The following is a 72,089-nucleotide window of genomic DNA, read 5'->3' as shown; positions in this document are numbered from 1 at the left end:
ATTTGAATTTTTTAATTATGAGAAATTTTGGGTGGCCAGTAGTTAGTAGACCTGTCAGAAGAATTGATGCCTAATCTTCCATTGTTTAGTAGAATTATTTGCTTACTCTCATAAAAATAAGATGATTTTCTTCTATTGACTTAAGATCATTTCTTTACTGCTTTAGTAATTTTGCCTTAGTAAAAGGAATTCCATTAAATTTTGTTAAGCCTTTTAGAGCAGTTTATTTATTTGATTTCACTTACAAAAAAAAAGATGGTATAAAATTAATATCTCACAAGTCTTTTGCTTGAGAAGGTATCATAAAACAAAAACCTTGTTTTTACTATACCCGTAGGTGTAGTATAATAGATAATGAAGATTAATAGTGTATGTAATGGCATTGTACTTATGATGAACATGCTCATCATTATAAACTAAACCACAGTAAAAAGAAATAGTTCAGTTGGATACAGTTACAATTAGAATATGGGAATTTAAAGCTGAAATGACACTTCAAAGTCACCCAATTAAACTCTTCATGACACAGAGGAGAGTATTAAATGCTTCAGAGCTTAAGTGACATGTACAAATTTTCAAAGCTAATAAAGGATATTGCTAGCTTATACCACAGGTTACCACACTATTCAGCTTTTTACTGTCTCTGAGCCCCAGTTTTCTCAACTATAAAAATAGGATAAAAATAAAACTAGATAATGACATAAGGAGTCAGTAAATGGTTGTTGTTGCTGGTGGTGTTATGCCATCTGTCCCAAATTAGTATTGTCAACTCCCAACACCAATGAGGGTCTGAATGGAACAAAGAAAGTGACTGAAAACCTAATTCTCACTCCCTTCTTCATTCTTTAGTCAGAGAATCAAGGTAGATATTAGAAAGCAATGGAGCCAATTGATATAATCAAAAATGTTTTGGCTCCAGGGGCATAGATCAGAGAGAAGAGTGATAACACAATAAACATGCTCATGTATTCAACTTAAACAAGAAATATACATCAGAAATAGACTCTTCATTGTTGTGATGGAGACAAAAATGTGGTACACACAGGTTTTTCCCTATATTGCAATGAGGGAGACATAGACTAAATATGTGCATAAAAGTGAAGCATATGAAAGGTGATATGAATGCATAAAGGATAAAATGAATTAATTTTGTGTGAGGAGCACTAAGATTTCACGGGTTGGCTCTTAAAGAATGTATAGGAATTCACCACATGAAGAGAGAGAAAAGGGCATTAAACACAAAGGAAATAGCTTGGATAAAGGCTGAGGGGTGTGAAAATGTGTGAAAAGAAAGGGTGGGTAGTTCGATCCAGTGGAATTTTGAAATACGTAAGTGGGAATAACTGAGAATGTGAATGAAATATCTTCTTAAGGCGTACCTTTAAAATGTAGAAAGGATTTTAAATTTTATCTTATGTGCAATGAGAAAACATTGCAGGTTTCTAAACATCATCTGTGTTTTGGAATTTTATTTAGACTTTCTCTGAAAAGTTACTTTCAGTAAATTATAGTGCCTTCCTTTGGCATCTGTAAGCTGAGCAGGTGGAGGCTGTAAAAAAATTATATGAACTACATCCTGAAAGACAACTTTTTGGCATGGAAATTGTAGATAATAAGTTAACCCAGATTTTTCACATTTTCTGATAACTCTTATCACCTGAGAGATTGATCGTATAGAAACCAAGAGTCAGGAAAGTCAATCTAGTGTGTTAATGTAGTCTAGTAACATTTCCTTAATGCCAAAGGACATTCAGAATCTGTCTTTCATTTGATGCATTGAAAAGGAGCCAACTTACATATTACCACATTGTTATTTCTCCTTTCTTAGTGATAAGAAATGTGATATGTCAATATATTGGCAATGGAAAACTCCGTGTCATGTGATTACCTTGAAAGCTGTTCTCACTTGCTTTTGTTTTTTTAGAAAAATAAGTTGGAGTAACTGACATTGACAAATATGAAAGTCAAGATATTCTACTCAAATTGCATCTCTAGCAAAATAATTTTATGCCAATACACTTTGTAAAACTGTAACTGAAAGTGGGGACCAAATGCTTGTCTCTTGAAAGCCAATAAAAAGACGAGGCTGGTGAAAAGGAAAGCTTGCCTTATTTTGAAGGTGCAACTGATGGGGAGGGTGGACTCCTGTCCAAAGGCTGACTCCCTCCATGGACGATCAAGGGCAAGAGCTTTCATAGGTGAAGGGAGGAGGCTACACGCAGAGACAGCACAGTTATCTCTGACAGTTGTCTTCAAATTGGTCATGCGGTGGTCTGACCAATATCGTCTTGATTGTTTTAAGTACAATTAATTTTCAGTTCCAGGGTAGGTTTATTCTCATTTCTTGAAGCCCGATTCTCAGAATAGTGGCAGCTTATGTCATGGCTACTGTACTCATCACCTAGCTAGCTTCATCCACCTTGGTGGGAGTTTCAGTATCTGTAAGACAGCTCTTAGGATACGGCACAGAATGCTGTCTATAGCCTTGAGGAGGAACGAAATGTCCTTGACTATGCTTAATGACTACACTATTATTATTTGGTCTCCTTTGACTGTCTCCTTTTGTTTCTGTGTTTTCTCACTTCTCTGATTCAGATTATTTGGCTAAAGTTTTCCCACAGGCAATAGGCAGACAGAGGACTTGCAGGGCAAGGACCACAGGGTCCTGATCCGTCTCAATATTATGTCACAAGAAAATTCTCCATCTTTTCCTGCAGAGTCAATAGTCACTGTTTCAACTGTAGATTTTTAAAAAAAAGACATAATGGCTTGCATGTGTTGCTTAAAATTACAAAATTCATCCTTTAAAAAACTGTAAACCTAAAATTATCTTAAAGAGAGGGAAACAAAATTTTTTAAATGACAAGAAAACTACAGATTCAAAACAAAGTGACAGCAAGGAAATCTTAAAACAGAAAACAAATCAAGACAATATATTAGGCAAAACATATTTTTTATACAAGTAAAGGCAAACAGTAAAAACACATATTAATAGAAAAACATAATGTTGCATTGAAAATAAAGCAACTACATGCCACACATGAGACATCTGAAACTAGTGCCTTAGAAATATCAGAAATAAAGGGATGGATAAAGATATATCTGAAAAATATCAACAATAAAATCAATAGGACTAAAACAGCTTTAAATATGAATTTGAAATTAATTTCAATCTATGGAATATTATTCAATCTATTGTATGATACAAATAGAGATGATTTACAATGAAAAGAGCTACTGTGAAAAAGGAAGATGTAGTTGTGTGGAAGAGTAAATGGTTTAATTGTCAAATCAGATTCACATGAATCTCAGTACCAATTTTACTAATAAATGAAAAGATACAGCAAGCGCAAGGCAGCAAACATTCTTCCCTGGGAGACGTCACACTGTGAGACTCAGTACCCAATTAAAGTCCCTCTTCTCCCTCATTATCATACATTCTGGTTTCAGAGATAATGTACACAGTTTTTATTTTGAGAAATGTATGTGGATATATTGTTTACATAGGGGAATAAAATTTGCTTATAGAACTTCTCCAATTTATATCCCATTCTCCAGCCAATTCTGCTCCCATAATTCCACAATTTAAAATTAAGCAACATAGATAAGTCAGATATGTTAGCTTTCTATTATTGTGGTAACAAAGTACTCCAAATTTAGCAACTTTAAGCATAAATATATTATCTCACATTTTGTACAGGTCAGAAATCTGGGGGTCTACAGGGCTAAAATCAAGGTGTCACATGGACATGTTTCTTACCAGAAGCTCCAGGCAAGAATCCTCTCCAAGCCCACTCAGACAGTTGGTCAATTTTAATTTCTTGTGATTGTGAGACTAAGGTCCCCAATTTATTTGCTCTTTGTCGGGAAGGAACATTCCATAGCTCCCAGAGGCAACTCTCCAGTCCTCACACACAGCCACCATATTTCAAAACTCACAATGATGCATCATATTCTTCTCACACTTGAAATTTAACTTTTGTTTATGTTGCATCATAACTGCCTCCTTCTGCTGTATCTCTCTGACTCCAGCCAAAGGACAGTTTTCTGCTTTCAAGGGCTCCTATGATTAGATTGGGCTCACCTCGATGATCCAGGCTAAGTGCCTTGTTTATAGCCTTAACTACGCAATTATTAATTACAATTAATGTGAGCCCCTTTTTTCATGTAACATAATCTATTCATAGATTCCAGATACTAAGACATGAATATCTTTGACGAGCCCTTACTAGGCCTACAAGAACAGGTATATCCTCTTAAAATCATTTCATACAAAATCACTTTCTATTATCTTTTCACTGGTAATCACATTACTGTGTCAATCAGATCTGGTTATCAGCTTACAGGAGACTTTTGACAAGATACTTCCCCCTTTCTGAGCATCTCATTAGATGCTGTTAGCCATCGTTTTTATTTTCTTCAACTGACATAACCTTTCAGGTGCCAAACAATAGAAAACCAAAATATATAAAGCAAAATCTACCAGAAATTCATATAACTATTATATTAAAAATATAATTAAAGAGGCTATTAATTTAAATTTATCAAAATCATCACTGACAAAAGAGTACACTTTTCTTTGAATAGTCCATTAATTATTTGCAAACATTACCAAATGTTAACACTCTAAAGGAAAACTCAACAAATCTTAAAAAAGGAGAAAAAGTAGATCCAAGGAAGATGAAGGAGAAGGAGGTAGAAGAGGAAGAGGAAAGACAAGAAGGAGAAGGAAAAGGGAAAGCAACATTTTTAAGCTCTTCTATGTACCAGGAACAGTTTTAAGTGCAATTAAATCCTCTAAAACCCAATGAGGCAGGCACTATTATTATCAATATTTTATAAGGGAATTTGAACACAGCGATATTTAAAATGCACAAATAGTAAGTAGTACATCAAAACGGCTTAGCTCCAGAATTTGTCTTTTTAACCACCATGTTATATTTAACCTGAAAAAAAAAATTAATAATATGTGTGCATTCATGCTCACTTGTATCTGACTCTTTGAGACCCCATGAACTGGAAGTCAGGCTCCTCCATCCATGGACTCTTCCAGGCAAGAACACTAGAGTGTGTTGCCATTTCCCACTCCAGGGGATATTCACAACCCATGGGTCGAACCTGCGTCTCTTGTATTGGCAGGCAGATTCTTTACCACTGTATCACCTGGGTACTCTCCTTGATATGAATCAAATGTTTTCCAAAGGTCATAGACTGAAGTTCTAACCCCTAGTTTATCTATATTTGGAGACGAGCCCTCTAAGGAAGGAATTAGGTTAAACAAGGTCAGAAGGTGGGACTCTGCTCCTGTCTTATAAGAAGAGAAATCAGGGAACCCATGTACCTCTCCCTTCACATGGACCACACACACCAAGGAAGACCGCGTGAGCACAGAGAGAGTGGGCAGCCACCAACAACCCAAGGGGAGAGACTTAACCAGTTTTCAACTCTCTGGCCCCTTGACTTTTGACTTCCAGTCTCCAGAACTGTAAAAAAAAAACAGTTGTTCCATCACTAATTGTGTCCAACTCTTTGCAACCCCATGGACTGCAGAATGCCAGTTTTCCCGGTCCTTCACCAACTCCCAGAGTTTACTCAAACTCATGTCCATTGAGTCAGTGATACCACCCAACCATCTCATCCTCTGTTGTCCCCTTCTCCTGCCTTCAGTCTTTCCCAGCTGCAGGGGCTTTTCCAATGAGTCAGCTCTTCACATCAGGTAGCCAAATTATTGGAACTTCAGCTTCAGCATTGGCCCTTCCAATGAATATTCACGGTTGCTTTCCTTTGGGATTGACTGGTTTGATCCCCTCGCTGTAAAACGGACTCTCAAGAGTCTTCTCCATCACCACAGTTCAAAAGCATCAATTCCTTGGATCTCAGCCTTCTTTATGGTCCAACTCTCACATCCATACATGACTACTGGAAAAACCATTGCTTTGACTATATGCCCGTTGTTGGCAAAGTAATGTCTCGCTGCAGTCACCATCCACGGTGATTTTGGAGGCCAAGAAAATAAAGTCTGTCACTGTTTCCATTGTTTGCCCATCTATTTGCCATGAAGTGTTGGAACTAGATACCATGACCTTAGTTTTTCTAATGTTGAGTTTTAAGCCAGCTTTTTCATTCTCCTCTTTCACCTTTATCAAGAGGCTCTTTAATTCCTCTTCACTTTCTGCCATAAGAATGGTGTCATCTGCATATCTGAGGTTATTGATATTTCTCCCAGCAATCTTGATTCCAGTTTCTGCTTCATTCAGCCCAGTATTTCTCATGTCTCTACGCATAAGTTAAATAAACAGGGCAACAATATACAGCCTTGATGTACTCCTTTCCCAATTTTGAATGAATCCATTTTTCCATGTCCAGTTCTAACTGTTGCTCCTTGACTTCCATACAGGTTTCTCAGGAGGCAGATAAGGTGGTCTGTTATTCCCATCTCTGTAAGAATTTTCCACAGTTGTGATCCACATGGTCAAAGGCTTTAGAGTAGTCAACAAAGCAGAAGTAGATGTCTTTCTGGAAACCTCTTGTCTTTTCTATGATCCAATGGATGTTGGCAATTTGATCTCTGGATTTGATCTCTGATTGCCAACAGTAAACAGTAAGAAAAGAAACCAAAAAAAAAGTCTCTATTGCTAAAACTGCCCAGTCTTTGTTGTGGTAGCCTGAGCAGAATAATACACCACACCACGTGGATATTTTACAACTCTTTATAAATAAACTTGGCATTAGAGAGAAACCAAACCAAAAGTGTAGAACATATTGAAAGCAATATAATTAAAATACAGCTTATTAAAACACATAAGATAGAGCTTTCATGAATGTATGCCCTTTTGGCAACTGAGCATGTATTCCCTAGTCTCGTGGTGACTGTCACCACTCCTATATTTTTAGTCCATGGCTTTTGGAGAAGTTGAAACATAGCTCCAGAAATATGCCCTTGTTAAGTTAAACCCATCTATATTTTACATTCTTCTGGCCAGGGCAACTGTTTCAAGAATGTCCATATGATTGAATCAAAAACCCTAAGATCAAGATTTTTGCTGAAACTTGTGAAATAAAACCAGACAATCTTTTTTCTACAAGACTTGGGTGAAGTGAGTATAGGCCAGATTTGATGATACCATGAGCCCAGACTGGTAGCACCAGAAAGCTCACTTACAGAGGTGAGGAGGGAAACAACCAAACAAAAGCTAGGTTCTTTGGGAAATGTTTGAGCCCTACTCAGGCTCCTTTGAATGCAACACCACCCTTGGGACTTAACAGTTACATAAGTCAAAAGATTAGCTTTTGGCTGAAAGCAGTTTCAGTTGGATTTTCTGTCACATTCGACCTAAAGAGCTGTAAATAATATAAAGCTGAAGCAGTGCTCAGGGAAAATTCTATGACTTTTGGACCAAATGTTATATTGTCAAATCTTTGATTCAACCTTGATTAAAAGTAAAGTAAAAAAATAAATAAATAAATAAAAGTAAAGTAAAAAACATGACAGGGTTTCTGTTGAATTAAAGAAAACAATCCAAATCATTTTGGAGAATGCAATTCTCAGAACAAATATAACCCTTTGATAAAATGGACGAAAACCTGAGAGATTTTGAAACAGTCTCTTTGATCTTGATATGAATGCATATTTTTATTCAGAAGTTTAAACATTATGTTAATTACTATTGTAATCATGGAAAATGTTTGAGTTCTAACAACACAACTATCATTTAAGTAGTCCTTACCCACAGATAAAAGATAAAGGCAAACTTAAAGCAGTGGCTATAACTAGATTAAATATGCAAACTAAAATTTTTTTTAAAAAATGGCTTTAGATTTAGAGGAAAAAAAAAGACTTTTAATCTCAATGAAGTCTCTAAAGCCTTGGTTTGGTTACCTAAAGTAATATTTCATAGCAAGACAACTTAAAGAGCTTAAGAACATTAACTCAGAAATGTAAAACTCTGACATAAGACATGCAGTTTCAGAGCAAGAAATACTGGGCAAATATTTTAAATATAGGTTTTGTAAAAATAACAATAAGAAATGAGGAAATACATTTCCAATCTTCATTCTCTATTCTATTTTGTTGATAGGCTACCTATAGAACAGGTCTTCACTGAGAACTTCTAAATGTTTTGACACATGTTAAATGTCTGTTGTTCTATTCATCAATTATTTTCTACATTAGGCATTTGCTAATTGGAGGCTTACAGACACATGCTTAAAATTATAACAAGATGAATGAATACGCAAAACTATGTTCATCTGACATTATTCTTAGGTTGTTTTTTAATTTGAAGACCATTTTCAAGATTTCTATCTTCATTTTTTTTCTTTTTAAGCCTCAGGCAATCTCCATGTTAAGTAGCTCTGAGCATATAAATTTAACTGAAAAAAGTTTCTTATACTGCCCAAAATTGCTGAAAATTGAAACTGCAGATTTTGATATACATTTGCAGAGAAACTCATTTTTTATTATGAGCTGAAAAAGCTTGTCTCCTGAATGCTTGAGGCCACTCAGTCAACCAGCTTGCATAATTCAAATACTTGGAAACCCACAAATAATCTAAGGCCAAACTCCAACTGCAGAAAATAGCACAGGAAAATCCTTTCTTGCATATTTCCAATACATATAGTGAATTGCAGTTTCTGCTGGTAGAGAATATTTTAGCTCTGATGAGTTTGAAATTATATGCAACTAATTAGTATCATTTAAAAAAGAAAAAAAAATGCTGCCCTTTCTTTTAAGGAGAAAGGAAATTCTAATCTTCCCACAGTGACTACAACTTTTAGTATATGTTAGAAATTATTGTCAGAAAAGAATTTAAGCAAGGGCAGTTAATCAACATGCATGAAATGAGGGTCACAAAGTATGCCAATCTGCTTTAGCCTGTCTTGAAATCAGAATCCATAAGTTGGCGAAATAGTTTCTGATTGACATTTTGGTTGTGTGAGGACTCAAATCTTTCTCAAAGTTAGTACAATTCTGAGAGTTCAAGTGTGGACAAATCTAGGTAGGAATATTTTTGTTTTGTTTTGTTTTGTTTCTTTTTTGCTCCTCTTCTAGTTCGTAAGCAGGGCTGCAAGTTTTAAGACATCATTTGAAAACTAGTACTAGTATTTCTACCCAAGAAAACTGGAAGTGTTAGCTGCTCTGTTGTGTCTGATTCTTTTTGAGCCCATGGACTGTAGCCCACCAGGCTCCTCTCTCCATGGGATTCTCCAGGCAAGAATACTGGAGTGGGTTGCCATTTTCTTCTCCAGGGGACCTTCCCAACCCAGGGATCAAACCTGGGTTTCCTGAATTGCAGGTGGATTCTTTACCATCTGAGCCACAGAGAAGCCCAATATTTCTGCCCAATTCCTTAGCAAAGCCAGGGAAGAGTGCCTACACTGTGAAAAGCGCATAATAGACGAAGCATACTGTTACCTCCTCTCTTGTTCTGCTGAGACAGCAGCTAAAGTAATTCCAGGCAGCCAGTGCCTCTCCCCTAGATCTTTGGAAATGCATTGATGTCCCCACTGACTAGGTAATGTTTTCTTTAATAGTCTCCTCTTTCCTTGCCCTGTCTCTTTCTGGGGGTAGGTGGAGAGTGCACTGGGAGGAAGAGGAGGGTTACCACTCCTTCAAGGCACAGAATATTATCCTCAGTTTTCTAACTTCTCTTTCCTTATCAAAATTTGTTCTCAGAGAAAGAGCCATTATCGGTCACTTAGGTATCATTGTGTTTTCTTAGCACTTGGATGAGAAAGTCTGCTCTCATGTGAAAGGACCTGAGTGCAACAGAAAGTGTTAGAGAAATTTCCTCTGGGGAAAGAGCTGTTCAAGCTCTTTTTGTTGTTCAGCTGCTCTGTCATGTCAGACTCTTTGCAACCCCATGGACTGCAGCACTCCAGGCTTCCATGTCCTTCACCATCTCATGGAGTTTGCTCAAACTCGTGTCCAATGAGCCCATGATGCCATCCAACCATCTCATCCTCTGTCATCCCCTTCTTCTATCTTTCCCAGCATCAGTGTCTTTTACAATGAGTCAGCTTTTTGCATCAGGTGGACAAAGTATTGGAGTTTCAGCTTCAGCATCAGTCCTTCTAAAGAACATTCAGGACTGATTTCCTTTAGGATGGACTGGTTAGATCTCGTTGCTGTCCAAGGGACTCTCAAGAGCCTTCTCCAACACCACAGTTCAAAAGCATCAATTCTTTGGCACTCAGTTTTTTTATGGTTCAACTCTCACATCCATACACTACTACTGGAAAAACCATTGCTTTGACTGTATGGACCTTTGCTGGCAAAGTAATGTCTCTGCTTTTCTTTTCTTTTTTTTTTTTTTAATGCTGTTTAGGTTTGTCATATGGACCCTGGTGACTCAGTTGGTAAAGAATCTGCCTGTAATGTAGGAGAGCTGGGTTCAACTCCTGGGTTGGGAAATTCCCCTGGAGAAAGAAATGACAACCCATTACAGTATCCTTGCCTGGAGAATCCCATGGACAGAGGAGCCTTGTGGCTACAGTTCATGAGGTCACAAAGAGTCAGACAGAACTGAGTGACTAACACTTTAACTTTCACTTAGGTTTGTCATAGCTTTTCTTCCAAGGAGCAAGCGTCTTTTAATTTCATGGCTTGCAGTCACCATCTGCAGTGATTTTGGAGCCCAGGAAAATAAAGTCTATCATTGTTACCATTTTTTCCCCACCTATTTGACATGAAATGATGGGACCAGATGCCATGATCTTCATTTTTCGAATGCTGAGTTTTAAGCAAATGTTTTCACTCTCCTCTTTCACGTTCATCAAGAGGCTCTCTAATTCCTCTTCACTTTCTGCCATAAGGGTGGTGTCATCTGTATATATGAGGTTATTGATATTTCTCCCAGAAATCTTGATTCCAGCTTGTTTTCTTCATCCAGATTGGCATTTTGCATGATGTACTCTGCATATAAGTTAGATAAGCAGGGTGACAATATACAGCCTTGATGCACTCCTTTCCCCATTTGGAACCAGTCTGTTGTCCCATGTCTAATTCTAACTGTTGCTTCCTGACCTGCATACAGGTTTCTCAGGAGGCAGGTCAGGTGGTCTGGTATTGCCATCTCTTTAAGAATTGTCCACACTTTATTGTGATCATACAGCTGTTTTTGGTGCTCTCCTAATCCCTTATGGGCATAGGATCCTACTGGCCTGTAAAGGTTGGCAACAACCAGCAGGTATATCATCGTATTTGTAATAGCAGTATGCTTACCAGGAAAAGTCCCAGGGACAAAGGAGTCTGGCGGACTACAGTCCGTGGGGTTGCAAAGAGTTGGATATAACTGAGCATGTACGCAATGCAAGGATTAAAACAGTATGCATTCATGGTATAGAAAGTAAGTGGCTCAGATGGTAGAGTTTGCCTGCAATGCGGGAGACCCAGGTTCGATCTCTGGGGTGGAAAGATCCCCTGGAGAAGGCTAGTTACTTCATTACAATGAATAATGTCTACCCACTCCAGTATTATTGCCTGGAGAATTCCATGGACAGAGGAGCCTGGCGGCCTACAGTCCATGATGTTGCAAAGAGTTGGACACTGTGTCACTAACACACACACACATACAAAATTAAATGCCATCTTAACTACTTCAATCCTCACACTAATCACCATTCATAGAGCAGAAAATTTAAGTTCAAGTCTTAATCTATAAATTTTATATTTAATATTTTGTCATTAAAAAATCGAAGCAGGTGTGAAGTAATTAGCCTCCAACTAATGAAAAAGAAAAAAGAATATTGATGAAAAAAATAAATAAATAAATTCAAGGGAAAAAAAAAAAATCGAAGCAGGACCCAAGAAACATCTAACCCAAATTGACATAGTTGTCTGACTGACACTCTAATATAGATCATGTATCATCATACTGTTGCCTTTGCTATTATGAAATAATCCCATTTCCCCTGCAACTGATAGAGGCCATTTTGCCTTTGTGTGTATTGAGCATATCAGAGTATTTCCTAGTGCTAAAATCTTTTATTTTCCCTTATCAACCTGGGGTAGTTTTCATGTTTGGGTGTGTATCCAGGGTGTCAAAAAATTTAAAAGATTTGCCCAAAATAGTACTGCTGGAGGAGTTTGTCTGCCCAGCTGCAAAGTTTGATGTGTAACATCTACCACCACATAGGCTTGTGGCCCTTCGTGAAAACACCTCTGCCATCCATGCTGAAATATTAGAAACTGCCAGTCTCTACTGGCTTCTTGGGCTTCCCAGCTGGCTCAGTGGCTAAGGAATCTGCCTGCAGTGCAGAAGGTTCAGATTCTATCCCTGTGTCAGGGAAGATCCCCTGGAGGAGGAATGGCAACCCGTTCCAGTATTCTTGCCTGGAAATCTCATGGACAGAGGAGCCTGAGCAGCTACAGTCCACAGGGTCACAAAGAGTCGGACACAACTGAAGCGACTGAGCATGCAGGCATTGTCTTCTTAGTTATGGTTTGGTTTATTTCACTTATTTGTTTTCTCCAAATGAATTAATCTGTCTTTTTTAAAAATCTGAGCTAATACTCACAGAGCAAACCTAAGTTCCAATGATAATTGTTCCTGCATCTATCTCTTGCCATCTAACATGAGTATATTGTTATATTTTTCCACAGATTTTTAACAGTATTTGGCAATGATTTAGCAACTGTATTCTCATCAATAGATCCATCCAAAATTTTACTAGAAAGAAAAAACTAAATTAGATGTTTATTGATAATTGAAAGTAGGGTGGGTGAAAAGAGAGCATGCCACTAGTAGTCATGTGAAGTAAAATGAGATGTAAAAAAGTGCAGATTGGTCAAATCTGTCCCAGGAAGTAAGCTCTTCTATGAATAAGATAAACATAATAATTTTAAAGCACCTTGACACTAATGAATCTCTATTTCCTCCGGGGATATTCCTAGTGAATCCACAAACTGTTGTCCACAACAAATGTCCCCGTTTCACTCAAGCTCCCCATTCTATTCTTATGCCACATCCAACCTCCATCCCATGTACAGACAACCACCATCTCCATACCACACCGAAGAGCCACTCCTCACAACTGCCTCAAAAATACTCCCTAACTTTATATATGCCATTCACTTTTTATCTGTCTCAGAAAAAGGACTGCTCTCGTATTACGTAAATTTAATCTCCCTTCCTGTATCCTGTCTTCATTTTTTGATGAATGTTTATTGAGTGTCTTTTGTTTGCCATACTTGGTATCAAGCTAGGTAGTTATCCTGTGTCCTGCAGACAAGTTGTTAAGAAAGAAACTGCGAGTCAGGTCCTTTTTGATCTGGCATACTGAATGTGAACATTTCTGTAATCTCTTGTGGCATCAGCAGCAATATTTACTTATTAAATTTTTAAAAATCATTCATTTATTTTAATTAAATTATTTATTCATTTATCTTTGGCTGCATTGGGTTTTGCTGCTGTGCACGGGCTTTCTCCAGATGCAGTGAGCAGGGGCTCCTTTCTGCTGCAGTGATCTGGCTTCTCATCGCACTGGCTTCTCTTGCCGCGGAGCACAGGCTCTGGGACACACAGACTTCAGCAGCAGTGGCTCATGGACTCTCGCGCATGGGCTCGGTAACTGCCATGCACAGGCTCAGTTGTCACGTGGAATCTTTCTGGCCAGAGATCGAACCCATGTCACATGCATTGGCGACTGGATTCCTGCATTGGCAAATGGACCACCAGGGAAGTCCAATAGTATTATTCTTTTTTCCAAACTCTTCTCTCCTCTCTTCCTGCATTTCTCCTTTCCTTTCACTCCTTTTCTTTTTTTTTTTTTAAGTTTTATTATGGAAAATTTTAAACATATACAACAAGAAATAAGATTATATAAAGGAATCCTTGCAATCCATCACTCAACCTCAACACCATATCCTCATAGCCAATTTTATTTATTGTTTCTTAGACCCATTTTCCCCATTTCCTAGTTGTTCTGATGCAAATCCAGAAAATCAATCATATTATTTCATTGGGCTGGATGAAGCACAAGCTGGAATAAAGATTGCCAAGAGAAATATCAATAACCTCAGATACGCAGATGACACCACCCTTATGGCAGAAAGCAAAGAAAAACTAAACAGCCTCTTGATGAAAGTGAAAGAGGAGAGTGAAAAAGTTGGCTTAAAACTCAACATTCAAAAAACTAAGATCATGACATTTGGTCCCATCACTTCATGGTAAATAGATGGGAAAACAATGGAAACAGTGAGAGACTTTATTTTCTTGGGCCCCGAAATCACTGCAGATGGTGACTGCAGTCATATCGACTTGCTCCTTGGAAGAAAAGTTGTGACAAACCTAGACAGCATATTAAAAAGCAGAGACATTACTTTGTCGAAAAAGGTCCATCTAGTTAGAGCTATGGTTTTCCCAGTAGTCATGTATGGATGTGAGAGTTGGACTATAAACAAAGCTAAGCACTGAAGAATTGATGCTTTTGAACTGTGGTGTTTGAGAAGACTCTGGAGAGTCTCTTGGACTGCAAGGAGATCCAACCAGTCCATCCTAAAGGAGATCAGTACTGAATATTCATTAGAAGGACTCAAGCTGAAGCCAAAACTCCATAATTTGGCCACCTGATGCAAAGAGCTGACTCATTGGAAAAGATTCTGACTCTGGGAAAGATTGAGGGCGGGAGGAGAAGGGGATGACAGAGGATGAAATGGTTGGATGGCATCACTGACTCGATGGACATGAGTTTGAGTAAACTCCGGGAGCTGGTGATGGACAGGGAGGCCTGGAGTGCTGCAGTCCATGGAGTTGCAAAGAGTCAGACACAACTGAGCAACTGAACTGAACTGATTATTTCATTTGTGAATAATCCAGTGTTTCTCTCCATATGATAAAACTTTAAAAAAAAAAGGCATCATTATCACTTTTTAAAAGTTTGGCCATATTGTGTTCATCATATTTCCATTATCTCTTAATGTCTTTATTTTTTTTTTAATTTGTATGTCTGAATCAGGAGCTAAATAAGGTTGATGCATTGAAATTGGTTAATCTGTCCTTCATGTCTCTATGTCTCTTTTAATCTACAGCTTTCCTGTAGAGTTTCCAGAGTCTGAAGTTTGTTTATCATGAATGCAAAGTGAAGTTTAATATGTTTTTCTCGCCTCCATATTTCCCATAAATTGGGTATTTGCATATAAAGGCTTAATTTGATTTCACTTTTTTTTTGGCAAGATGTCTTAATAGAGGATGTGTATTCTTCTTTCAGGAGGTGATTTTATTTGGTGTATTCTCTTTTGTGCTGTTAGAAGTCAGTGATGATTATGAAAGGTTGCTGCTGCGAGCCATGAATGATGCTGGGATCTGTGGCCTCCAGAAGAGAGGAATTCGATCCAGAGGTGAGGCTTGAACACTCGGAGTTTTTGTACAGCAAAGTTTTATTAAAGTGTAAAAAGAGACAGAGAAAGCTTCTGACATAGACATCAGAAAGAGACAAAAAGAGTGCCCCCTTGCTAGTTTTTAGCAAGGCGCTTCATACCTGTTAGCAAGCTGCTAATTAGACAAAAGAAATATCTCAAGACTGAGAGAGTGGCACCAGGTCCCTCTCCCACAATGTGTATTTTGAGATAGAAAGGCACAAGGGGAGTCATGGGCCATAAGACACTTAACACAAGTCTTGGAGAAAGGCAGATTTCCAAGCAAATAGGGTTTCATTAATATAGCTTAAGAAATAAACATTTCCATAAGAAAAACACATTGGTTAGCTCAAGGTTTGAGATAAAGTTAAGTTCAGGCAGAACCAGATGTCGTCATGACAACACAGGATTAGAAGAGTAAAGAAAGAGAGAAAACTGTCTACCACTTGCAGCTCATTTCCTCCTGCCACTTGGGGACCTCTGTCCTTCCTACTGAGGCTGTTAACCCTCTCAATTAGATCCGCAAACATTTGCAAAACAGTATTGTTCTATCATTCCTTTTATATCCATTAACTAAAGTAAATCTATGAAGAGAAACTTATCTATCAACAGCTATTTTGTGTCCAAGTGATATGGTTCACCAGTTATCAAGATAACTATCTATATCCCTGGATATACCAATGATAACCAAGGCAGTTTTCTTTTGGAAGAGAGAGAGTCAGGTTTATTGAGAAATGCAGTGGAGTTCACCCTTTCAAACATACAGCTCTATGCGTTGTGGCCAATGCCTGAACTCAGGTAATCATCTCTACAATGAAAATATAGATCACTAACATCATCCCCCCAAATTCTTTTGTACCCTTTAGAGTCAACACCTTTCCACTCTCAGCCCCTGGCAAGCACTGATTTTTTTTTTTTTAATTCACATATTTTTTGTCATAATGTCATACAAATAGAATCATATACTATGTGGCCTTATGAGTATGACTTATTTCACATACCATAATTGGAGATTTATCTGTGATGTTGAGTATCAGTTTGTTTTAATTTTATTTTTTTTATTTATTTTTCTGAGCAGCAATCCATTATATGGATATGTTACTGTTTATCCGCTTATCAATGGAAGGAACTTGAGTTGTTTCCAGCTTTTGATAGTCATGAATAAAACTGCCATAAAGTTTCATGTGCAGGTTTTCGGATGATCATAACTTTTCATTTCTCTTAGTTAAATACTTGGATGTAGGATGGATGGGTTATATGCTTAACTTTATGCAAAACTGCCAAACTCTTTTCTAAAGTGGCTGTGCAATTTTTATTTATACCAACAATGTGTTCAAGTTCTGCTTATTCTACATTTTCATCTGGTATGTTTATTTTATCTAATTGGTATATATAGATATCTCATTTACATTTTTGCAATGACTAATTGTATTTAGCTTTTTTTTTTTATGTGTTTATTTGCCATTTGTGTATTGTTTTGGTGAATGTCTGTTCAAATTCTTTCCCATTTTCATTGTGGGGTTTTTTTTGTTAATTTTATTATTATTATTTTGGAGTTATCTATAGTATATATATTCTGCATCAGTTCAGTTCAGTCTCTCAGTCATGTCTGACTCTTTGCAACTCCATGGACTACAGCACACCAGGCCTACCTGTCTACCACCAACTCCCAGAACTTGCATATTCTGCATAGAAGCCCCTTATCAGATATAAGCTGTGCAAATATTGTCTTCTAATCTGGGCTTATCTTTTTATTATACTAACAGTTTCTTTATCAGTAAATTTCTTTTTTACCTTTGATAAGGACTGATTTCTTATACGGATCATACTTTTGGTTTGGTGTCTAATGCATCTTTACCTTAGCCAAATATACAAAGATTTTCTCCCTTGATGTTTATAGTTTTAAAGTTTTACATTTAGGTCTCTGGTACTTGGGGCTTCCTAGGTGGCACTAGAGGTAAAGAACACACCTGCCAATGAGGAAGACATAAGAGATGTGAGTTTGATCCCTGGGTTGGGAAGATCCCCTGGAGGAAGACATGGCAACCCACTCTAGTATTCTTGCCTGGAGAATCCAACGGACAGAGAAGCCTGGCACGCTACAGTTCACAAAGTTGGACATGACTGAAGTGACTTAGCATGCACTCTGGTACTTGGTATTTCATGATAATTTTTAATGTGGTGTGTGGTATGGGTCAAGGTTCATTTCTTCTCTACAGATGTCGTTTTTCCAGCATCACTTGTTGAAAGTCTAAAAGTACACTTTACTTGATATCCACTGTGATATTATCCCATAAATTAGCTTAAACTAATTTTATATTTTGGGCTTCCCTGGTGACTCAGATGGTAAAGAATCCACCTGCAATACAGGAGACCTGGATCCCATTCCAGTATTCTGACAGAGGAGTCGGGCAGGCTACAGTCCATGGGGTTGCAAAGAGTCGGACATGACTGAGTGACTTTTATTTCACAATTTTATATTTATCTTTTTGTTATTGTTCAGGGGCTTATGAATAAGCTTAAAACAAAACTCTTCCAAGATTTATCTATTTTCCCTATCTCCATTTCTGCTTTTGCTGTGCTCTTCTAAACACGTAATAGTTATGTGTTAAATAGTTAAACACATAATAGTTAGCTCCTAGAGACGGTTATTTAAAATAGCTATCTTTCTAATAGTAACAGTAACAGTTTTTCCACAGGGGGGTCTGAAAGCGAAAGTGAAAGTTGCTCAGTTGTGTCCAACTCTTTGCAAATCGAATTCTCCAGGTCAGAGCAGTGGAGCCAGTAGCTGTTGCCTTCCCCAGGGGATCTTCCCAACCCAGGGATCGAACCCAGGTCTCCCACATTGCAGGCGGATTCTTTACCAGCTGAGCCACCAGGGAATCTCTTTCTGTTGGTACCAAGTTCCTACCATGAATAGTGTACATTCCATATATGAATGATTTCATGCAATATTTTACATAAAATTCATACAAATATCAGTGACTAAAAATGCTGAAAGAATACATGAAAAATTGCAGCTACATATAGTTATTGTCATGAAAATGTAATAAAATATATGTTGAGATTTTGGTCAATGGAGCTCAAAAGTATGTAGGATGCTTTTCACAATGTAAAATGTAAATTTCCTTTTAAATAAAAACTTGACTGGGGAAAAATAACTTTAGGTCTGAGTATGCTCAAAGTAAAAATGTTATGAGCAATTATAAGTACTGATCTGGTGAGGCATGGTATTTCATTTTTGTCGTTAACAAGTTTACAGCTAGATATTCTCCTTTCTCAAAGGAAAGCTGTCAAAATATTTTCTTATAAATTTCTGAAAGGCATTTCTTGCTCAACTTCATTTCAGAACTAAGTCTCCATGATAAATCTTCTGGCCCAGCATGAACAACTCAATGACTAATCAATCATGCTGTTTTTTAGTTTAAATATGAATATGTGAGAGCAGTTGTTCTGAAAACCTCCAAAGTAACAAGGTAAAACTGCAGATCTCACACACATTTTGATCACTACAAATCTGTACATAAATCAGTTTCAAATATTTCTTATTCTGGCATATAATCATTACCTACTGCCTGCCATGAAACTTAAAAGCTTTTTTTTAGAGTTTTGTGGCAAAGTAATGCAAGTGCAGAAGAGATCATCATGATATGGTAATAACTTTTAAATAATGGTCTCTGGATATGACTTGATAGTTTGTTACTTTATAGCAAGTACTATAAAACTCTGTCATTTCTTTAAGTTAAATAATTACTGCTTTTCTCTACTTCAAATATCCATATACACTTCATGTCATGGGTCTATATATATATTGTTAGTAGTTTTAAAGAAAATACCCCACTCAGATGTGACAAGGCTATTCAATAGACCATATGAAAGAAATAAAAATAAAGCTTTATTCTAAGAAACTTTTTTTTTGTTTTTTTGTTTTTTTTTTTGGTGTCCTCAAGTGATTTTCAACCAAATTTGAAGAGTACTGTCCAAAAGAGCCTTTCTGTTATGGAAAGTTATTTCTAAAATAGATCTCCCTGTGCATAATTTATTTCACAGTGATAAAAATATCATTTCTATCAATTAAATTCTCAACTGTACCACTTGACAACATTTAAATTAAGACTGTCATTGCTATTATTTCATTGTCACCAAACAAAATCAAAACATCTCATAGAGACCAATATATTAGAAACAAAAATGACACTAGCGGTGCTTGCAATCTCATTAGGCCAACAAAATAGACCTAAAACATAGAAAAACATACAGAAAGCAAAGGCAGCAATGCATGTCAGACCTCAGGACAGTCATCATTTCTAAACAGGAAATTTTAAGCATATATTTCTCTAGTTAAGGGATATTTTCCATTTTTAAATTGAATTTCCATAAGTGCTGAATCCATACTATAGAAATCCCTGGAAACTTCAGTTACATCTTAGCTGCCCAGCCAAGGACATTATTTGTCTTTGGAGATTTCAACTAGCCAGAGTGAGGGGAAAAGAACAAAAGAAAATTCAAAAGCATCACTCTCACAGAGAAAATTCTCTAGAGGCTGTAAATCTCTCAATAAATACATGACAAATAAATTTATTTGGAGTTACAAGACAGCTGCCAAATAAGACTTGTCCCTTGTGTATCTTATAATATCTAAACCTTCCTACAATGGAAATAACAGAAACATACTTGTATACCATTGTATAGTTAGAAAAATTTGCTTTGCTTAATTTAATCTTCACATTGCCCTTGAAACATGGCTATTATTACTTGCACTCCTACTTTAGAGATGAGGAAAACAAATGAGAGGTTAAATATAAGGGAACAAGCTATAGTGAGAGAGAGAGAAGAAAGTAAACCCAGGTAAGATTAATTCAAAGTCATATTTTAGAAAGTGATAATGAAGAAAGCACTAAAGATATTTTTTCTCCCATAGCTACATGATGAATTCTATAAGTGTATTCTTTCAAAAAATGGAAATATCCCTTCAGTTCATAAGCATAATAAGTATTAGCCTCAAAGCTACAACCCCAATTCATTCAGTTTATTCTGTTTGTTATACTATTCCTACTACCAATTCTAATTTTATAATTGGTAATATTCTTTCAAGTGGAGATGAGGTTGAGAGAAAAAAATAACAAGAACATTATAATGATTTGACATCACAAAAAAATAGAAATTTCTATATTAAATGCCCTATGATGGGGAAAATGACATATATTCAAGAAAAAGATTATTTATTATCTTTTTATTTTTAGATTCCAATTAATAAATATAATTTCAGTGAAATGAAGATAGCTGTGTATGTATATTTAATAACTTGAGTTTGATAAGACTGTGAGAAGAAACCAAAGAAAATATTCTGCTGCTGCTGCTGCTGCTAAGTCGCTTCAGTCGTGTCTGACTCTGCGCGACCCCCTAGACTGCAGCCCACCAGGCTCCCCTGTCCCTGGGATTCTCCAGGCAAGAACACTGGAGTGGGTTGCCATTTCCTTCCTCAATGCATGAAAGTGAAAAATGAAAGTGAAGTCGCTCAGTCGTGTCCGACTCTTAGCGACCCCAGGACTGCAGCCCACCAGACTCCTCCATCCATGGGATTCTCCAGGCACGAGTACTGGAGTGGGGTGCCATCGCCTTCTCCAAAGAAAAGAGTCACTGAACGAAAAAAGGAACTGAGCAGAAGAAAATATGAAATGAGGAGTGTTAAGATTTGGTGTAGGGACAATTCAGATTCTGGGTAGAAATCGCCTGAGTTTATTCAGTAGACCATAATAGTCAAGAGACTAAATGGACGATAGTAAACGATATACCTGGTCCTGTGAAACGTGCTTGGGAATAAGCAATGAGGCACAGTTCATCACTGAGTCGGCGGCCATGTACGTAAATGACTATAATAGGACATGACCTTCTATGAGTGAACCAATAAACTAAGCCTGACAAGATAGTTATTCCATGTTAAATACTGACAAGGACTGAGGGGGTCAAGTTGAATGTTATGATTGGATTTCTTTCATCAAGTTTGGAAAAACATACTGGAAATACGCACATGTTCATTTTTTTTTTTTTTTTTTAGTTGGAGGCTAATTAATTCACAACATTTCAGTGGGTTTTGTCATACATTGATATGAATCAGCCATGGATTTACACGTATTCCCCATCCCAATCCCCGCTCCCACCTCCCTCTCCACCCGATTCCTCTGGGTCTTCCCAGTGCACCAGGCCCGAGCACTCGTCTCATGCATCCCACCTGGGCTGGTGATCTGTTTCACCATAGATAGTATACATGCTGTTCTTTTGAAATATCCCACCCTCCCCTTCTCCCACAGAGTTCAAAAGTCTGTTCTGTATTTCTGTGTCTCTTTTTCTGTTTTGCATATAGGGTTATCGTTACCATCTTTCTAAATTCCATATATATTAAGGCATCCAGGCCAATCTCCTCACTTGAGGTCCCTTCAAGAAAACATTACTTTGTAGTGAGCTATTAATTTTTGGTCTAAAAACTATCACAGGCTATGGATAGAAATTTGATTGACAAAATTTGAAATGATGTTTGGTGTGAATTAGGGGTCAATACTCAATTTTGAGTAGCTTTTTTTTTTTTTTGGCTGCACCACACAGCATGCAGGATCTTAGTCTCCTGACCAGGGATTGAACTTGCGCCCCCTGCAGTGGAAGTGTGGAGTGTTAAACACTGGACTGTCAGAAAAGTCCCTGGAGTTGTCTTTTACTGCTGCTTTTATTTATTTATTTATTTTTATTTTTATTTTTTTTTTATTATTATTATTTTTTTATTAGTTGGAGGCTAATTACTTCACAACATTTCAGTGGGTTTTGTCATACATTGATATGAATCAGCCATGGATTTACACGTATTCCCCATCCCAATCCCCGCTCCCACCTCCCTCTCCACCCGATTCCTCTGGGTCTTCCCAGTGCACCAGGCCCGAGCACTTGTCTCATGCATCCCACCTGGGCTGGTGATCTGTTTCACCATAGATAGTATACATGCTGTTCTTTTGAAATATCCCACCCTCCCCTTCTCCCACAGAGTTCAAAAGTCTGTTCTGTATTTCTGTGTCTCTTTTTCTGTTTTGCATATAGGGTTATCGTTACCATCTTTCTAAATTCCATATATATTAAGGCATCCAGGCCAATCTCCTCACTTGAGGTCCCTTCAAGAAAACATTACTTTGTAGTGAGCTATTAATTTTTGGTCTAAAAACTATCACAGGCTATGGATAGAAATTTGATTGACAAAATTTGAAATGATGTTTGGTGTGAATTAGGGGTCAATACTCTATTTTGAGTAGCTTTTTTTTTTTGGCTGCACCACACAGCATGCAGGATCTTAGTCTCCTGACCAGGGATTGAACTTGCGCCCCCTGCAGTGGAAGTGTGGAGTGTTAAACACTGGACTGTCAGAAAGTCCCTGGAGTTGTCTTTTACTGCTGCTTTTATTTATTTATTTATTTTTATTTTTATTTTTTTTTATTATTATTATTTTTTTTTATTAGTTGGAGGCTAATTACTTCACAACATTTCAGTGGGTTTTGTCATACATTGATATGAATCAGCCAAGATTTACACGTATTCCCCATCCCGATCCCCCCTCCCACCTCCCTCTCCACCCGATTCCTCTGGGTCTTCCCAGTGCACCAGGCCCGAGCACTTGCATCATGCATCGCACCTGGGCTGGTGATCTGTTTCACCATAGATAGTATACATGCTGTTCTTTTGAAACATCCCACCCTCACCTTCTCCCACAGAGTTCAAAAGTCTGTTCTGTATTTCTGTGTCTCTTTTTCTGTTTTACATATAGGGTTATCGTTACCATCTTTCTAAATTCCATATATATGTGTTAGTATGCTGTAATGTTCTTTATCTTTCTGGCTTACTTCACTCTGTATAATGGGCTCCAGTTTCATCCATCTCATTAGGACTGATTCAAATGAATTCTTTTTAACAGCTGAGTAATACTCCATGGTGTATATGTACCACAGCTTCCTTATCCATTCATCTGCTGATGGGAATCTAGGTTGCTCCCATGTCCTGGCTATTATAAACAGTGCCGTGATGAACATTGGGGTGCACGTGTCTCTTTCAGATCTGGTTTCCTCAGTGTGTATGCCCAGAAGTGGGATTGCTGGGTCATATGGCAGTTCTAATTCCAGTTTTTTAAGGAATCTCCACACTGTTCTCCATAGCGGCTGTACTAGTTTGCATTCCCACCAACAGTGTAAGAGGGTTCCCTTTTCTCCACACCCTCTCCAGCATTTATTGCTTATAGACTTTTGGATAGCAGCCATCCTGACTGGCATGTAATGGTACCTCATTGTGGTTTTGATTTGCATTTCTCTAATAATGAGTGATGTTGAGCATCTTTTCATGTGTTTGTTAGCCATCTGTATGTCTTCTTTGGAGAAATGTCTGTTTAGTTCTTTGGCCCATTTTTTGATTGGGTCATTTATTTTTCTGGAATTGAGCTTCAAGAGTTGCTTGCATATTTTTGAGATTAATCCTTTGTCTGTTTCTTCATTTGCTACTATTTTCTCCCAATCTGAGGGCTGTCTTTTCACCTTACTTATAGTTTCCTTTGTAGTGCAAAAGCTTTTAAGTTTCATTAGGTCCCATTTGTTTAGTTTTGCTTTTATTTTCAATATTCTGGGAGGTGGGTCATAGGGGATCTTGCTGTGGTTTATGTCAGAGAGTGTTTTGCCTATGTCCTCCTCTAGCAGTTTTATAGTTTCTGGTCTTACATTTAGATCTTTAATCCATTTTGAATTTATTTTTGTGTATGGTTTTAGAAAGTGTTCTAGTTTCATTCTTTTACAAGTGGTTGACCAGTTTTCCCAGTACCACTTGTTAAAGAGGTTGTCTTTTTTCCATTGTATATCCTTGCCTCCTTTGTCAAAGATAAGGTGTCCATAGGTTCGTGGATTTATCTCTGGGCTTTCTATTCTGTTCCATTGATCTATATTTCTGTCTTTGTGCCAGTGCCATACTGTCTTGATGACTGTGGCTTTGTAGTACAGTCTGAAGTCAGGCAGGTTGATTCCTCCAATTTCATTCTTCTTTCTCAAGATTACTTTGGCTATTCGAGGTTTTTTGTATTTCCATACAAATTGTGAAATTCTTTGGTCTAGTTCTGTGAAAAATACCGTTGGTAGCTTGATAGGGATTGCATTGAATCTATAGATTGCTTTGGGTAGAATAGCCATTTTGACAATATTGATTCTTCCAATCCATGAGCATGGTATGTTTCTCCATCTGTTTGTATCCTCTTTGATTTCTTTCATCAGTGTTTTATAGTTTTCTATGTATAGGTCTTTTGTTTCTTTAGGTAGATATACTCCTAAGTATTTTATTCTTTTTGTTGCAATGGTGAATGGTATTGTTTCCTTAATTTCTCTTTCTGTTTTCTCATTGTTAGTATATAGGAATGCAAGGGATTTCTGTGTGTTAATTTTATATCCTGCAACTTTACTATATTCATTGATTAGCTCTAGTAATTTTCTGGTAGAGTCTTTAGGGTTTTCTATGTAGAGGATCATGTCATCTGCAAACAGTGAGAGTTTCACTTCTTCTTTTCCTATCTGGATTCCTTTTACTTCTTTTTCTGCCCTGATTGCTGTGGCCAAAACTTCCAACACTATGTTGAATAGTAGTGGTGAGAGTGGGCACCCTTGTCTTGTTCCTGATTTCAGGGGAAATGCTTTCAATTTTTCACCATTGAGGGTGATGCTTGCTGTGGGTTTGTCATATATAGCTTTTATTATGTTGAGGTATGTTCCTTCTATTCCTGCTTTCTGGAGAGTTTTAATCATAAGTGAGTGTTGAATTTTGTCAAAGGCTTTCTCTGCATCTATTGAGATAATCATATGGTTTTTATCTTTCAATTTGTTAATGTGGTGTATTACATTGATTGATTTGTGGATATTAAACATTCCTTGCATTCCTGGGATAAAGCCCACTTGGTCATGGTGTATGATTTTTTTAATATGTTGTTGGATTCTGTTTGCTAGAATTTTGTTAAGGATTTTTGCATCTATGTTCATCAGTGATATTGGCCTGTAGTTTTCTTTTTTTGTGGCATCTTTGTCTGGTTTTGGAATTAGGGTGATGGTGGCCTCATAGAATGAGTTTGGAAGCTTACCTTCATCTGCAATTTTCTGGAAGAGTTTGAGTAAGATAGGTGTTAGCCTTTCTCTAAATTTTTGGTAGAATTCAGTTGTGAAGCCATCTGGTCCTGGGCTTTTGTTTGCTGGAAGACTTTTGATTACAGTTTTGATTTCCTTGCTTGTGATGGGTCTGTTAAGATCTTCTATTTCTTCCTGGTTCTGTTTTGGAAAGTTATACTTTTCTAAGAATTTGTCCATTTCATCCAAGTTGTCCATTTTATTGGCATAGAGGTTCATAGCATTACAGGCTTACATCAAGAAACATGAAAAAAGCCAAATAAATAACCTAACTCTACACCTAAAGCAATTAGAGAAGTAAGAAATGAAGAACCCCAGGGTTAGCAGAAGGAAAGAAATCTTAAAAATCAGGGCAGAAATAAATGCAATAGAAACTAAGGAGACCATAGCAAAAATCAACAAAGCTAAAAGCTGGTTTTTTGAAAAAATAAACAAAATTGACAAACCATTAGCAAGACTCATTAAGAAACAAAGAGAGAAGAACCAAATTAACAAAATTAGAAATGAAAATGGAGAGATCACAACAGACAACACTGAAATACAAAGGATCATAAGAGATTACTGCTGCTTTTAAAAGGGCTAGTAGATTATTCCTGTTTTTGCAGCTGAGCCTCTAAATAGTTAATCTTCCAGCTTCTTGAGCAACTCAGACTCCAGATGCCTGGCTAATCTCAAAATAATTAGTTCTACAACCAACAGTCTACATAAGATGGAGGTTTTGCCAACAAAATGGGACAATCTGAGAAAAATGGACTCTCTTCATTCAATATCAGTGCTTTGGTGAATAAGCGTCTCTGTGTATGTGTCACTCATTTATGTGGCAAAAAGTATTTGAAACTTTACTTCTGTGCTAGAAAATACATTTCTAACTAGGTTAATAGAATCCATCAAGAAACCAGGAATAAAAGAAATTTGCAAGGAGACTCAAGTAATCAGAAAACCGCTGCATGTTTATAAATAGAGAGGGAATACTAATATGATAACTGGATTTTGGAATTATTATTATATGATAGTTGTGGTTGTGGCATTTTATGGCAATTATATTCATAAAAATTCAAATATGAACTCTCTACTCTGTGAAAGAGAATAGGATTACACTTGAATAGTGAGGTCATACTCCATGCCAACGTCCTGAAAAGTTTTCTCAAGCTGGAACCCAGAACTGAAAGGGAAGGCTCAAAGGAATAGCAGACATTCACCCTTTATTTTCTCTTAACTTTGACCATGAAGTTGCCAAGATATTTTGAAAGTAGTTCCTGAGTAACAGATATGATGAAGTGAAGTGAAGTGAGTCGCTCAGTCATGACCAACTCTTTGCGATCCCATGGTCGGTAGCCTACCAGGCTCCGCGGCCCATGGGATTTTCCAAGCAAGAATACTGGAGTGGGCTGTCATTTCCTTCTCCAGGGGATCTTCCCAACCCAGGGATCGAACCCAGGTCTTCTGCACTGCAGACGGACGCTTTAACGTCTGAGCCACTAGGGAAGTCCTGTTCTCCTTCAAAAACTGGAAATAATAAGTACAATCATTTTTTTCAAAATAGAGTCCCCTAGGCAGGACTAAGGAGACAATTTTCCTGGTAACTCAACATTCTTAGAGAAGCTACTGAGAGATTTAGTACAACTGACAGTGGTGAGAGATTTGAGAGCACAGAAGATGGGAAAATGTAGGGAAAACAAGGTAAAAAGACAAAACGAACCACTCTTCTTTCCTGTGCTCCAACATATCTGTAACTTATCTCTAGTGTTTACGTGCAAAACAGTGGTGTGTATAACACATCTCTTTCCCTAACACATCTCTTTCCCTCATCAGAACTTAAGCTTCTTGAAGGCAGATATACACAGTTTCCAGCACAGGGCCTGGCACTTGGAAGACTCAATAGCTGTTAACAAAGGAATAAACAGTACCTGGAACTAAAGTATATCCTTCTCTTACTTTAGAAAATGAAAGAACATGGAAGTGTTAGTCACTCAGTCGTGTCTAACTCTTTGGGACCCCACAGACTGCAGCTTGCAGGCTCTTCTGTCCATGGAATTCTCCAGACACAAATACTGGAGTGGGTTGCCATTCCCTTCTCCAAGGGATCTTCCCGACCCAGGGATTGAACCCAGGTCTCCTGCATTGCAGGCAGATTCTTTACCAGCTGAGCCACCAAATCCACCAGGGAAGTCCACAGATGAAATAAAATCGCATATTCACAAGCTAGCTGTTATTTGTATACTTGCCATCATACTGAGGTATAAAATAAATGTTTTTGAGGTACAAGATTAATAATTATATGGTGATCTGGTACTATAGAGAGAATCAAGAAATCCCATTTGTTGGAATTCCCTTTAACTAGAAGAACTTGAAAGATTCATATTTCATTTAGACTTTAAAAATATTCCTTCAGATGCCACTATCTAACTTGCTTCTAATTTTGTGAACCCTTTTGGAATTACACACACCCCAAATGCGTAACACCAGTGACACTGGTGACAACAAATGTGTTGTCACCAGTCTCCAAACACCAGGCATCTTCAAAAGCAAGATATTGATCTTATCGCTAGAAAGGCCACACCATCAGAAATGTTTGAATCTCCACCATGATCATACAGATGATTAATTATGTAGTACTACTGGGAAGGACAGATGCTGAAGCTGAATAATCTGGCCACCTGATGAGTAGAGCTGACTTATTGGAAAAGACCCTGATGCTGGGAAAGATTGAAGGCAGGTGGAGAAGGGGACAACAGAGGATGGGATGGCTGGATGGCATCACCAACTCTATGGACATAAGTTTGAGCAAGCTCCAGGAGATGGTGAAGGACAGGGAAGCCTGGAGTGCTGCTGTCCATGGGGTCACAAAGAGTCAGACACTGGACCACAACAACTGGCAGCAAGAGCTATTGAGAGGAGACTTGGGATGTTGTCACATTTTGGACCCCTTAAATCTTTATGAAAACGTTTCTCTAAGTTGCCCTTTGAATGGGAGAAGAAAGGACCATAAGTTAGCAGCAAGCTCCCCAACTCATTCTTAAATAAGGCTAAGAAGGGAAGGTGAAAAAGTATCTGTTGTGAAGCAAGCATTGTGTTCTACATTTCCAATCTGGTTGAAAATGAATAGACACCTTATGTCTAAATAGTACTTACAGCTTGCAAAATTGCATCTGATTTGACCTCATGCATAGTCAGAAAAAGCTTGCCCAAGTGGCAGAACAGGGACAAGAATCCAGGTTTTCTGATTTTAAAATCTATGCATATATCTTTTAAAAAACACAGGTTTTGTCTTTCATGGAAAATTTTGTTGACTACTGAGGCCCTCTAGAATTCCGTGTTAAGTAGGATCTGACTCAATGGAAAAGACTGCTGTGATTGATTATTAATGTCTACCCTGAATAAAAAATAGAGTGGTAAAATGTCAATCACTCGCACACTATTTTCCCACTTTGAGGTTTCCAGATAAGCATGACCACCCCAACAGTAATACTGATTCAGTTCAGTTCAGTCGCTCAGTCGTGTCTGACTCTTTGCAACCCTATGGACTGCAGCACACCAGGCCTCCCTGTCCATCACGAACTCCCGGAGTTTTCTCAAATTCATGTCCATTGAGTCGGTGATGCCATCCAACCATTTCATCTTCTGTTGCTCCCTTCTCCTCCCACCTTCAATCCTTCCCAGCATCAAGGTCTTTTCAAATGAGTCCGTTCTTCACATCATGTGGCCAAAGTATTGGAGTTTCAGCTTCAACATCAGTCCTCCCAATGAACACCCAGGACTGATTTCCTTTAGGATGAATCTCCTAAGGACTGAATCTCCTTGCAGTCCAAGGGACTCTCAAGAGTCTTCTCCAACAACACAGGTCAAAAGCATCAATTCTTCGGCGCTCAGCTTTCTTTATAGTCCAACTCTCACAATCATGCATGACAACTGGAAAAACCATAGCCTTGACTACACGGACCTTTGTTGGCAAAGTAATGTCTCTGCTTTTTAATTCTCTGCTTTTTAATATGCTGTCTAGGTTGGTCGTAGCTTTTCTTCCAAGGAGCAAGCATCTTTTCATTTCATGGCTGCAGTCACCATCTGCAGTGACTTTAGAGCCCAAAAAATAAAGTCTGTCCACTGTTTTCCATGAAGTGATGGGACCAGATGCCATGATCTTAGTTTTCTGAATGTTGAACTTTAAGCCAACTTTTTCACTCTTCTCTTTCACTTTCGTCAAGAGGCTCTTCAGTTCTTCTTCACTTTCTGTCAGAATACTGATTATAAGATCGTTAATCAATGGAAGGTAAGAAAAGTGTCCAACTGCAGGAAATTGGAGGTGATTACTGCAGGTGCCCTGTCCTACCCCAACAGATCAGATAGGACTTTATCGACTGGATTGTCCTTAGATGACCAAGAAAGAGCAGGAAAAGAAGTTCTTCCCCGGAACTGGATCAGGAACTGGATTATGCCGTGGAAGGCCACGCCTCTTTATCAGAAAAAGTGTGCTATCCATTTCTAACTGAAACGAAACCTTTCATCCAATTTATAACATTTAAATATTTGCATAATTCCAACGATTTTAAGAACAGTGACGTTTAAAGGGTATTATTACCTTCTATACCCATAATTCACTTCTAAATAAAGTATTTTTATTTTTGTCCTTCATAAAAATGAAAATATCTGCCCTTTGAATAATGGAGATTTTTCCCAAACATAAGACAAGTAATTATCTTCAGGTAAATAAAGCCTGTTTTAGAAGACCAAGTAAATGATCTTGATAAGTATAATAGAAAGACTGTAATTTTTTTTCATTTATTTTTATTAGTTGGAGGCTAATTACTTTACAATATTGTAGTGGTTTTTGTCATACATTGACATGAATCAGCCATGGATTTACATGTATTCCCCATCCCGATCCCCCCTCCCACCTCCCTCTTCCACCGATTCCTCTGGGTCTTCCCAGTGCACCAGGCCCGAGCACTTAAGACTGTAATTTCTATACTACTACACTCAAAGTGCTTACTGGCAACATATTCTCCTAGGGAAGAAATATAAAGGCATTGCAGCAATGTAATAAGATTATTGTTAATGAAATATGTAGGAAAAATTTGTGCTTCAAAATGTTGCATCAGCTGTTAATGACTTTTTGGTCTCCCGTTCCTATTAGGCTCTTTCCATGTGCTTCTGTCTCTTTTTCTTTGAATTGTCTTGCTGCCCATTACCTTTCTTCTGGCTGCAAAGGCAGAGCCACAAAGATCTTTCAATACCCAGTGCATTTCAAATCTATCCTCATTTTTAAAGCCTAATTCTATGTGGAAAGGTGTAATTTAAATTCAATTTTAGGGTAACTTTAATGGGACATTTGCATAATACAATTCTGGCTTCTTGTAATTCAAATCGGCTTACTCCAAATAGGCTTCTCCATGGACACACATCCACCGTGCATTAAATGTTAATACACTTGAGTTACCTGGGATGAGCGTATAGAAGCACAGAGGAGTATGCTTCTCTGTGGGAAAAAGGCTGAGGTGGGATTTCATGAAGCTGTTAATTAACAATACTAGAAGACCTTGAAGTTCCACAGAATTATACATTGCTAAAACAAGCACATTTGTTACCTAATCTTTCTGTTCTAGTCTCCACTGGGCAGGCTCAGGCTCAGATAAGCTCCCTGAGGCAATATAACCACTTTTGAATAGGGTGATGTCATTGGCAAATTTCATCTTGAAATGTGGTATAAACAGTAAAGTGCAGTTAAAAGGACCTTCTCTCAATCTCTATTAGATATGCCTACAAGTACTGCTACCTGCTTTTAAATCTTCTTTCCCTTATTTCTGATGGTTGGGTGATCAGATTTATTTTTCATTACTTAACTCTTTTTTTTTTCTTACTGTCTCTCCTCTTCCATAAACCCATTATGTAAATTATTCTAAGAAGTAAAGTAGAAGAAAGCCTAGTTTTCTTTACTTACCATTCACTACAGGAAAAAATGTTTAGGAGATACAATCAGGGGTTAAGGATGGGGAACACATGTTCACCCGTGGCGGATTCATGTCAATGTATGGCAAAAACAATACAATATTGTAAAGTAAATAGTCTCCAATTAAAATAAATGAATTTATATTAAAAAAAGAAATATAATCATATATGGTGCCTGTTACCACATCAAGAAATATAACTCATATATTGACTTTTATATTATTACTATTTATATTTTAGATAAAGCTCCTCTATTTCATTCCATGGTATGTAAACTGTATACAGTGTTTATAACACTTGCTCTTCTATTAAGGTCTATTCAGCTAATCAATCTGCATCTTAATTTCAAATTTCCTGTCTGCCCACACAAACTGGAGTGGATGGTTTTAAAGAGATTTATACCTTCCAAGTGGCAGATAGTACCAAAGAAGGACTCTGTCACAGTAACTTTCCCCTAAAACAGCCACCTATACTTTGAGTTTCTCACCTCTCCTAAACATGTTTCACACTGCTGCCAAAGCTAACTTTCTAAAATAATTGTTCTGATCCTCTACTATTCCCACTGAGCCTGCACTGTATCATCACTGCTTTTGGAACTGAGCAGAACCCTGCGGGGCCTTCCTGGGACACCCTTCCCACCATGTCCTCTATCTGTCTCCTGTTTGTAGAAAACTACAGTCTGCCAGGCCTCTAATGAGTCACAAAAGCCTGGCTCAAGAATTAAGGATTTAAAGGACATGGACATGTGGAAACAAAAATAGCAGTTGGGTCAGGGCTCTGGTAAGGATTTAAGCAGTAAATCAGTCATATGGAAGTCATAGAACCATTAGTTCCTCTGAAAAGTACCTAGATAAGTATCTGATGCACATTTCCTAAGTTTATGATGCTAACCCCCCCCCCACCAAATGTCCAAAATTAGCTACTTGATGACCATGAGTACATAGATGCTGCACTCGCTGAAACCGGAGGACTCATAATGTTAAGTTCTATGATAGCACCCTGATATCTCACCATCCACCAACCAAAGAACTGGAACAAGCACATCACATACCCAAGATGCCCCTCCTCACCTTGCCTCTAAAAATGCTTCCCTGAAACCCACTGGGGAGTTTGAGTTTTTCCAGGATTAGCTGCCCCACACTCCTTGTTTCGCACCTTACAATAAACACTGCACTCTCTTTGACTACAACCTGATGTCCACAGACTGGCTTTACTGTGGATTGATGAGTAGACCCAAGTTTGATTTGGTAACACTCTCAAGATTTCTCATGGTGAAAACCCTCCAAGAGCAAACCTTAACCTCCATTCCTTTACTCATGGTGGCCTTTAGCTTAGTATTTCCTCCCGTTGGTCAGTCACTCAGTCATGTCCGACTCTTTGTGACCCCATGGACTGCAGCATGCCAGGCCTCCCTGTCCTTCAGGATCACCTGGAGTTTGTCAAACTCATGTCCATTGAGTCAGTGATGCCATCCAACCATCTCATCTTCTGTCGTCCCCTTCTCCTCCTGCCTTTCAGTCTTTCCCAGCATCAGGGTCTTTTCCAATGAGTTGGCTCTTCCCATCAGCTGGCCAAAGTATTGGAGCTTCAGCTTCAGCATCAGTCCTTTCAATGAATATTCAGGACTGATTTCCTTTAGGATGCACTGGTTTGATCTTGCTGTCCAAGGGACTCTCAAGAGTCTTCTCCAACATCACAGTTCAAATGAGCACCATCAATTCATCGGTGTTCAGTCTTTTTAATTGTCCAGCTCTCACGTTGATACACAACTACTGGAAAAATCATAGCTTTGACTATACAGGCCTTTGTTGGCAAAGTGATGTCTCTGCTTTTTAATACACTGTCTAGGTTTGCCATTGCTTTCCTTCTAAGGAGCAAGTATCTTTTAACCCTTCAAGAACAAACCTTAACCTCTATTCCTTTACTCACAGTGACCTTTAGCTTAGTATTTCCTCCTGGTTCCCATTTATTCTTTGCTAACTGGAAAACATTGTTTCCTTAAAAACCCAACTCATCTGTGACCTCTTCTTTGGAAGCTTTCCATGGTGAAACGATCATAAATATTTCCTCCTTTGTGTTTCCAAAATGTGTTATTTTCCATTATTTAGCATGTAGATTGCTTGATCTTACATCAAAATTAATTTTTTTAGCTTACTTTATTAGATTATATGGCCTTTAAGGGCCAATGTTGAGGTTTATTCTAATATCTTCCCAATAGTCCCCCACTACCACCATCCAGCATGAATAAATGCTTTATAAATATACACTGATTTCAGTTTAATTTCTAAAACTCCTAACAAAGATGAGTAATTTCATAACATTTAACTTTCACTATCTATCTGCAGGTGCTTTTATGATTATCTTTCCTTTTGTCACTGATACCTCACTCAATTTCTTTCTGACTTCATGATCTATGGCTTAGAAATCTGGTCTCCAATGTGTTACATTTTCACCTGATCAATTTTGTACCTATAATGATTTAATTAAACTACTGATTATTCACTGCTCTCTATGTCTTTATGCATTTCATATCTTGTTTTATTTATACGTGCTTGAGTACTGCTTCTACTGAAATATACTGAGTAAGAAAAGATGAATCTAAAGCAAAATGACTTTGTTATCTTTCTAAACTGTATCTAATTTCATTGATAATTTTCTTTCAAATTGAGTGTGATTTATACACACTGCCCATAGTGTGCTTTAAAGATGACCTTTTGATATGTCCCTCAATTTTGAATTTATAGCCCATGTCCAAGTAGTTCCTGCCAAAAAAAAAAAAAGAAGAAGAAGAAGAAAAAGGAAAATCGAGGAACTAGATAGATTCAAGGAGTCTTTATATTCAATGTGGCAATATAGAAACAAAAGAGAAGCCTCAACAAGGAGATGGTACTTGTAACATTTGGCGGTTTGCCCACTGAGAACCATCTTAATTAGCTTTATTACCCTCCAGAGAAACAGGCATACTACCCTGTATATAGGCACTCTGCCATCAAACAGATGGGTCTGCACAGAGATGCCAAAAAAGCACATATGAACATCAACCATGGCTCTTAACCATGTTATTTTCAGCTTATAGTACTTAAATGACTGTTGTTCTGCCAATGCCATGATTGCAGGCAAGAAGAGCAAATGTAGCAACCGCAACCACAGCAACTGTCAGGGACCTAACAAGAGGGGTTCCCATTTCAAGCTATCTCTTTGACTGTTTCTTTGAATTTTAGCTAATGAAAATGCCTAAAGGTTTAGTGTTCTGGTACCAAGTATGTAAACTCCAGGAAGCACTTTCTTTTATATACAGATAAACATTGGCAAAGAGACTAAAGTCACCATTCTAAAGGCTGATGAGCATTTTCTAGAGGCTGATTTTTGTTTCTGAAAATAAAATTTCTACTGAAAAAACAGCTACCTAAAAAAACATCTTTAGCAGTACATATCGACAAGAACTTCTAGAAGTAACACACACAAAAAAGATGTCATTTTCATCATAGGGGACTGGAATGCAAAAGTAGGAGATACATGTAACAGGCAAGGTTTGACCTTGGAGTACATAATGAAGCAGGGCAAAGGCTAATAGAGTTTTGCCAAGAGAATGCACTGGTCATAGCAAACACCCTCTTCCAACAACACAAGAGACAACTCTACACATGGACATCACCAGATGGTCAACACTGAAATCGGATTGATTATATTCTTTGCAGCCAAAGATGGAGAAGCTCTATACACTCAGCAAAAAAAACAAGACCAGGAGCTCACTGTGGCTTAGATCATGAATTCCTTATTGCCAAATTCAGACTTAAATTGAAGAAAGTAGGGAAAACCACTATTCAGGCATAACCTAAATCAAATCCCTTACAATTATACAGTGGAAGTGGCAAATAGATTCAAGGGATTAGATCTGATAGAGTTCCTGAAGAACTATGGATGGAGGTTTATGACATCGTACAGGAGATGATAATCAAAACCATCCCCACGAAGAAGAAATGTAAAAAAGGCAAAATGGTTGTCTGAGGAGGTCTTACAAATAGCTGTGAAAAGACAGGAAGTGAAAAGCAAAGGAGAAAAGGAAAGATATACCCATTTGAATGTAGAGTTCCAAAGAATAGCAAGGAGAGATAACAAAGCCTTTCTCAGTGATCAATGCAAAGAAATAGAGGAAAACAAGAGAATGGAAAAGACTGATCTCTTCAAGAAAATTAAAGATAACAAGGGAACATTTCATGCAAAGATGGGCACAATAAAGGACAGAAATGGTATGGACCTAATAGAAGCAGAAAATGTTAAGAAGAGGTGGCAAGAATACACAGAAGAACAACACACAAAAAATCTTCATGACCCAAGTAATCACGATGGTGTGATAACTTACCTAGAGTCAGGCATCCTGGAGTCTGAAGTCAACTGGGCCTTAGGAAGCATCACTACGAACAAAGCTAGTGGAGGTGATGGAATTCCACCTGAGCTATTTCAAATCCTAAAAGATGATGCTGTGAAAGTGCTGCACTCAGTATGCCAGCAAATTTGGAAAACTCAGCAGTGGCCACAGGACTGGAAAAGGTCAGTTTTCATTCCAATCTCAAAGAAAGGCAATGCCAAAGAATGCTCAAATGAACATGATTGCACTCATCTCACACACTAGCAAGGTAGTGCTCAAAATTCTCCAAGCTAGGCTTCAATGGTAAGTACGTGAACCAAGAACTCCTAGAAATTGAAACTGGATTTAGAAAAGGCAGAGGAACTAGAGATCAAATTGCCAACAGCTATTGGATCATAGAAAAATAAGAGAATTCCTGCAAAACATCTAATTCCACTTCATTGACTACACTAAATCCTTTGACTGTGTGGATCACAACAAACTGTGGAATATTCTTAAAGAGATGGGAATACTAGACCACCTTACCTACCTCCTGAGAAGCCTGTATGCAGGTCAAGAAGCAACAGTTGGAACCAGACATGGAACACCATACTGGTTCCAAATCAGGAAAGGAGTATGTCAAAGCTGTATATTGTCACCCTGCTATTTCAACTTACATGAAGAGTACATCTTGCAAAATGCTGGTCTGGATGAACCACAAGCTTGACTCAAGATTGCCAGGAGAAATACCAGTAACCTCAGACATGCAGGTGACACCATCCTTATGGCAGAAAGCAAAGAGGAACTAAAGAGCCTCTTGATGAACGTGAAAGAGGAGAGTGAAGGAACTGGCTTAAAACTCAATATTCAGAAAACTAAGATCATGGCATCTGGTACCATAACTTCCTGGAAAATAGATGGGGAAACAATGGAAACAGTGACAGACTTTATTTTCTTGGGCTCCAAAATCACTGCAGATGGTTACTTCACCTACAAAATTAAAAGATATTTGCTCCTTGGAAGAAAAGCTTGGAAGAAAAGACAAACCTACACAGCATATTAAAAAGCAGAGACATTACTTTACTTATAAAGTCCATATAGTCAAAGCTATGAGTTTCCCAGTGGTCATGTATGGATGTGAGAGTTGGACCATAAAGAAAGCTGAATGCTGAAGAACTGATGCTTTTGAACTGTGATGTTGGAGAAGACTCTTGAGAGTCCCTTGGACTGCAAGGAGGTCAAATCAGTCAATCCTAAAGGAAGGATTTAGGATTTAGGATTCAGCTGAAGCTGAAGCTCCAATACTTTGGCCACCTGATGCAAAGAGCCAACTCATTGGAAAAGACCCTGATGCTGGAAAAGACTGAAGGCAGGAGGAGAAGGCGACAACAGAGGCTAAGATGGTTGATTGGCATTACCGACTCGATGGACATGAGTTTGAGCAAGCTCCAGGAGTTGGTGGATGTCCATGGGATCACAAAGAGTCAGACATGACTGAGTGACTGAACTGAACTGAGCAGTATGTATCATTGAAACTCAAAAAGTACCACTTGTAGGTTTAAATTTTGACCATCAGATATTACTACATTTCCATTTTTTTAAGAAACTCCATCATAGACTAGCCAAAGAAATTTCTCACAACCTTAAATTTATAATCTTATAAACAAAACATAAGATTAAAGCCAATTAATATTAATGAAGCACTTATTATATACATAGCACCATGCTACGCTCTGTGTGGGATACAGTAAGACGATGGCTCTAATATCTTTGGACCTTCCATGCAGTTGTAAAGGGCATCCATGATAAGTTATATTTCAAATTTTACAATTGTTTACCAAAAGAAATTATACCCAGTTTAAGGCAGCCGGCAAGATCCTTAAAGGAGGCAAAACTTAAAATAGGCTGAGAAGAGTGGGTAGAATTTACAATCAGTTGAATAGACAGTTGTTATCTATCCTTCATGGAGGAGATAAAGATAGGATCAAAGGCAGTGAGAATCTCCAGATAATTTAAATGGCTTCTCCATGGCTTTTTGTTATCTTGTTATATAGCTTTACTTAAAATATTCTGATAATTAGCCAAATAACTAATCTTCTCAAGTGGATTTCCTACAAAGATCCTATACATCATACCTTGTGTGGGCGATGTTGTCTTTAGTTGCAGGGATGACCACAAAAACCTGTTTGCTTACGTAAGCCTGGCCAGTTCATGAGGGCTCACTACACAAGTTTCTCAATCAGAGATACCTGAGGGATTTCCAGGGTCACTTCCAACACAAACCCCCTGCTCACCCTGCTCATCTTACTTTTAACAGAATTATTTACTCCCCTCCCCCAATTCTAAGAAAAAGCAATTTCCATTCTCCTGCTCAGCTCAACAGCATCCAGTCTTGGAAGCTGAAATTTTCAAAATGCCTTAATTGGTCCACATTGTCTATTTTCCTGCAGCTGTGCTCCTCTGCTTCTTCAGTTCCACTCAGGACCAGAGCTTTCCTTTTCCCCAAGCCTCATAATCAATGATGTGTCCTCTGATTCTTCCCAGCCTTGACTTTTTCTGACGTCTTGATTCAATAAACTTCTGCTCTGAAAAGGAACTGGCTGGCCCTTATCGGTGGATGTATAAACTTTAAAGATCCTCTCCACTAACATTAAAGCTATCAACTTTGCCTTAATAATCAGAGTGTCTTTAAGTGTAAATGTCTCGCAGTAGGCATTTATCCTCCTTGGGGGAGGGAAACAATGGAATGGATTAAAATACAGTCTCTTCCCTAAATGCTAGGATTGAATTCACCTGGCAGCTCCCTACGAAAATTAAACAATAACTGCCCAACAGGCTCGTGTATGATATGTTTGAATAATGGGAAATGTTAAACAAAACGTCTGACTCACAGTAGGAACTCAGTAAATATTTAAAGAATTAGTAAATTAACTCCTTTCCTTTTACATGCTTATTGTAACCTTACAAAAACCCTGTTGCCTAGTAACTACTCAATGAAACTGCTCCTGAGCCCAAGATAGGATTATAATTTATAATTTATAAATTACGCTTTCTAAGTATATTCATAAATTATTTGCAAAATGTAGCATTCAACTTTTAACTTCTTATAGCAAATAGCGAGTCAACTGTGAATATTAGACATTTAAAAAAGGTTGTGTGAGTGTGTGGTGTGTTAGTCACTCAGTCATTTCCAACTCTTTGCAACCCCATGGACTATAGCCCACCAGGTTCCTCTGTCCATGGAATTAGGTTGTTATTCATTTATTCAGGAAATATTACTTAGACACTCTGTCAGGATTCGTGAGGTTATGCTGCAATGATAAACAGCCTGAAAGCTCAACAGCTTGAAACAGTGTTTTACTCACACTATTATTGCATATGCATAAGAGGGTTCTGCGGCAGACTCATAAGAGGGTTCTGCTGACTGTGGACACTCATTGACCAGTTTGACAGAGATTCTATCTCACCTTATTCTTCCCTGATCGCAGATGCAGAGAAAACAGAGATAGTTACGAACCAAATACCAGTTCCTAAAGCAATTTCATGGAATGCCACATGTCACACCTGACAAAATTTTATTGGTCAAAGAAAGTCATATGAATATGGATGGGTTCAGTAGACAAAGGTATATAACCCTCCACATTTGTAGTACCATAGGAAACAAATTGGGCTTCCTTTGTGGCTAAGATGGTAAAGAATCTGCGTACAATGTGGGAGACCTGGGTTCGATCCCTGGGTTGGGGAGATCCCCTGGAGAAGGGAAAGGCTACCCACTCCAGTATTTTGGCCTGGAGAATTCCATGGACTGTATAGTGTATGGGGTCTCAGAGAGTCAGACAAAACTGAGAGACTTTTACTTTCTTTCACTTTCAGGAACAAATCAAGATATAAAAAGTATATATAAAAGGCGTTACTGAAAAGTAAAACAGTCTTCTACAAGCATGCAGTAATTTACTTGGTCTGATGCACCAAGTTACAAGGTAAACAAGATGAATTTGAGCTATTGCTGATCGTTACCACCTTCTGGGAATTGGGAATCACTTTGTTTCTCTGTGTCCTCCCCACATGAAAAAATATCTGTTCAATCTACGATTGTGGATAATGATTATGACTATGTTTACTTCACAGGCGTAATCACAAAATAAACAATACTCTTTTACAATGAAGTTGAACAGAGCAAACACTTGGGTTACTAAGGCCTAAGTGTAGAGCCTATCTAGATTTTCTCCTACTCATTCATCCCAACAAGGCTCACTGTAAGAAATCGATATAGGAGACAGACTGCCTTATTAACTGCCCTTGTCATGCCCCTAAGTCCCCTCCACTTTGCTTTCATCCTCTCTACCACTCTTCCTAAAATTCTAACCAGATCTGGAAGCCTGGAAAATAGAAAACCTCAATTGCCTTCCTATCTTGTCTATGGGGATTGTCACTGAAACCAGAGGTGCTAACAAAGAAATGCAAAGTGCTGCAAAGTATCAAGTGCTACATAAATTTAAGAATGACTGTTATGATACACCCCAAGAAGTGTGTCTCTATTAATGACAAAGAGGACAGTAGAGATTTGGGAGGCATAACTTCTGACCTGATAGTTGTAAGAGTAAATATACATAGTCTGCTTTCTTCTTAAGTGAAGTGAAGTGAAAGTCACTCAGTCATGTCCGACTCTTTGCGACCCCATGGACTATACAGTCCATGAAATTCTCCAGGCCAGAATATTGGAGTGGGTAGCCTTTCCCTTCTCCAGGGGATCTGTCCAACCCAGGGATCGAACCCAGGTCTCCCACACTGCAGTTAGACTCTTTACTAGCTGAGCCACAAGGGAAGCCCTTTTCTTAAGTATTAGGTCTAATTAAGTTTTTTTCTACTTTTGTTTTAAGTTTAAGCTCCTGTTTTGTTTTGGGTATGATCCTTTCTATCAAAAGAATCACTTTGTTCTAGATTCTCCCCAAAAATGCCTATCAAGTTATGTTGGGATTACAAGCTGGGTGGAGCAACAAGGTTGACCTTACTTCAGTATTCTTGCCTGGAGAATTCCATGAACACTGGAGCCTGGCAGGCCACAGTCCATGGGGTCTCAGAGAGTCAGACAGGACTGAGTGACTTAACACTTTCAGTTTCACTTTAGAGCTGTTACTTAGGAAGCCAGACTTGGCTGAAGGCATTATGCTACATTGGGAATACCATGGGATTTGAAGTCAAGCTGACACACTTCTGAGAACAGATTCTATTGCTCATCACCAAATTTCTCACCGAACTTCAGATCTATTCTTCAAACTGGAGATAATGTCATCTATCTCATATTATCAAAGGAGTAAAAACAAAAAAAAAAGGCAATCCAATACCATAGGAAAATGCCTAGCAGAGACTCTCCCTCTCTCTGTTGGTGAATGACATGGACCCTCTTCCTGATATTTTTTATTTCCCCCTCAGATTATGTGATTTGTTTCATCTTTATCTATAGTCCCTGATTTTATATGAAATATAAAAGTTATGATTATCTCAGGAAATGCTTTAATGGGTCTATAAACAGTAGCACTAAATTATAACTGATAACCAGACTCAGGATGTTATCTCTCTCTGAGGTAATTTGAATTTTGAAAGGGGATAAAGTCTTAAAGAATAGATCTCATGTAAGTGAGTCTTTTACTTTCAACTTGTGTAACCCTGAACTAATCACTATATATCCTTGCCCATTCTAAGCCTCATATTTTTTTTTTAATTTTGTCTTGTTGTTGTTTTTAACTTTAACATGATGAACCAAAACTTGGTTTTCTTTAAAAGTAAATTCTACCAGCCCTAACCTTCTGTAGTTTTTATTGCAAAACTTCAAGTAATAATAAAAAATGAAAATAATATTTACCAAATGCAAAACCTGGGCCATGTGATTTAAAAAATCTTTAATTCTCAAAGAATTTCTGAGTCATGATTAATTTGCAAATGAGGACCTTGAGGTTTAGCAAGAGTTAAGAGGCTTGCCTCCATTGACAAGAGGAAGAGACAAATTTTAAACTCACACTCATCTAATTCTCCGGGTGGAGCAGTGGGAAAGAACCCAACTGCCAGTGCAGAAGATGCAAGAGATGAGGATTCCATCCCTGGGTCAGGATGATCACCTGGAGGAGGAAATGGCAACCCACTCCAGCATTCTTGCCTAGAAATTTCCACGGACAGAGGAGCCTGGTGGACTAGAGTCCACGAAGTCGCAGAGTCAGACACAAGTGAACAAGCACAGGCGTCTAACTCCAAAGACTTTGTTCATTTCACCAGGAAATACTCTTCAATGGGAAAGCCTTTTTGCCACCTATGAAATTACACTGTTAGGAAGTCAGTATTATCAAGACCATTTGTTTTATTGCAGTTGTCTGCACACCATCATTTATAAACTCCTAGAGAGAGATATGCATACTTTAAGTTCCAGCACCTAAGAAAACTGAGGGATCAAGTATGTTTTCTGTTGGGGTTTTCAACAGAATAGAAGACAGAAAGCGGAGGGAGAGAGAGGATGGGAGGAAGATAAGAAAGAAAGAAGCAATCATTTCTTACTAATTATGAGCTTTAGGGATCTTGCTTTGCCGGGCTGGAATAACAGCTATCTGAGAGCTATTTATAGATAGCCATTCTCTTCTATAAGCAAGATACTGTGAAATTTATTTTGAGAACTGTTTAAATTTTTTCAACTTTAATACTGTTTCCAACTTTATGACACCATACACAAGAAGGTATTTTATGCTAAAAGGAATGAGAACATTTTCCTCTATGCTTTTAGGTTCTGTATTTGAGACATGCAAATTAAACTGGCAAAAGACAGTTTAAGAGGAGAAAGGCATACATATTTTATGTACATGGAGACTCTACAGAAAAGAAGTGAAAACCCAAAGAAGTGGTTAGGCTGAGGGCTTATCTATCATTTTAAAAAGAGCAACACGGGTGCGGGACGAGCAGTGAGAGGCTTCGGAGGCCACCAACGTGCCTGAGGCGGCACCAACTCAAGAGTGTCCCAAGGTACCTGGGCTACCTGGAGCCAGCAAGCGTTTCCAGGCACCCAAATCTACTGAAAACTTCTGTGTCTGCCATTTGGATACTGGGGACATGCTAAGGGTCTTCTGGTTCAGAACTGGGAGAAAAGCTGAAGGCAACTATGGATGCTGGAAAACTGGTGAGTGATGAAACGGTCACGGAGCTCATTGAGAAGAATTGGGAGATCTCTCCATGTAGAAATGGTATTCTTCTAGATGGCTTCCCTCAGACTGTGAGGCAGGCAGAAAGGCTTGGTGACCTCATGGAGAAGAGGAAAGAGAAGCTTGATTCTGTGATTGAGTTCAGCATCCCAGGCTCTCTGCTGATCCAGAGACTCACAGGAAGGCCCCAGAGTGGCCATTCCTACACAAGGAGTTCAACCCCCTTAAGGCGTCCACGAAAGATGGTATCAGAGGAACCCTTGATCTGCTGATCAGATGATAATAAGAAAGCCTTGAAAATCCACCCCAAGACCTACCACACTGAGACCACCCATTGGTGGAGTAAGACAGTAAAGGGGCTCCGCTCTGCCATCCACGCATCCCAGACCCGTGATGTCCTCTTTGCAGCATCCTAGCAGCCTTGTCCAAAGCCACATCCCAGAAACAGAAGGCCAGGCAAGACCACATCGCTCGCTGCTCATCACCGCATGGCCTGGTCCCTGCCCGTAGGTGCTGGGCAGATGGGAGGGTGGTCAGGGTAAGGCTGGAGGGGAGGAGATAGAGGGTGCAAGATGGGAAGAGCGTCAGTGCTGCGGTGAAGCAATTTCTTTCACATGAAGCCAGAGTCTTAAAAAGTATAGACAAAGGGGAAAATTAATTTTTAAAAACACTAACTGGACGGTATAGGTAGAAACAGAGATGTAGTATTATTTCTAAGGAATCACATTTTCATTTACTCTGGACTGGTGACAATATTTCACAAAGCCAATGCCCTAAGACTTCAGCTTTTATCAGAGCCTCCTGCCAACCCAGGTGTGCGGGAAGTCACACTGTTGCCTTGCAGCTTGGATCAGGGTGGAAGTTGACAACTAACCCTGGTTCCGCATAGCGTGAGATCAAAACGTCATCTTCACATTTGAAAGGGACACAGAGTGTGTTCCTGGGGACAGTGGCTCAGCTAATCCAGTTTCCTGGCATCAGGTGGGACAGGCTGGTGTCTCTCCTTCCAACTCACCACTGATTTGCCAGCCCACCTGCCCTCGTGGGTAAGCTCACAGCAACCACCCAGCGTACATCACAGTCCTACATTCTTGCCTTCTTCCATCCACGTCGTGCGAAAAGACCCTTTTTAACAAATAAGCAAGTATCCTAAGCAACATCATCCGAAGATTGTCCTTTTCATCCTCAAATCGTGTGACTGACATCACTGACAGCACTGGGATGTATCATTTTTCAAGGAGGTATTTTCTTAACTGTCCAAATGCTGCCTTGTTTGGTCCCTAAATCAATAAAGTGTGCTAGAAGTTTGTGTTAAAAAAAGAAAAAAAGAGCAATAAGTTGTGGAAGACGACTAGGAAATGTATGGTAAGTAAGGGCTGTTTAGCAAGAGGTGTCCTACAGACTCATTTTAGTGCTATCTTAGGTCTTCCTGATATGGGACAGGGAACACTTTTACACATGGAAATGTATATTACCTTCATAAGGGGAAATTTATGTCCTTCTTTCAGTCAGAAGGGTGGAGGGCAGCAAGCTTCTGTTTGCTGTTTTTCAATTGCCTTGGATTCAAAATAATCCTTATGACAAAATGACATTTTTTTGGAGGGTGGAATATTCTGATCCCCTTCAATGCCAATAAGGTTTTGGAATATTCGAAAAGGTATTGGAAAAGAACAACAAAGTCTATTAGAAAGTCTAGAGAGAATGGGTGTAAGGAAAGGCTTTCATTCTCTGTTGCTTGCTATGTTGAGTATACACTTTCTGTATCAAAGTTATTTAAAATAATATATCCCTCAATTTAGCAACTGGAGAAGACAATGGCAACCCACTCCAGTGCTCTTGCCTGGAGAATCCCAGGGTCGGGGGAGCCTGATGGGCTGCCGCCTATGGGGTAACACAGAGTCGGACACGACTGAAGTGACTTAGCAGCAGCAGCAGCAATTCAGCAACCCTACTTCCTGGAATATATTTAGAGGCAATAACCAGATACTTACACAAATATGTGTCTGTATATTGTTAATAAAAGTCAATTTTATAATAGTAATAAACTAGGGGGAAAACTAAATGTACATCTATATATGAATGGATAAAGTATTATGGCCAAACTATGAACCAGGTATCTACAATATAGATCTTTATTTACTGGCATGACAGATGTTTTTGTCATATCATTTAATGAAAACATTATAAAATATATATATATATATATATACACACAGCATGACAGTGTAAATTTTACATTAATAATATCTGTCTATGCAATTTTATTGGGAGATATCTATATTCACCAACAACTAGCCATGGTAATCTTCAGTTCATTTTACTTTTTAATATTATGTTAGTTTTTCATGATTTATAGGTGTTATTTTTATTATTGGGAGAAAAAGCTATTTTAACTAGGAAAAATGTGTTTTGAAATATTAGGAAATATGAAAAAAATTTGATGAATTTTTAATAAAATAAACCTTGGGAGATTTGAGAATAATTGGATTCACAGTAGTCTCCCCTTATCTGCAGGGGTTAAATTCCAGTACACTCAAATGTTTGCGTGAAACCTCAGACAGTACATAACCCTATGTATACTGTTTTTTCCTATACAGACATGGCTATGATAAAGTTAATTTATAAATTAGGCACAGTAAGGGATTATCTGAATTGCCAGCATCACTGCTCTTAAGCTTTGGGACCATTATTAAGTAAAATAAAGGTTCCTTGAACAGGACCACTGTGATACCACAATGGGTCTGATAACTGAGATGGCTACTAAGTGTCTACCTCACATATACAGCATGAATATGCCAGACAAAGAAATAATCTCAAGTGGAATGAAGCAGGATGGTGCAAGATTTTATCCAGCTACATAAAATTTGTTCAATTTAAAATACAAATTATTTACTTCTGGAATTTTCCATTTAATCTTTTCAGACCAAAGTTGATCACAGGTAACTGAAATCATGGAAAACAAATCTGTGAATAACAATGGAATACTGTAAAAAGTTTTGGGATTCCCAGGTGGCACTAGTGGTAAAGAATCCACCTACCTAGGCAGAAGACATAAAAAACATGGTTTTGATCCCGGGATAGGGAAGATCTCCTGGAGGAGGGCATGGCAACCCACTCCAGTATTCTTCCCTGGAAAATCCCAGGGACAGGGAAGCCTGGTGGGCTACAGTCCATAGGGTCACACAGAATTGGACAGGACTAAAGTGACTTAGCATGCACAAACACTCTTTAAAGGATTTAGGTATGTTCTCAATATCAACAAGAACTTGAAATATTGCCACTGTATAACCCACAACTCTGAAAAACAGATCAATTTCACAGTACATGTCCATAGGGAGAGAGCAGAGTGTCAGAACAATGGGGAAAACTCTTGACCTTCAGCTCCATCCTCTTTCCTAGTTCGCATGTGCATGCCTAAGTTGCTTCAGTTGTGTCTGGCTCTTGTGACGATACGGACTGTAGCCCACCAAGCTCCTCTGTCCATGGGATTCTCCAGGCAAGAATAAGGAGTAGGTTGCCATGCCCATCCCCAGGGGATCTTCCCAACCCAGGGATGGACCCGAGTCCCCTGTGGCTGCTCCCTTGCACATGGATTCTTTACCACCGAGCCACTGGGGAAGCCCTCTAGTAAGTTTATAGAATATCAAATAAAATCCCATCACATGGGTTAATCAAATGTTTTGCTATTAAATGAAAGTCCAGGGACTTTGCTGGTGGTCCAGTGGTTAAGACTCTGAGCTCCCAGTGCAGAGGACCCGGATTCAGTCCATGATCAGGGAACTGAACCCCACACGCTGCAACTAAGAGTTTGCATGCCACAACTAAAAATCCTGCATCCCACTACTGACCTTGTGCAGTCAAATAAATAAATATTAGAAAAAAGCAAGTCTAATATAGTAGTTTCCAACATTGCTCTTCAACTAGGATGTGATTTTTACCTTGTGATGCATTTTGAAAAAGTTGATCTCTCTGTCATGACAATGGTGTGAACAAAATTGACCTACTCCTTGGGGTTGTAAGTAGGAAATTTGAAAAACAACAGCAATAACATTAAAAAATCATTCCAAATTTTATTTGTAAGAGTGGAATTGTGTAAGTGTTTTGTAAAACCTCGTCTATAGCCCAGCCTACAGGAAGGTTTAATTTTCTCCATGATGTTTGCTCTGGATCTCAGGCATGGTCCTACTCCTTTCCCTGTCATTTTATTATGTGTGTGTTCAGTCGCTCAGTTACGTCTGATTCTGTGACTCCACGGACTGTAGCCCGCCTGGCTCCTCTGTCCATGGAATTTTCCAGGCAAGAATATTGGAGTGGGTTGCCATTTCCTACTCAAGGGGATCTTCCTGACTCAGGGTTGGAACCCACGTCTCCTACATTGACAGCTGGGTGCCACCTGGGAAGCCCAGCATGGAAATCCAGGTTAAAGACCCCAAAACAAACAGACTTAGAAACATTCAATCAGGTTACCTATTTTATTTCTTTTAAACAAAATAAAATCTTTACAAGAATGTTAGCATAAATATCAGCATCATACTTCTTAAAGCCACAGAAACGTTGAGAGCTGAAAGGCATCCTGTGCTCAACATGAGCTCAATCGCTTCAGTCATGTCCGACTCTTTGTGACCCCGTGGACCATACCCCTCCAGGCTCCTCCGTCCATGGGATTTCCCAGGCAAGAATACTGGAGTGGGCTGCCATGTCCTTCTCCAGAGGATCTTCCCCACCCAGGATCGAACCCGCGTCTCCTGTGGCTCCTCCACTGGCAGGCAAATTCCTTACCACTGAGCCACCAGGAGGCCATGGAGAGTGTCAGAAATTTATGGTGGTGCTTGCTTTGGCAGAACATATACTAAAAATTTATAGTAAATGAGACATCAATATAAAGTGTAAATCTCAGAAGAACTTCTTTGCCATTGCACAAGTCCCAGTCATCGTCCACAGTATCCTCTTATCAGGCCACTTTTTCTTAAAGTAAGTATTAATAATTTCTGTCCTCACCCTTTACGTCAGCACTTCCAGGATTTCTCGTCCTGGAATCTTACCCTTGCCCATGCCCTCCCCAATGTGGGGTTGAACCGTCAGAGTGCTGGCAGAGTCAATCTTCCCCTCAATTGGTTGTTCCTGTCAAGCTGTTGTTAGCGGAGGAGTCTGCTTTTTCTCTGTCTCCTCCCTTAGTCACTGTGAAATGAAAACAATATGAGACTGGCTGGTTTCCATTGCTCTGCTTTCTTCATTCTGAAACAATGTATTGCTTTTCTGACATATAGAGCTCCCGTGGAAAGCATATATGCCTGTATCTTAAACTTCTTTTGGCTATTTGTTCTTGCTGCTTGGTCATTAAGTTGTGTCTTAATGTAACCCCATGTTTTGCAGCATGTCAGGCATCCCTGTCCTTCATTATCTCCTGGAGTTTGCTCCGATTCATGTCCATTGAGTCAGTGACGCTATCTAACCATCTTATCCTCCGCTGCCTCTTTCCCTTTTGCCTGCAATCCTTCCCAGCATCAGGATATAATGCAGTTCAATACTGAGGCATATATTGACTTAAATTAAACTAGTTGTTTATTAACTTCATCTATTTCTGTGGAGGTTTTATATAATTTAACTGAAACTTAACTCTCCTTTCCCAAATATTGTTTTAATAGGACAAGAATCTTTGGGGGCGATTTTAAATTGATTCAAAATACTTTACATTTTAATAATTAAACAGTACTTTCCACAAAGTGAATTTAGGATCTTGCCCTAGTCTCTGAAGAAAAATCCTCAGAGGAACTTAATTAAAGGTAACCTATTTCCCATATATTACACAAAATTTAATTAAAGAATCAATCTCTGCTTTTGACTCAAAGGGATTGGGCCAAAAGAATTAAAAACCCACATATCTTAAAAAAAAAAAAAAAAAGTCTAAAACTTGATGCTTTGTATTCACCAGAAAACTACATTTTTTTCTCTTTTTTGATATACATTATCAAAATAAAACCATTCAGGGCAGTAGACCAATTTCACATTACTATTACAACATCTATACCACGAGGTATTGTTGTTGAGTCCTTTTGTTGTCAGTTTAAATATGAAGAAATCGGGCTTCCCTGGTGGCTAGGTGGTAAAGAATCTGCATGCTAATACAGGAGACACAGGTGTGATCCCTGGTCCAGGGAGATCCCACTTGCCGGGGAGCAACTAAGCCTGTTCCCCCACACTGCTGAGCGGCTAGAGGCCGGGGCGCCCACCGAGGCCCACGTGCCCGAGAGCCGGGCTCTCCAGCAAGAGACGCGCCCACAGCAAGAAGCCGCACCCCGCAGCGCCAATGCCCTGCCCAGGGCAACAGAGGAAGCCTGCAGAGCAAGGAAGGCTCACCACCGCCAAAACAAACAGAATGTTTAAAAAATACGTAACTATGAAGAAATTAAATCAAATTGGATCAATAAGTTGGCTAAAGTCACCAGTATACACAGCAGAACTAGAGATTCTAATGTAAAACCAGGAATCCTCCCATTACATCAGTACCCAAGAGAGTCACCTACCATGAGAAATCGGTCTGTAATATTTGTCCGGATGGGACTCCACAGAATATGAGCCGGCCAACAATATGTAGATTCTAACTCACTGTCATCTGAGTTACAAGTTTAATCATCAGATCTCTTGGTCTGTGCCCAACACAGCTAACTGCCTTGTGCTACTTATTCTACTTCTTTATTCCTCTGCCATTTAAGTTTCTAAATGTTCAAATACTTTTCAGTTTCATCTCCCAATATAACCAGCTTTCTAACTCCTTTGTAAATTAAACCTTCAGATAATGCATCTCATTCTAGTAGCTCTGGTCTCCATGCAGGTTTCTTTCCAAAGAATATACTATCCCTTGCAGTCTTAACCTGACAGTGAACTTGAGTAGGAGGAAAAATGATACTTACTTCTTTAAAATATATACAAATTTCTGCATATTTGAATATGTGCAAGTTCTTAAATTTTAATAATTCTTTGAGGGAAAATTTTTATTTTTCAAAAAAACACTTAATTTCATCTTAGTTGTAAGCCAGTGTTCATCATGGTAGGAATATTGGGGAGCTGGAGAGAAAGAAAGCATTGCTCAATATATATGCGAAAGAAATAAAAGAAAGAAAGGCAGAGGAATACATTTTTCACTTATTGAAAAACATTTTTTGAGCACCTACTGTGTGAGACACCATGTATTACTTTATAGAACACTTAGGAAGCAAATTACTTTCAAAAACATTGTCTAATTCAATAGTAATTAATATATCAAAATTTGAATATTTACTAATGGATAAAATCTTTTAATGTTACCTTATTAGGGTTCCTAGATTCAAAATTGATATAGGGAAAAAATAAATCTTAACAGATAATGAAGTTTGCAAAAAGAGATTGCTAAAGCTGAGCTCTTGAAACTGGATCCCGGCAAACAATTCTCAGAGGTATAAGGTACAGCTGTGCATTCAAACCTGAAATCACTACATCAGCTAATTTTAGACTATATTTATCAGTAATAATGGTATGTCATTGTTCTCATTTTTTCATTCTATATTACCCATAATTCCTGCTGTGACAGCTAAATTGTTCTCAAATTTACCATAGTCAAAAAAGTTTAAATTACACATGTGTATGATATTGTTTCTAGAACTTAAGAAAATTGATGATGATGATGATGGAGAGCTTACTCCTGACTTTTGACAAGTTTAGATTGAACTACAGCCAAAAAAGATTTTCAAAGTATATAATAACAGCGCTTTTTAGATATACAAGGAAACAATTTTTATCACATTTCATGAAGTCCTCATTCACTGGGAATAAACTGGATATTAATTATATGTATATATATATTTTATGCTACTATTATATTTATTACTCTTTTGAGACTGTTTTAATGAACATAGCGGAATAGTAACCTAAAAGACTCAAATTTCCCATCTTATGTTTCATCCAGAGAGGTTAGCCAATACTAGGAATAGTTTCACTCAACTTTGTAAATTTTGGTTAATTACTTGTTTTGCTCACCAGCTGCACACTATTTGAGGGTCACATATGTGAAAGTAAGAAAATAAAGACAGGATTGTAGATGAGGTCCAACCGATCATGTGTTTCCCCCTATCCCAAGATACCTCTCATTAAAATCTACTTACTTTATTTGGGCTTATTCAATTGGTAAAAAATCAGAAAGAATAACATCTGAGAATTTTACTTACTGTGATTATAAACATATAAAGATTTCCTATTTAATCTTCCCAATAATCCTTACAGATAGGGAATAGTCTTTTTTTTTTTCCACATAAAGGAAAGAGAGTCAAAGAAATTATTTGACAAAAGGATAAAGAGCTCAGTTTCAATATTGAGTCTATTTGACTTAAAAATCCATTGTCCTTCCTCACTATTAGTCTAGTTTTGACACAAGAGATCAACCACGAAGGTAGTTCAGTAATTTAGATGTGGAAGAAAGTGTGGCTAGACTACACCAGTCAAGTTGGAAAGACAGAGAATAAGGGAAGGATGATGGCTCATCATATGGGTTTTCTAAGAATATTTCAGCATGACTCAAAGTAGGGTAAGGCTCAATATACCTCAGTGACCTCCTAGAAGTCTGTAACGCAATTTGATTCAAGAAATATGGTTGCTAATTATTGTCCTCACCCCACTTTCCAATCCAAATTACAGCCTGACATGTACTCAAAAGCCTGTTGCATATAATAAGACTATTTAAATTCCATGGTGGATATTATTGCTTCTTTTTTTGCTCATTTCAAAACAGTGTTTTAAATAAGCCTATAAAAATGTATGCACATTATATAATAGGCTTGCAAAACAAGCAAAGTCCACTATTTTATAATTTATTTCAGGTACGCTTTGAACAGATTTTCTGAACTGGAAATTCTTACCTTTTAATTTGTTCTTTTTCTCTCTCTTATTTATTCTAAACTTATTCTCAATTTCACAAAAACCACTCCTGAATGGTCTATTTAGCCAATAACAATTTATCTTGTAGTGGTTTAAGTCATGCACCTGGTACTGTTTTAGCCCCCAGAGAAACAGAAGTGAATAAGATGTGGTAGTTGCCCACTGGAAACTCACAGTCTCTTAGAGAGCCTAGTAAATAAATTCAATACAAGGAGGTGAGGTCCTTGTATAGATTCTCAGATGCACAATGCAGGAAAGAGAGTCAGTTGCTTGTTATTCCTGTAATCTTTGCTCTTAAAGCTAGACTTGGCTTTTGACTCTCATGTATTACAACTGCTAAGCTAAATTGACTTTGCACATTAATCTGACCACACCTTCCTAGTTTAAATTATATTAACAATCTCCCATCATATAAATTAGAACATCTGACCAAGATAGAAGTCTGTATAAATTCTGGTCCTTCACTACCTTTCATTTCTCTTTACACTAAAATAAATATCATCAGTTTTGCCATATCACAAAAATATCTTAAAGGCTATTCCTCTTTCTTCTAGCTAACTCCTAGTTAAATTTTCTGGTAACTGTTTTTTTCCCTAATATCCTCTTAATTTTAGCTCAAGATTTGCATTCTCCAGGAATTCTTCCTGACCCAAAAGCATGATTTCAGTGCACATAACGTGTACCCCCAAAGCAGCATGATTATAAGGCTAACACTAAATTGTTGAATTAGTTTTCTATGCTGCATAGTAAATTACTACAAACTTAGCCTTTTAAAACAATTTAAAACAATTTCACATTTATCTAACATTTCCCGTGGATTAGGATTCTGGGCATAGCTAAGTTGCAGAAATACAATCAAGGTGTCAGTAGTCAGTAAATGCTGGTTTCTCACTGGGAAGTTCAATGGGGACTTCAAATGCCTACATCTATCCTTCAGGTAAAACTGACACCTTTTAAGAGATCAGAGAGTCTACATTCTGAACTTGCTTTTACAGTACAATAAAGAGGTTCAAGTTTGAAATGTAGTTACAGTGAGATAATGTCAGTAGAGTAGACGCAGTCAACACAAGTAATTAATTTCTTTGATTTGGCCTAAAAATGTGTACAATAGTAGCTGTGAGGTCAGCTGACTTATATCTACCCCCAGGAAGCAGGACTGAATACCTTGGCTCCAGGGATTTCATTCACAGCTGGTGAGACCACTTGAAAAACTTTCATAGAGCTGAATGCATCAAATCATTGACTATAGTTCATGATAGATACACCATGTTCTCTCCTCTCGTGACTGACCCAGTGGACGCAGCCGTGACACAGCAGTGATGGCACCGTTTCTTCCGGTGAAGCTCCTAGGGGCACGCAGTACAAAGTAGTCCGGGACCAAGCAAGTACCCTGTGACGCACATGCGCAGTGCTGTAAATGATCTCGGCTGTTACATAGCCATTGTTTACAAAACGTGGGGTGAGAGAGTCTGAACACAACATCTTGTCTAAAAGTGCTCTTCCTCTACAGGTGGCTAGGAGCCATCTTTTGTCCTTCAAAATTCTCTATCAAGGTAACTAACTCATAAATGGGAATATCTAGCCATGGTGACAGGCGTAACAATGAGGAACAGGAAGGTGGATGGAGGTTATAATGCATTCTTCCTGGTTAGTCATAAGTCATTAGTTGATAACTATTGATTGAGTATGTCAATGGTAAAAAATGATTAAAAAAAAAAAAGTTGTCCAATGGGTTCAGAGAGAATTACTCTGCTCTCTGTCTACAACATAGCATCAAAAAAGAAAAAAGAAAAAAAAACACATCTTTCATAAACAATAGTAATAATACCATGTATTTACTGAACAATTACTGGACATACTCAGAGTTAATCAGACATTATCTACTTTAGTTCTTCTTACTACTTATGAGGTATTTTTTACTGCAAATTTACAGATTAAGTTTAATGATTATTATGGCATTTTTGCTCACCAGCCTACCTCCTCCATTCCTCAGATTGACAGCAGCCACTGGAACACAACTTTCATTCTTGGTGTGACCTCATGGATCAATTGAACCTTGTTCTCAAATAATTGTGAATTATTGTGATTATGATTTTGACTTGTTTGGTGGTTAGCTGGCAGATTCACTCTGAGATTTGCCTTTATTTGCAACCCCTTGGAAGTCTGTCAGTGCTAGAATGGCCTCTTGGTAAGAACTTTCCAAAAATATTTAAAAGCACCTTATTGCAGCCACCTATGGCAAGGCAGAGATTATGGGGCAAGATATTCTAAGACAGGACTAAAAGACTGAGGAAAATGAGGCTAACGAAGAAGTTACATGCGGGAATGAGGGCTTTCTGCATCTGCTAAGGAATCAGAGAGCAACATCATGCTCAGGGATGAATATAGGCCCGTAAAAGTCCTCAAAGGGTCTTTGACTCAACTTCTGGCTGATATATTAGCACTGAATAAGCAGAAGAAAAAGGCTGAGGCAGAGTTATAACCATCCTGGCTAAGCATTAGGGTGCTATAACTCAGAACCAATCTACAAAGAATGAGAGTAGTTTTTGCTTTATTTGTTTTTCTTTTTGGCTTCAGGAGTTTAAAGAAATCTCTGTCAGGTCATTGGCTGACTGCTAAGCTAATGGATTGGAGACTCAGTAACATCATGACAGGAAATACTGTCTTGGAAAATAGTTTGGAAAAGTCACTGAAAAGTCTGGATGACTGCAGACAAAAAAAGCAACAAAGCAAACTTGCTGGGAGTGGGTGGAGGAAGGAGGATCTGAATTTTAGTTATTACATTGTAATATTCAAATTCTCCAGTTTTTAAACAAAATAATTATGAGACAATGACAATAGAACTCATTAACAAGAATCAAAGAAATTTCAGAAACCATTCTCAAGGAAGCAGAGACATTGGACTTGCAACTGTCTTAAATATGCTCAAAGAGCTAAAGAAAACCATGGACAAAAATAAAAGGAAAATAGGAAAACTATTACAGAATGTACTAATCTTTATCACTAATAGAGAATGTCAATTTGTTGTATAGTTGCTAGGCTGGTGCCCAACACTTTTGTGATTCCATGGAACGTAGCCTTCCAGGCTCCTCTGTCCATGAGATTTCCCAGTCAAGGATACTGATGTGGGTTGCCATTTCCTTGTCCAAGGGATCTTCCCAACCCAAGGATCGAACCCAGGTCACCTACATTGGCAAGAAGATTCTTTACTACTGAGCCACCAGAGAATATCAATGAAGACCTAGAAATTATAAAAAGGAACCAAATAAATATGCTAGAGTTGAAACATACAAAACTGAAATGAAAATCTCATTTCAAGAGCCCAATAATAGATTTGGGCAGGCAAAAGAATCAACAAATTTGAGGATAGGTCAACTGAAACAATCTAGGCTAAGGAGAAGAAAGATAAAAGAGTGAAGATAAACAGATAGTTAAAAGAAAATGGGAATAAAATCAAAATGATACACTAGAAAAAGTCAGAAAAAGAAAAAGCATTAATGAAAATTTGGGAACAAAAAAGATATAAAAAAGCAAATAGAAAAATGGCAGAAGTCCTCCCTTATTAGTAATTACTATAAATATACACTGAAACACAGTTCAAGGCACTAAAAAGCAGAATAGGCCTATTGTTAAATATTTTCTCTGAAGATATTCAAGTATCCAACAAGCCCATGAAAAGAGGCCCAACATCCTTTGGCATTAAGCAAATGCAAATCAAAACCATAATAAGATATCACTTCACACCCAGTAGGACAACTACAAAAAATGGGAAATAGCAAACATTAGTGAGAATATGGAAAAACTGGAACTTTTCTTGATACTGGTGGGAATGTAAAATCATGCAGCTCTTGCAGAAAACAGTTTAGTCGTTCCTATTGAAACAAAGAATTACCTTGTGTTCCAGCAATTTCACTTCTTAGTGTGTACCCAAGAGAAATGAAAACAGGTGTTCAAACAAAAACTTTCATATGAATGTTCATAGCAGCACTATAGCCAAATCAAGGAAATGACCCAAAGGTCCATCAGCTGATTAATGAATATGCCAAACATGGGATATTCGGGTAATGGAGTATCATTCAGCCATAAAAAGGAATGAAGTACTGATACATATTACAGCATGAATGAACTTTGAAAGCATTAAGCTAAGTGAAAGAAACCAGGTGCAAAAGCCAACATGTATGATTCCATTTATATAAATATTAACAATAAGCAAATCCATAGAGACAGGAAGCAGATTAGTGGTCGCAAAGGTTTGGAGGTAGAAGGTTTGAAGAGCAATGCTAAATATATGTGAAGTTTCCTATTGGAGTGACAAAAAAATATTCTGGAACTAAATAGTGGTGATAGTTGTACAACTTTGTAAATGTACTGTCACTAAAGTTGAATTACATCATATTTTAACACCTTAAAAAATTTGAAACAAGTTAAAAGAAAGAGCAATATAAACAATTTGATAGTTTCTTAGAGGAAGACAGCATGGAGATATTACAGACTCAGAAAAATAATACAAAATCAAGCCTTATTACTTATTAGTTGCTACCATTTATTAATAAATATTTTATGGAGAGTAAGTAAAACAAAAATATATGAAAATTTACCAATGTAGAATTTGACCCATGGAAAGTTTTCTATACCTATTGATTGAATCTAAACTTCTTTTAGTTAAATATATATATTTTGGTGTTACTGCTTTGGGGGCATTTTTGTATAATTATCCAGTTATTTAATAGAACTGCTATAGATGTACTGGGTCCAGAGTCAGACTGATATTGTCCAAGTTTAAATCTGGGTTCTTTTATTCAGTAACTTTCAGACATTTGCTTTACCTCTCTGCCTCAGTTTTCTCATTTTAAAATGGGGATAATCATAGCATTTTACTTTCAAAGGAATGAGATTATAGTAGTATATGTTTGACAAAGTTGTCACACAATACTAGGCTCTAAAACTAGCCCTCAACAGATGTTTTTCTTATCACCATCATCATCATCATTATTACAAAGATTGACTTTACTACTGTTAAGTCTCTCTCCTTATTCATAAAAAGAAATAGTTCACACTTTAAAAAATTTTGTATTGAAGTATAGTTGATCTACAGTGCTGTGTTAGTTTCAGATGTACAGCAGAGTGATTCAGTTTTATATGTGTGCGTGCGTGTGTGTGTGTGTGTGTGTGTGTGTGTACATATATATCTTCTTTTTTAGATTATCTTCCATTATATATTACTAAAAGATATTGAATATAGTTCCCTGTGCTATACTATCAAGCTTGTTTTTACTTTTTATATATTAGTGTGGATCTGTTAAACCCAAACTTCTAATTTATCCTTCCCCATCCCCTCTTTCCCCTTGGGTAACCATAAAATTGTGTACTATGTCTGTAATTCACACTTTGAATGGGAAGGTAGATTATCTCAATGAAGCCATTTCTTTCCTCATTCCAAGTAGAAAATGTTCCTTCCAACTGGTTTCTGTACTTTGTTTTGCTTCCTGAAACCTATATCCTCACCCTACCTGAGTTTTCCAGTCCAGTAGTGTAGCCTGTCCAGATATTTATTTCTATTGTTCTTTAGGGCAGTATCCATAATTGCTCTTTCTTGGGTTCATGAACCAATGACCCTTGCATTACCTCCATTTTGTCTGGGACAAATTCATAAATCGCTGCTTTTTTAGGAGAAAAGGTAAGACATGCTGAACCACTAGGTCTTTTAGTCTTGAAATTAACTCATATGGTTTTATAAAAAAAAAAACTTGGTATATTCAAAATTCTTTAGTTGGGAAAAAAATGAAACAGTGATAACTCATATGCCCAGAATAGTCTATTTATCTCATCACTACCACCTAGGTGTCATGAACTAGACCATGAATCAGAACAATTTGTTGCACAAAGGTAGGAGTACAAATCCTCAGGTTGTAAAAAACCAGTTTCTCAATAGGCCAACTGAGAAGATAATTCAATAAAGCTTAGAAACTTGTTGAAATCTGTCCCCTTGCTACACTCCTTGCAGAGAAATATATTTAGAAGATTCTAAGAAAACAAAAAGCTTGTCAGTACATACCCAGGGGAAAACCATAACAGAAGTATAAAATATTAGCACTCTCCAAACACACGTTTGAATATTCAGCAGTTGACAAACATATTCTTGAATTTTACTCTAAGTAGTGATGAAAAGCTCAAAACTGTTTACAATTGTTTTAAAAAATAGGGACATAAGAATAAAACACAAAGTTATATGAGGAAAACACACATAACAAATCTGCCACTTATTTCCTCAGAGTACCACCAAAAATGGCTGATATTTAAGAAAATTATATGCCCTCAATTCTGTGGTGGCTCAGACGGTAAAGAATCTGCTTGTAAGGCAAGAGACCTAGGTTCAGTCCCTGGATGGGGAAGATCCCCTGGAGAAGAGAATGGCTAACCATCCCACTATTCTTTCCTGAAGAATTCTGTGGACAAAGGAGCATGGTAGGCTACAGTCCATGGTGTTGCTAAGAGCTGAATACAACTGAGTGACTAACATCTTCACTTTCAAAAATATTCAGAGGATTAGGTAGATGAACCTAGAACCCATTATACAGAGTGAAGTAAGTCAGAAAGAGAAAGATAAATATTGTATTCTAACGCATATATATGGAATCTAGAAAAATGGTACTGAAGAATTCATTTACAGGGCAGCAATGGAGAAACAGACAGAGAATAGACTTATGGACATGCGGAGAGGGGAGGAGAGGGTGAGATGTAGGTTGAGAGTAACATGGAAACTTACATTACCATACGTAAAATAGATAGCCAATGGGAATTTGCTGCATGTCTCAGTAAACTCAAACATGGGCTCTGTATAAACCTAGAGGGGTGGGATGGGGGGATATAGGAGAGAGGTTCAAAAGGGAGGGGATATATGTATACCTATGGCTGATTCATGTTGCAGTTTGACAGAAAACAACAAAATTCTGTAAAGCAATTATCCTTCAAATGAAAAATAATTTATAATTTAAAATAATTTATAATTTAAATTTAAAAGATATTCAGAGGAAAGCAAATTAAAAGAATATCAAAATACCATTTTCAATGATAATTGCAATCTATGATTCTTAAGTGATACTATGGGCAATTTCCAAATATACAAAATAGACAAAATACTATGAACTTCAATATAGTTATTATCCAGCTTCACCAATTATCAACTCATGCACGTTTTGTTTCATCTCTCCTCCCATCATCTTTTCCCTCTTATATTTAACTGAAGCAAATTCTAGCCTTCAAGTCATTTCATTAAAAGTACATATTTTATTATGTATCCCAAGTATATATGGTGTTGGGGGAAGTACACCCTGAATTCACCTCCTCCCATGCACACACCAAAATCACAACTGTGTATAGAGCAAATATCAATGAGAATGACGGGAAGATTGGCAGAAAACATTTTCCATAACTAAAGACATAAAGATAGACGGAAGGAGTCACAACTTTCCATAGATTGGGGTACTTTCATAATGACAAACATTAAATTGGTTACAATCCACTGCACAACATACGAACAGGAATTTCTGGATACTTTGAGTTGTATAGCCATCTTAATATGGGTAGCATTACAAAATTGTATACACACACACTCACATATTCCTCCCTTGGTGTCTGTGGGGGATTGGTTCCAAGATCCAGCATGGATACCAAAATCCATATATGCTCAAGTCCCATAGTCATCCAACTGTAGTTCCAAAACCTCAGGTTCAGCCAAAATGGATCATGTGGTACTGTGCTTATTTATTGAAAAAATCCACATATAAATGGACACATGCCATTCTGATCAATTTTCACTTTCATGCATTGGAGATGGAAATGGCAACCCACTCCAGTGTTCTTGCCTGGAGAATCCCAGGGACAGGGGAGGCTGGTGGGCTGCCGTCTTTGGTGTCGCACAGAGTCGGACAGGACTGAAGTGACTTAGCAGCAGAGGCCATTCTGATCAAGGGTTAGCTGTGTATATTCATATACATGTGTGTACAATTTTTTTTTTTTTTTGCCTTTTCACTGAGCATTAATATGTGAAAAATCTGTCAGTTCAATTCAGTTGCTCAGTCATGTCCGACTCTGCGACCCCATGGATTGCAGAACGCCAGGCCTCCCTGTCCATCACCAATTTCCGCAGTTTACTCAAACTCATGTCCTTTGAGTTGGTGATGCCATCCAACCATCTCATCCTCTGTTGTCCCCTTCACCTCCTACCTTCAATCTTTCCCAGCATCAGGGTCTTTTCAAATGAGTCAGTTCTTCCCATCAAGTGGCTAAAGTATTGGAGTTTCAGCTTCAACATCAGTCCTCCCAATGAACACTCAGGACCAATGTCCCTTAGGAGGGACTGGTTGGATCTCGTTGCAGTCCAAGGGACTCTCAAGAGTCTTCTCCAACACCACAGTTCAAAAGCATCAATTATTTGTGCTCAGCTTTCTTTATAGTCCAACCCTCACATCCATATATGACTACTGGAAAAACCATAGCTTTGACTAGACGGACCTTTGCTGACAAAGTAATGTCTCTGCTTTTTAATATGCTGTTTAGGTTGGTCATAACATTTTTTCCAAGGAGCAAGTGTCTTTTAATTTTATGGCTGCAGTCACCATCTGCAGTGATTTTAGAGCCCAAAAATAGTCTTTCCCTGTTTCCACTATCTCCCCATCTATGTACCATGAAGTGATGGGACCAGATGCCATGATCTTAGTTTTTTGAATATTGAGTTTTAAGCCAACTTTTTCACGCTCCTCTTTCACTTTCATCAAGAGGTTCTTTAGTTCTTCACTTTCCGTCATAAGGCTGGTATCATCTGCATATCTGAAGTTATTGTTATTTCTCTCAGCAATCTTGATTCCAGCTTATGCTTCTTCCAGCCCAGGATTTCTTATGATGTACTCTGCATATAAGTTAAATAAGCAGGGTGACAATATAAAGCCTTGAGGTACTCCTTTCCTGACTTGGAACCAGTCTGTTGTTCCACGGTCAGTTCTAACTGTTGCTTCTTGACCTGCATACAGATTTCTGAGGAGGCAGGTCAGGTGGTCTGGTATTCCCATCTCTTGAAGAATTTTCCAGTTTGCTATGATCCACACAGTCAAAGGCTTTGGCATAGTCAATAAAACAGAAGTAGATGTTTTTTTCTCGAACTCTCTTGCTTTTTCTATGATCCAACAGGTGTTGACAATTTGATCTCTGCTTCCTCTGCCTTTTCTAAATCCAGCTTGAACATCTGGAAGTTCACAGTTCATGTACTGTTGAAGTCTGACTTGGAGAATTTTTAGCATTACTTTGTTAGTGTGTGAGATGAGTGCAACTGTGTGATAGTTTGAACAATCTTTGGCATTGTCTTTCTTTCAGATTGGATTGAAAACTGACATTTTCCAGTCCTATGGCCACTGCTGAGTTTTCCAAATTTGCTGGCATATTGAATGCAGCACTTTCACAGCATCATCTTTCAGGACTTGAAATAGCTTAGCTGGAATTCCATCACCTCCACTAACTTTGTTCATAGTGATGCTTTCTAAGGCCCACTTGACTTCACATTCCAGGATCTCTGGCTCTAGGTGAGTGGTCACACCATCGTGACTATCTGAGTATGATTAGCTAACATCATACTCAGTGGTTAAATGATGGAAGCTTTATCTCCAAGAGCAAAAAAAAAAAAAAGGATGCTCACCCTCATCACTTATTCCCAATATTGTTTTGGAAGACCTAGCCAGAGTAATTAGTCAAGAAAAAGAAATAAACATCCAAAAAGGAAAGGAAAAATGAACTCTCTCCATTTGCAGGTGGCATGAAATTATTTAGAGAAACTCTAAAGACTCCAACAAAAAGCTCTTAGAATTAATCAGTGATTTCACTAAAATTGCAGGATACAAAATCTATATACAAAAGTAAGCTGCTTTCCTATTTATAACAAGTTATCAGAAAGAGGAATTAAGAAAATAATCCAGTTTACAATAGCAAAACTAATAAATTTAACCAAAGAGTTGTGTGATCTATACACTGAAAACTATCACTCATTGATGAAAGAAATTTAAAAAGATGCAAAAAATGAAAAGATATTCCATATTCATGACTGGGAGAATTAATATTGTTAAAGTGCCCTTTTTACCTGAAGCAATATACAGATTTAATGCAATCCATATTAAAATTTCAATGGCAGTTTTCACATAAATAAAAAATACAATCTCACAATTTTAATGGATAAGTGAAAGACCTCAAATAACCAAAGGAATCTTAAGAGATAAGAACAAAACTGAAAACATCATACTTTCTGACTTCAAACTATATTATTACAGAAGCTATAGTCATTTAAAAAAATGGTATTGGCATAAAAAGAAGTTATGCTGATTAATGAAATAGACTAGAGAGCCCCAAAATAACCATACACATATGTGATAGATTTTTCTATAACAAGGGAACCAAGAATATACAATTGGGAAAATATACTTCTTCAATAAAGGATACTCAAGAAAACTCAGTGGACATATACAAAAGAAACTCCTAGAAGAGAACATAGGAGATAAGCTCCTTGCCATGACCTCAGCAGTAATTTTTGGATTTTACTCCAAAAGCAAAAGCAACAAAAGCAAAAACAAACAAGTAGAACTACATTAATCTAAAAAATTTCTGCACAGCAATGAAAGGGATCAGCTAAATGAAAAGACAATGTACTGAAAGGGAGAAAATACTTACAAACCTCATATCCAATAAAGGGTAAATACCCAAGATATACAAGGAATTTGTACAATTCTATAGCCAAAAAAAAAAAAAAAAAAGCTCAACTTTAAAATAGACAAAAGACTTGAAAATGAAGAAGACACACAAATGGCCTATAGTACATTAAAAAAGTAGTCAGCATTACTGATCCTCTGCGAAATGTAAATCTAAATGAGATGATCTCACACTTATTAGATGTCTACTACCAAAAAGTCAAGAGACAACAAATTCTGGCAAGGATGTAGAGTAAAGGAAAAGTTGCACATTATTGGTGGAAATATAAATTATGGAAAATAGTATGGAGGTTTCTTGAGAAATGAAAAAGAGAACTGTCATATGGCCCAGCAATCCCTCTTGTGGGTATATATTAAAAAACAAACAAACAAACAAAAAACGCTGAAACGATTATCTCAAAAAGATATCCATACTCTCATGTTCATTGCAGCATTACTCACAATAGCCAAAGTATGGAAACAACTTAAGTGGTCTGTCAGTGGATGAATGGATAAAGAAATGTGATATGTTTGCGTGTATTGAGGAAACAGGAAAACTTTCATTTAAAAGGACTGAGATCTAAAATCATGGTGAATATATTTGATAACAGTGTATTGCATAATTGAAATTTGTAGAGAGAGTAGAACTTAAATATTCTCACACAAATATTCTCTCACTAAGTATGTAGGTGATATATGTGTTAATTAACTCTATGGAGAGAATCCTTTTAAAATGTACTCATATATCAAATCATCACAATATACCCTTTAGATATCTTAAAATTTTATTACTCAGTTATACCTCAGTAAAGCACAAGCTGGAATCAAGATTGCCAGGAGAAATGTCAATAACGTCAGATACACAGATGACACCACGCTTATGGCAGAAAGTGAAGAACTAAAGAACCTCTTGATGAAAGGGAAAGAGGAGCGTGAAAAAGTTGGCTTAAAACTCAACATTCAGAAATTAAAGATCATGGCATCTGGTCCCATCACTTCATGGGAAATAGATGGGAAAACAGTGGAAACAGTGACAGACTTTATTTTGGGGGGCTCCAAAATCACTGCAGATTGTGACTGCAGCCATTAAATTAAAAGACACTTACTTCTTGGAAGAAATGTTATCACCAACCTAGACAACATGTTAAGAAGCAGAGACATTACTTTGCCAGCAAAGGTCTGTCTAGTCAAAGCTATTGTTTTTCCAGTAGTCATGTATGGATGTGAGAGCTGGACTATAAAGAAAGCTGAGCACCACAGAATTGACGCTTTTGAACTGTGGTGTTGGAGAAGACTCTTGAGAGTCCCTTGGACTGCAAGGAGATCAAACCAGTCCATCCTAAAGGAAATCATTCCTGAATATTCATTGGAAGGACTGATGCTGAAGCTGAAACTCCAATCCTTTGGCCACCTGATGCAAAGAACTGACTCATTGGAAAAGAACCTGATGCTGGGAAAGATTAAGGGCAGGAGGAGAAGGGGACAACAGAGGATGAGATGGTTGGATGGCATCACCGACTCAAAGGACATGAGTTTGAGTAAACTGCGGAGTTGGTGATGGACAGAGAGGCCTGGTGTGCTGCAGTCCATGGGGTCACAGAGTCAGACACAACTGAGCAACTAAATTGAACTGAAAGCTTATAAGTAAAATTAAAACATCACAGTTTAGATAAAATTATAAAGTCAGTTTAGTACTATAAATAATAGCTATTATTTCTGAATACTTAGTATATAAGTCATTCATATCAATAATTTATGTACACTATTTTATTTATTTATCAAGCTACTTAAGGCTGGTATATTATTACCATTTCTGTTGAAAAGATAGAATACTGAATCTAGAGAGACAAAGTAACTTGTCCCAGATCATCAGATTAGCAAATGTTGCTTTATTGAAAAAAATAAGTGAAAGTGTTAGTCTCTCAGTTTTGTCCAACTCTTTGTAACCCCATGGACCGTAGCCCACCAGGCTCCTCTGCCCATGGAATTCTCCAGGTAGGAATATTGGAGTGGGTTGCCATTCTCTTCTCTAGGGTATCTTCCTGACCCAGGGATCAAACCCAGATCTCCTGCATGGCAGGCAGATTTTTTACCATCTGCACTACCAGGGAAAGCTAAATAAAAAATGAATTAAAGTAGCATTCTGGTTTTTTTTTTTTATTTATTAATTTCTTGACACCTCTTCATTACCTAAGTTTTCACAAAAAGCAGATTATTTTTAGAATTGCAAAGATATATGATGTCTCAAGAAGTTTTTCTCTCTCAATCACCTTCAGTAGCAATTCACACTGAAAGGAATTGAAAAACAGTTGTATGTATCAACAATGTACAACTTTAAAAAAAAGGATAAAACTCAACTCAAAAATGAAAATGGTATTTCAGTTTGTTGGGATAGAAAAGACATAGAGGGAGGAACCAGAAAAACAAGAGTTCAGAAATGCACTTTACTCCTCTCATTCAAAGAAAAGAAGTATGGGGAATAGTTTGTTCAAAGCCTTTCTGATCCTCTTAGGAGACCAACTGATTCAAGCACGCAACACTGGGCTCTTAAAAGATTAGTAGAGATTGTTTATTTGTGACTATGGATCAAAAAAAATGACAAGGCATAGCCCAATTGCATGCTTCCCTAAACATTTGCTCTTGGGCTCAGCTCATGTTGCTTTCAGATGTGAGCATTCATCGGGATGAATGTGGACGCTAAGAATGCAGCATTAGTGACTGCTTCTGAACCATCCACAGCCTCAGTACTGCTGGCATCAAATGCTAAATGCTGTCTTTAGCGTCTTTTTTTTTTTTTTTTTTTCTTTTTTATTTAGTTTCAAACATGAATTGCAGAACACATACAAAAATTTATGCCGACCCCGAGCACTTGTCTCATGCATCCAACCTGGACTGGCAATCTGTTTCACATTTGATAATATACATGTTTTGATGCTGTTCTCTCAAATCATCCCACCCTCACCATCTCCCATAGAGTCCAAGAGTCTGTTCTATACATCTGTGTCTCTTTTTCTGTCTTGCATATAGCGTTATGGTTACCATCTTTCTAAATTCCATATATATGCATTAGTATACTGTATTGGTGTTTATCTTTCTGGCTTACTTCACTCTGTATAGTGTGGCTGGTGCACTGGGATGACGCAGAGGGATGGGATGGGGAGGGAGGTGGGAGGGGGGTTCAGGATGGGGACACATGTAAATCCATGGCTGATTTATGTCAATCTATGGCAAAAACCACTACACTATTGTAAAGTAATTAGCCTCCAACTAATAAAAATAAATGAAAAAAAATGTATGCTGAGCAAGAACATGTAGAACAAATAATTACCACAAATTGAACATCCATGTACACACCTCCTTGGACAAGAAATAGAGATCTTCTGACTTCTGAACTCCCCTTTTGAATCCAGATTACTATCCCTTGTATATCCAGAGGTCATAATTATCTTATCTTTTATAGCAAATCACTCTCTTTTTTTGGATAATGTTGTTGCTTTCCCTTTTACATTTATGTGTAAACTCCCTTTGGAATATAGGGTGGGATGACAACAGATTCTGCTACAAGAGGTATGAAATATTTTTTTTTACTTTTATTTTGAAACAATCTTATGCAGTAATATAAAGTTTCATATATACTTCATTCACATTCTCCCCATGTTAATATTCTACCACATTAGTTTTATCAGGAGAGAAAGTAAGAAAAATAGAGAGAGAGCTACCCAAAGTAAGAAACCTTGAGTCCAAGCTGCAGACATCATGCCCTTTCTCCCTACATATTTTAATTGCAAAATACATTCTTTTATATAACCACTGGACATCAAGTTAATACAGTGTAATTGATATAGTACAATGATCCACCCTACAGATAGTATTCAAATTTTGACAATTAACCCATTAATTTCCTTTATATAAAAAATAGTATTGCATTTAATGGTTATAGATCCTTAGTCTCCTTATGGCTGGAAATATATTTTAGTTACTTTTTGTCTTTCATGACCTTGATATTTTTGAAGAAATAAACACAATTCATAGAATGTTCCCTAATTTATCTCTGTCTATAATTTTCTCATAATTAGATTCATTTTATGCATTTTTACCAGGAATATCAACCACAGAAATGATGTTATGCCTTGACCACAACATGTCGGGGGGCATGTATTACACTATTTGTCCCATGACTGGTGATGTTACATTTGGTCACTTGATTAAGGTAACATTGGCCAAGTTTTCCCATCATAACAATATTTTTTTTTCTTTTTTTAATTAATATATATTCTGTCAGAAGGTGCTTTTGAAATTACTTGGCTATCTTTTTTTCTCATAAAACTCTCACTTTCTAGTTTTAACAAGTACTTGCCCAGTATTGCAATAGTGGTTGCCAATCCTAATGGTTTTTTGTCCCATCATTTCTTCTGCAATTAATAATTGGCATTCTACTGTAAGGAGAATATTTCTTTCTCTGCATTTAATTTAGTTATTCATTTATTTATATTAATATGGACTTACACTACTTTTATTCTGAGTAATGATCCACTAATATATATATTTCTTTTGATCTTGATTTGATCAATGCTGGCCCTTGAAATCTGGCTTCTGTGCTTTTTGACATGCTCCCATAATTTTAAATGCTTCTTTGTTTTCTGACAGTGCAAGATGTTCTACATTCATCATGCACTCTGCCAGGCCTAGCCCTGGAGTCAGCCTTGTTTCCAATGAGCTTGGATGTCCTCCTATGTGAGAGAATGGAATTTAGAATTTAAAATTGTTCTCTCTCTCTTTATCATTCTATCTACCTAACAATCTAAGCACAAATTCATATGGATACTTAAATTTTCAATTAGCTGTCACAAGATTTATTCTAGACTTTGCATATTTCTAATCCCCTTTTCTAACAGTGAAAAATCTGGCTCCTTCTACATAAGAATATATGTTCCACCTTAGAGTACATATTTAACTTGAGAATCCCTAACCCATATCTCTATTTAAAAATTTGATATTGTTTACAGTTTGATTCTTTTTTTTTTTTTTTTAGCTCAACAGTACATAGTAAGAATATTTGCTCTAGTGTTACTTGGGCAAGTCTTTCCTTCATCCTTTACAGATGTGACTAATTAATACATTTGAAACACAATCTGATTCATCTGTTTCTGTTTGTAATCCCTTTTTGATTTAATTTCTAAAAAAAAAAAAGGACTTGGCTCTAATAGTCAAAATTGTACAAAAGTTTCACTCAGAGGAATGAGAGAGCACTCGTCTGCTCTCTGTTCCTCTAGGCGAGCTTATTTCTACACACCTTCTATGGACAACTAACAGCATGTTTGTGACTTACTGCTTCTGGTTTGTTTGGGGTTTTTTTTGGGGGGTGGGGTGTTGCAAAAATGAATAGATATCGTATATTTCCTTATCCTTACCATTTTACTTACACTTTTCTTCTCTTATTTGACAACTTATTCTGAAAAGCCTATCCATCAGTACGTTTTCTCACTGTCTAATTTTCATTGCGATTTTATTTAACCTTCAGTGGTTAGCCTTGTATCACAGTTTCAAAATATTGGGGATTTGGGATATACTTTCTAATTGGCTTTTCGGTGCTTGATATCTACATTAATTATGTAATAGTTAGAGACTATAGGGAACTTCCCTGATGACTCCGTGGTAAAGAATCTGCCTGCAATGCAAGATACCCAGGTTCGAGCCCTGGGTTGGGAAGAGTCCCTGGAGGAAGGCACGGCAACCCTCTGTAGTACTCTTGTCTAGAGAAATCCATCGCCAGAGGAGCCTGGGGGCCGTCGTCCATAGCATCACACAGAGCCGGACACGACTGATGCGCCTGCTCAGCAGCAGCAGCAGAGGATGTCCATTCTGCGGGCTTTTAATCTTCTGAGATTTGTTAAAACTTCATTTTGTTGTAAAGCACGTATGGCCGATTTTGGAAAGGTTCTGTGTGTAATCATTTATAAAGTGAATACTATAGCTGTTTGGCACAGTAGTAAATTTGACTGGCAATGCATAGGATTAAACTAGCAGGTAAATTAGTTAAATTAGTAGGTAAAAAACACAGGTCCACACGAAGTATAAGGAGGGTTCCCAATCCCAGATCACAGACTAGTACTGGCCCGTGGCCTGATAGGACCTGGCCGTGTGGCTGGAGTTAAGCGATGGTCAAGCAAGGGAAGCTTCCTCTGTATCTACAGCTGCTCCACACGGCTGACGTGGCTGTCTGAACGCTGGCTCCTGTCGGATCAGCCGTGGCATTAGGTTGTCAGAGGAGTGCAAACTCTACCATGGACTGCAAACGCAGGGGATCTAGCTTGTGCACTTCCTAAGAGAATCTAATGCCTGATGATCTGAGGCGGAAGGGAGGTAGTGCTGCTGGCGTTGGGAAGGACTGCCCCTCTCTCCCATCACCCCACATGGACTCTCTCGTTGCAGGGCAACAAGCTCAGGGCTCCAACTGATTCTGCACCATCGTGAGCTGTATAATCATTTCATCACATATCACAGTGCAACAATGATAGAAATAAAGTGCACAGAAATGTAATGCCCTTAAATCATCCTGACACCATCGGCCTCCCACCCCCAGTCCGTGGGGAAATTGTTCTGGTCCCTGGCACCGAACAGGTTGGGACTGCTGGGGTAGAAGACCAGGGGGAGGAAACAATAATGCAGTCATAGTCTGCTTAGAAAGAGTGGCAGATTAAAAACTAAACTTAAAGCATGCGTAGATTAAAAAAAAAAAGCATGCATAGATTTATTATATAGAAAATTGTGGCCACCTGCTCTTCATCCTTAGTAAGATATACCTCAGGAAATCGGCTTAAACTACATTAGAAAGGATTTAAGTCCCAAACAAGAAGTGTTAGACTTGAGAGTGGAAGGAGATAAATGGTTCTTAAGGGAAATGTGGTCACCCTACTCTTAGCAAAAGATTCTGCATCTCAAAATATCCATGATCCCTCTGAATTTAAAAAAAAAATCCTCTTTGGGGGCTCTGAGAGTATGCACATAGAGGGTGGTCTACTAAACAAATACTTTCTTGATAAAGGATATGCCAAAACCACCTCCAGGCAAAGGAAAGAATTTCCTGAGAAGATATAAGCACTAGTTTGAGTAATTTTAAAAAGCGCTCATATCCCTTTCACAGATTTTTAAGAGTAGTATATTTTTTTCTGTCTGAAATGATTTATTCATCCCTCCTTAGAGAAACATCAATCGCTGTGATGAAGACAGTTTTCTCAATAAGTCTTATGTAAAAATTTTTACCATCATTTTACATAGGAAAAACTTCAAGACTTGACTTTGTTCTATGTATATGCAACGGAGCCAATACTCAGTACCAGGAATTGCAGAAGCCAGTGCTAAAACTACACTGTTTTAGCAAACTGCAAGGCTTGGCTTGGTTGCCACCAGAGGGTCAGCTATCAAACAACACAGAGTAAATAATCAGTTGTGACACATCAAAGAACCTGAACTCAACACAGAGAACTTGAAGACACAGAATGGGAAGGAAGGGTGGGGCAAATTAAGAGAGGAGAGCTGATATATACACTACTATGTGCAAAATAGCTAATGGGAGGCTGCTATATAACACAGGGAGCTCAGCTCAGTGCTCTGTGATGACCTCAGGGAATGGGATGGGGGGTAGGGGGAGGGAGGGGACATGTACACATGCAGCTGGTTCACTTTGTTGTGGAGCAGAAACTAACACAACATTCTAAAGCAATTATTCAATAAAAACAAAGCAAAAATGAGCACTAAGTAATTTTACAGGCTTCCCAGGTGGCGCTAGTGGTAAAGAACCTGCCTGCCAATGCGGGAGACATAAGAGATGTGGTTTGATACCTGAGTAGGGAAGATCCCCTGGAGGAGGGAATGGCACCCACTCCAGTGTTCTTGCCTGGAGAATCCCAAGGACAGAGGAGCCTGGCGAGCTACAATCCATAGGGTTGCACAGAGTCGGACATGACTGCAGCGACTTTAGTGTGCATGCAAGCAATTTTCCAGATTGTAAATAAATGCTGAAATCCCACAGAATAAGAGAAAAAGAAACTGATTCATAAACAATCCAGTCAATTCTCTCAAAAGTTAGTAGGAACCTCTGAGATACTAAACATCATTCAATCTTTTTTTTTTTTAATTCAACAAATATTTGTGGAGCAACTATGATGTACCAGTCTCTCTTCTAGGTGCTGAGGACACAGCAGAGATGAAGGAGACAAGATGGTTATCTTCATAGATTTTATACTCTAGAGACTGTAACTAAGTGATAGGAAGCAACAATAACTATTATCAACATTTATTGGGTGCTTATATGTCCCAAACACTGTCATAATAGTATATTATTTTCTTAGTGACTCAATAAGTTAGTTATGGTCTTTACAATGATCACAGAGAAGGAAAATGTACCACAGGGGGGTTAAATAATTTGGTCTAGGGAAGACAACTAAAAAATGCAAAACCAGTGCCTGGGTCCAGAGTCCCTATTTCTTAATTATTATTTTAGTTAATCTGGAATGATATGTTTCTCTAAAGATTCAGCTGATACTTGTCTCTTGATGAAAAACAAAGCAAAAATTTAACAGGGCAAACAAAAGAAAGAAAACCAGTACTTTGGAAGAGTAGCAGATCAAGGTGGTATTACTTTTTGATTGTTTTATCAAGAAACACTTCTGATAAAATTACCTGTATGCTGAGAAATAAAAGACAAGGAAGACCATGGGAAGACCTTCCTGAAGAGGGTTCAAGGCAGGAGGAAGAGGAAATGTTAACAGCCTGAGGTGAGAGGAAGTTTGGTTCATGCAGAAAAATTAAAGGGCAGAGTTGCAGAAGTAGAGTTATGGGCAAGAATGTGACGAAATGACGCCAGAGAATACAAGTGGCCAAATCACGTTAAACTAAAAAAATGATTGTTTAATTTATTCTAATTAGGATGCCAAACCATGAGAGAGTTTTAAGCAGAAGGAGGGTAGGGGGAAAAGTGTCCAATTAAAACTTAAAAAAAAAGTAGCATAAGTTGCTTTGTGGAAAATAATACTGTGAAGAATGAAAAATCAGAGTGAAAAACCAGGTCGGAAGCAAATCAAGTTATCTAGGTGAGAGGTGATGGTAACATAGACCACAGTCTAAATAAACCATAATTACAGTGTACAGTTAGAGAGATTTTGAGGTAAATATTTATCACTATGAGAAGCCAGTGCCCTGTGAAGTGTCTCTCCTAAACTTAGGAAAGTACTTTATCAAACATCCAGCTTCAGCTCCTCTTTCCAACATTACCTCATGTTGAAAGGGAAACCCTTATGGAAATTGAAGTGGTTCTTGGATACATTTCTTTTTTTAAAAAATCAAGATATAAATGTTTATGTAAATTATGCTTAAAATGATTAAAAAATTAACATGTATGTATATATATATATATATATATATGCATGTTTGTGCTATAAAGAA

At 37.8% G+C, this 72,089-nt stretch overlaps 1 pseudogene; it reads left to right on the top strand.

Moving 5' to 3' along the window:
- Window positions 1-13,559: 13,559 nt before the first annotated feature.
- Window positions 13,560-49,395, top strand: LOC133068775 (adenylate kinase 2, mitochondrial-like; annotated as a pseudogene).
- Window positions 49,396-72,089: the final 22,694 nt, after the last annotated feature.

This window comes from Dama dama, chromosome 2 (genome assembly GCF_033118175.1).
Source record: "Dama dama isolate Ldn47 chromosome 2, ASM3311817v1, whole genome shotgun sequence".
NCBI lineage: Eukaryota > Metazoa > Chordata > Mammalia > Artiodactyla > Cervidae > Dama > Dama dama.
This window is presented reverse-complemented; position numbering and strand designations above follow the sequence as displayed.